The 72,089-nt window shown below is 39.2% G+C and overlaps 1 protein-coding gene across 1 annotated transcript; it reads left to right on the top strand.

Moving 5' to 3' along the window:
- The first annotated feature begins 13,196 nt into the window (after positions 1 to 13,196).
- Positions 13,197 to 58,968, top strand: LOC123465707 (sulfotransferase 6B1-like). Its single transcript, XM_045165513.1, has 8 exons — positions 13,197 to 13,290; positions 13,387 to 13,511; positions 31,960 to 32,104; positions 33,801 to 33,985; positions 39,742 to 39,868; positions 49,894 to 49,988; positions 50,141 to 50,327; positions 57,644 to 58,968. Exons 1-8 carry the CDS (start codon positions 13,197 to 13,199, stop codon positions 57,760 to 57,762), a joined length of 1,077 nt encoding a protein of 358 aa, XP_045021448.1. The 3' UTR covers positions 57,763 to 58,968.
- Positions 58,969 to 72,089: the final 13,121 nt, after the last annotated feature.

The following is a 72,089-nucleotide window of genomic DNA, read 5'->3' as shown; positions in this document are numbered from 1 at the left end:
CCCAGAGATAAATCCACACACATATGGACACCTTATCTTTGACAAAGGAAGCAAGAATATACAATGGATTAAAGACAATCTCTTTAACAAGTGGTGCTGGGAAATCTGGTCAACCACTTGTAAAAGAATGAAACTAGAAAACTTTCTAACACCATACACAAAAATAAACTCAAAATGGATTAAAGATATAAACGTAAGACCAGAAACTATAAAACTCCTAGAGGAGAACATAGGCAAAACACTCTCTGACATACATCACAGCAGGATCCTCTATGACCCACCTCCCAGAATATTGGAAATAAAAGCAAAAATAAACAAATGGGACCTAATTAAAATTAAAAGCTTATGCACATCAAAGGAAACTATTAGCAAGGTGAAAAGACAGCCTTCAGAATGGGAAAAGATAATAGCAAATGAAGCAACTGACAAACAACTAATCTCGAGAATATACAAGCAACTCCTACAGCTCAACTCCAGAAAAATAAATGACCCAATCAAAAAATGGGCCAAAGAACTAAATAGACATTTCTCCAAAGAAGACATACAGATGGCTAACAAACACATGAAAAGATGCTCAACATCACTCATTATCAGAGAAATGCAAATCAAAACCACTGTGAGGTACCATTTCACACCAGTCAGAATGGCTGTGATCCAAAAGTCTACAAGTAATAAATGCTGGAGAGGGTGTGGAGAAAAGGGAACCATCTTACACTGTTGGTGGGAATGCAAACTAGTACAGCCACTATGGAGAACAGTGTGGAGATTCCTTAAAAAACTGGAAATAGACCTGCCTTATGATCCAGCAATCCCACTGCTGGGCATACACACTGAGGAAACCAGAAGGGAAAGAGACACGTGTACCCCAATGTTCATCGCAGCACTGTTTATAATAGCCAGGACATGGAAGCAACCTAGATGTCCATCAGCAGATGAATGGATAAGAAAGCAGTGGTACATATACACAATGGAGTATTACTCAGCCATTAAAAAGAATACATTTGAATCAGTTCTAATGAGGTGGATGAAACTGGAGCCTATTCTACAGAGTGAAGTAAGCCAGAAAGAAAAACACCAATGCAGTATACTAATGCATATATATGGAATTTAGAAAGATGGTAACAATAACCCTGTGTATGAGACAGCAAAAGAGACACTGATGTATAGAACAGTCTTATGGACTCTGTGGGAGAGGGGGAGGGTGGGAAGATTTGGGAGAATGGCATTGAAACTTGTAAAATATCATGTATGAAACGAGTTGCCAGTCCAGGTTCGATGCACGATACTGGATGCTTGGGGCTAGTGCACTGGGACGACCCAGAGGGATGGTATGGGGAGGGAGGAAGGAGGAGGGTTCAGGATGGGGAACACATGTATACCTGTGGTGGATTCATTTTGATATTTGGCAAAACTAATACAATTATGTAAAGTTTAAAAATAAAATTAAATTTAAAAAAATCCTTTGCATTGTACATTTGGAGTGAGGAGTGTTTCCTCTTATTACTGAGTTCTTAGATTTAAAAAAATTATTTTTTATGCATATCCTTCTCAGATTTGCAAATATTTTTACTTGTCTGAATTTTTTTTCATTTTATTAATGATATCTATTGGAAATAAAAGAATTTTAACTTTTATAAAGTTCATTTTGTTTTTCCATAAAGATAACACTTTAGTGTCATCTGAAAATAAAGACACATGTATTTATTTTTTTCAATATGTTTTTAATTTTAAAGAATTAAATTAAAAGAATGCCTTTAATTTTATTCTTGCCTTACTGAGTTGGCTTCAACTACAAGAATAGTGTTGAATAGAAATCCCACTTCTGGGCATACACACCAAGGAAACCAGAATTGAAAGAAACACGTGTATCCCAATGTTCATCGCAGCACTGTTTATAATAGCCAGGACATGGAAGCAACCTAGATGTCCATCAGCAGACGAATGGATAAAAAAGCTGTGGTACATATACACAAGGGAGTATTACTCAGCATTAAAAAGAATACATTTGAATCAGTTCTAATGAGGTGGATGAAACTGGAGCCTATTATACAGAGTGAAGTAAGCCAGAAAGTAAAACACCAATACAGTATAATAATGCATATATATGGAATTTAGAAAGATTGTAACAATAACCCTGTATGCAAGACAGACAGCATAAGAGAGAGATGTATAGAACAGTCTTTTGGACTCTGTGGGAGAGGGCGAGGGTGGGATGATTTGGGAGAATGGCATTGAAACATGTATATTATCATATGTGAAATGAATCACCAGCCCAGGTTTGAAGCATGATACAGAATGCTTGGGGCTGGTGCACTGATATTACCCAGAGGGATGGTATGGGGAGGGAAGTGGGAGGGGGGTTCAGGATGGGGAACACATGTACACCTGTGGCAGATTCATGTCAATATATGGCAAAACCAATACAATATTGTAAAGTAATTAGCCTCCAGGTAAAATAAATAAATTTATATTTAAAAAAAAAAAAAGACTGAATGATCTCTGTTCATTTCCAAGGCAAACTATTCAATATCATGGTAATCCAAGTCTATGCCCTGACCAATAATGCTAAAGAAGCTGAAGTTGAATGGTTCTATGAAGACCTACAAGACCTTCTAGAACTAACATCCCCCAAAGATGTCCTTTTCATTATAAGGGACTGGAATGCAAAAGTAGGAAGTCAATAAACACTTGAAGTAACAGGCAAATTTGGCTTTGGAGTACAGAATGAAGTAGAGCAAAGGCTAATAGAGTTTTGCCAAGAGAATGCACTGATCATAGCAAACACCTTCTTCCAACAACACAAGAGAAGACTTTACACATAGACATAACCAGATGGTCAACACAGAAATCAGATTGATTATATTCTTTGCAGCCAAAGATGGAGAATGCTCTATACAGTCAGCAAAAACAAGACCGGGACCTGACTGTGGCTCAGATCATGAACTCCTTATTGCCAGATTCAGACTTAAATTGAAGAAAGTAGGGAAAACCACTAGGCTATTCAGCTATGACCTAAATCAAATCCCTTATTATTATACGATGGAAGTGAGAAATAGATTTAAGGGACTAGGTCTGATAGACAGAGTGCCTGATAAACCATGGACAGAGGTTCGTGACATTGTACAGGAGTCAGGAAACAAGACCATCTGCAAGAAAAAGAAATGCAAAAAAGCAAAATGGCTGCCTGAGGAGGCCTTACAAATAGCTGTGAAAAGAAGAGAAGCCAAAAGCAAAGGAGAAAAGGAAAGATATACCCATTTGAGTGCAGAGTTCCAAATAAGAGCAAGGAGAGATAAGAAAGCCTTCCTCAGTGATCAGTGCAAATAAATAGAGGAAAACAATAGAACGGAAAAGACTAGAGACCTCTTCAAGAAAATTAGAGATACCAAGGGAACATTTCATGCAAAGATGGGCTCAATAAAGGACAGAAATGGTATGGATGTAACAGAAGCAGACTATATTAAGAAGAGATGGTAAGAATACACAGAAGAACTGTACAAAAAAGATCTTCATGACTCAGATAATCATGATGCTGTGATCACCTAGAGCCAGACATCCTGGAATGTGAAGTCAAGTGGGCCTTAGGAAGCATCACTATGAACAAAGCTAGTGGAGTTGATGGAATTCCAGTTGAGCTATTTCAAATCCTGAAAGATGATGCTGTGCAAGTGCTGCACTCAATATGCCAGCAAATTTGGAAAACTCAGCAGTGGCCACAGGACTGGAAAAGGTCAGTTTTCATTCCAATCCCAAAGAAAGGCAATGCCAAAGAATGCTCAAACTACCTCACAATTGCACTCATCTCACACGCTAGTAAAGTAATGCTCAAAATTCTCCAAGCCAGGTTTCAACAATATGTGAGCCATGAACTTCCAGATGTTCAAGCTGGTTTTAGAAAAGGTAAAGGAACCAGAGATCAAATTGCCAACATCCGCTAGATATCGAGAAAGTAAGAGAGTTCCAAAAAACATCTGTTTCTGCTTATTGCCTATGCCAAAAAGAGATGGGAATACCAGACCACCTGACCTGCCTTTTGAGAAATCTTTGTGCAGGTCAGAAAGCAACAGTTAGAACTGGACATGGAACAACAGACTGGTTCCAAATATGAAAAGTAGTACCTCAAGGCTGTATAGGAGAAGGTGATGGCACCCCACTCCAGTACTCTTGCCTGGAAAATCCCATGGATGGAGGAGCTTTGTGGGCTGCAGTCCATGGGGTCAAAAAGAGACACGACTGAGTGACTTCACTTTCACTTTTCACTTTCATGCATTGGAGAAGGAAATGGCAACCCACTCCAGTGTTCTTGCCTGGAGAATCCCAGGGACGGGGGAGCCTGGTGGGCTGCCGTCTGTGGGGTCGCACAGAGTTGGACACGACTGAAGCGACTTAGCAGCAGCAGCAAGGCTGTATATTGTCACCCTGCTTATTTAACTTATATGCAGAGTATATCATGAGAAACACTGGGCTGAGTGAAGCACAAGCTGGAATCAAGATTGCCGGGAGAAATATGAATAACCTCAGATATGCAGATGACACCACCCTTATGGAAGAAAGCAAAGAAGAACTAAAGAGCCTCTTGATGAAAGTGAAAGAGGAGAGTGAAAAGTTGGCTTAAAGCTCAACATTCAGAAAACAAAGTTCATGGCATCCAGTCCTATCACTTCATGGCAAATAGATGTAGAAACAGTGGTTGACTTTTTTGGGGGGGCTCCAAAATCACTGCACATGGTGACTGCAGCCATGAACTTAAAAGACACTTACTCCTTAGAAGGAAAGTTATGACCAACCTAGACAGCATATTATAAAGCAGAGATAGTACTTTGCCAACAAAGGTCTGTTTAGTCAAGGATATGGTTTTTACAGTGGTCATGTATGGATGTGAGAGTTGGACTATGAAGAAGGCTGAGCACCGAAGAATTGATGCTTTTGAACTGTGGTATTGGAGAAGAATTCCCTTGGACTGTAAGGAGATCCAACCAGTGCATCCTAAAGGAGATCAGCCCTGGTGTTCACTGGAAGGACTGATGTTGAAACTGAAACTCCAATACTTTGGCCACCTGATGTGAAGAGCTGACTCATTCGAAAAGACACTGGTGCTGGGAAAGATTGAGGGCAAGAAGAGAAAGGGACAACAGAGGATGAGATGGTTGGATGGCATTACCGGACTCAATGGACATGAGTTTGGGTAATCTCTGGGAGTTGGTGATGTACAGGGAGGCCTGGTGTGCTGCGGTTCATGAGGTCACAAAGAGTTGGACACGACTGAGCAACTGAACTGAACTGAACCAGATATATCATCAACATATGAAAATCAATTTCATTTTTTATCACTAGTATTTTCTAACAGCTAGAAAATTCAATTTGAAAAAATAGTTGTTCTCTTTCATAGCAAGAAAGTAATAAAATGTAAGCCCATGACAAATACTACAAAAATTCACAGGTCTTTTACAAAGTAATTTGTAAAATACGTACATATATGGCACAACTTCTTTATCCGTTCATCCACTGATGGACACTAGGTTGTTTCTGTGTCTTGGCTATTGTAAATAAAGCTGCAATGAACATGGGAATACAGATGTCTTTTCAAGTTAGTGCTTTTTTTTTACCTCTGGATATATTCCCAGAAGCGTACTGGTTAGATAATATGGTAGTTCTAGTTTTAATTCTTCGAGGATCCTCCACACTGTTTTCTATAGTGGCTGCAGTTATGCTGATTTATTACTTGTGCTCATTATCTTGATCTTGTTAATGCTTTTATCATCATCATATGATTTTGAGAAATGTTTCTACCTTAGAGATTCATCAGGATGTTCAATGTACCATTATTACTGTTTCCATTTTTACTTCAAATGAATCATATATCTTTACAAGCAAACTCTTTCTGTTCCAAAAAATCAGGAATGTGATGACAAATTAACATCTTATTGATAGCCCTACACAAAGTACAAATAGATCACATCGTCACTTGTTACTCTGAAGTTTCTCTTATCTATTCAGAGGGAGAGTTGCCAAATTTCCTGCCTCCAGTTGCATTGCTCAGCACATACTAAGCAATCTTTTTGCATGTATCTCAGTAATAGAATGCAACACAGCTCCATTGATTCTGGTCTCTTCCCCCCTTAGGCCTTGTAGGAAACTTTGCTGTTGTTGTTGTGCAACACAATCATAATTCTTTAAAAAAAAAAAAATCAGCTTACACTAATTGATTTTAGCGTAATTTTCCTGTGGTTTTTGCATATGCACTAGCTTTATGTTTTAAAGACAAGTGTGGCTCTATCTCTCTATGTATATGTATATGTGTCTGTATAAATATGGATGTGCAATTGTTAAGTGTGTCTTAATATATATCTTTCAAAAGATATTCAAATGACAGATAAATTTAACAAACGATATAAACAGTGCTCATAACTCAACTGATGTGAGATGTGCCAAAACCAAGTGTGCCCACGTGTAGACAATGGCAACTATGTTAGGAATACTGCTCAGCAAAGAGTGATCGTGAAAGGCATATATTTTAAGATGCTGCTTGACTTCAGAAATGTGAAAAGGTGTATGTTAGAATCAATAACATGTTTTATTTTCCGTTAATGGGATGAATGAAAAGGCATTTGTGAAAGAGACTGAAGCAGTCAGTGCTGCTGTCAAGGAGAATTAATGAGTTCTAATATTCTAAAACCCATCTTTCTGTCTCAGAAGAATAAATCAGAGAGATAAGAGAAATTTTAAAAAGGATCTTGAATCAAAGGAGTGAGTCTGAGATGGTTCTCTTGAAAATGCACTCAAACTGCCATTGACCTGGGCTCCTTCACAAAGCTCTTTTTGCACACTAGGTGGCTCTCACACACAATGACATGTCAAATGAAAATATTGATAGCTTAGTCATTTAGTTTTTATGTCATGTTAACTCAAGAAATATTTATTGAGAATCAGTTATTAGCACTACACTGATCTTTTTGAGGAATATAAAAATTACTATGTTCTATACCCAGTCTGTAGGAAATTTACAATTTGGTAAGGGAGATAAAACAGAAATAGATGTTTTTCTGGAACTCTCTTGCTTTTTCCATGATCCAGCAGATGTTGGCAATTTGATCTCTGGTTCCTCTACCTTTTCTAAAATCAGCTTGAACATCTGGAAGTTTACAGTTCACTTATTGCTGAAACCTGGCTTGGAGAATTTTGAGCATTACTTTACTAGCATGTGAGATGAATGCAACTGTGCAGTACTTTGAGCTTTCTTTGGCATTGCCTTTCTTTGGGATTGGAATGAAAACTGATCTTTTCCAGTCCTGTGGCCACTGCTGAGTTTTCCAAATTTGCTGGCATATTGAGTGCAGCACTTGCACAGCATCATCTTTCAGGATTTGGAATAGCTCAACTGGAATTCCATCACCTCCACTAGCTTTGTTCGTAGTGATGCTTCCTAAGGCCCACTTGACTTCACATTCCAGGATGTCTGGCTCTAGGTCAGTGATCACACCATCGTGATTATCTGGGTCGTAAAGATCTTTTTTGTACAGTTCTTCTGTGTATTCTTACCACCTCTTCTTAATATCTTCTGCTTCCATTAGGTCCATACCATTTCTGTCCTTTATTGAGCCCATCTTTGCATGAAATGTTCCCTTGGTATCTCTAATTTTCTTGAAGAGATCTCTAGTCTTTCCCATTCTGTTGTTTTCCTCTATTTCTTTCATTGATCGCTGAAGAAGGCTTTCTTATCTCTCCTTGCTATTCTTTGGACCTCTGCATTCAGATGCTTATATCTTTCCTTTTCTCCTTTGCTTTTCACTTTTCTTCTTTTCCCAGCTGTTTGTAAGGCCTCCCCAGACAGCCATTTTGCTTTTTTGCATTTCTTTACCATGGGGATGGTCCTGATCCCTGTCTCCTGTACAATGTCACGAACCTCCGTCCATAGTTCATCAGGCACTCTATCTATCAGATCTAGTCCCTTAAATCTATTTCTCACTTCCACTGTATAATCATAAGGGATTTGATTTAGGTCATTCCTGAATGGTCTAGTGGTTTTCCTTACTTTCTTTAAGTCTGAATTTGGTAATAAGGAGTTCATGATCTGAGCCACAGTCAGCTCCTGGTCTTGTTTTTGTTGACTGTATAGAGCTTCTCCATCTTTGGCTGCAAAGAATATAATCAGTCTGATTTTGGTGTTGACCATCTGGTGATGTCCATGTGTAGAGTTTTCTCTTTATTCTCTTTATTAACTATGCCAAAGCCTTTGACTGTGTGGATCACAATAAACTGTGGAAAATTCTGAAAGAGGTGGGAATTCCAGACCACCTGACCTGTCTCTTGAGAAATTTGTATGCAGGCCAGGAAGCAACAGTTAGAACTGGACATGGAACAACAGACTGGTTCCAAATAGGAAAAGGGAGTATGTCAAGGCTGTATATTGTCACCCTGCTTATTTAACTTATATGCAGAGTACATCATGGGAAACACTGGGCTGGAAGAAGCACAAGCTGGAATCAAGATTGCCGGGAGAAATATCAGTCACCTCAGATATGCAGATAACACCACCCTTATGGCAGAAAGTGAAGAGGAACTAAAAAGCCTCTTGATGAAAGTGAAAGTGGAGAGTGAAAAATGTTGGCTTAAAACTCATCATTCAGAAAACGAAGATCATGGTATCCGGTCCCATCACTTCATGGGAAATAGACAGGGAAACAGTGGAAACAGTGTCCGACTTTATTGTTCTGGGCTCCAAAATCACTGCAGATGGTGACTGCAGTCATGAAATTAAAAGACGCTTACTCCTTGGAAGGAAAGTTATGACCAACCTAGATAGCATATTAAAAAGCAGAGACATTACTTTGCCAACAAAGGTCCATCTAGTCAAGGCTATGGTTTTTCCTGTGGTCATGTATGGATGTGAGAGTTGGACTGTGAAGAAAGCTGAGCGCCGAAGAATTGATGCTTTTGAACTGTGGTGTTGGAGAAGACTCTTGAGAGTCCCTTGGACTGCAAGGAGATCCAACCAGTCCATTCTGAAGGAGATCAGCCCTGGGATTTCTTTGGAAGGAATGATGCTAAAGCTGAAAGTCCAGTACTTTGGCCACCTTATGCGAAGAGTTGACTCATTGGAAAAGACTCTGATGCTGGGAGGGATTGGGGGCAGGAGGAGAAGGGGACGACAGAGTATGAGATGGCTGGATGGCATCACTGACTCGATGGACGTGAGTCTGGGTGAACTCCGGGAGTTGGTGATGGACAGGGAGGCCTGGCGTGCTGCGATTCATGGGGTCACAAAGATCGGACAGGACTGAGCAACTGTACTGAACTGAACTGAACTGAAAGGAGATAAAACATGTATAAAAATTAGAATAAATGAAGCCATGAGACAAATGTTGGCAAAGAATTCAAAAACAAAGAATTCTAAAAATTCAAAGAAGTAGTGAACGCTTGCCCAGTTTAAGTTTCACTGACTTGGGAAAAAAAAGAAGTGGTATTTCCATAGTGCAGTGGCCAGCCCCTGTATTTCAAATGATTCTTCTCACTGGGGTTTGAGCAAGAATCAGCCACTTCTTGCTAGTGCCTTCAAGGGACAGCTGAGGTAGTGGTGGCAACATGTGCTTCTTCTTGTCTTTCTCTCCCTTTTTCTCTTCCCTTCACAGACTTCCCTTCTATCTGTGTCTTCTTTCTTGGAGTATTTATTCCAAACCACAGTGGCCCAACAGTGACTGTAATATGCAGTCTTAATCTTAAGGGCCACATTGTGGACCTAAGAATTTGTCTACCCCAGTTCCAAGGTAATTTCTGGAGCATATTTTTTCCCCAGGAAGAGACTGTGGCCATCAACACCTCTGATTAATAATACTAAGTTGTCCACTCCAGTTCCAGGGTAAATTCTACAACATTTATCTCCCCAAGAAATTACGGCCATCAACACCTGTTATTAGTATTACTGTGTATGCATTTTCCAATCTTGCCAAAACTGCAATGAAATATTCAACTCTCTCTGAATTAAAGAAGCAAATTGTCAGAGCAGGAGCAGAAATAGAGCTGAAGAAATATTGACCTCTTTCCATTATCATCATGCATACACATTTTTGCCCACTTCCTACCCCATACTCTGGCCTTACTTTCTGAGCTCTTAGACCTCCCAAAGCTATAATCTTTGGGACATTTTGAAATCTTTCCTGAGAATTCAAGAGGTCTACTCAATTCTATGGGCCCAGGGCAAAAAAAAAATCTCTGTTTTCTTATTTTGGCTTTCCTTCTTCATTGAGAAACTAAAGATTCATTTAAATTATTTATTTAAAAACCCAAATTTAAAAAAACCATCAGATTTAAAATGTTCTGAAAATCCTGCTCTCTTATAACCTTTACTCAGAGGCAACAATCATTAATGTTTTGCCCATATTTATCTATCTCTCTAATCTTTGCTACTGTTATTATTGATGAAACATCTCAGAGTAAATTCTAGACACCATAATCTTTTAACCCTTTAATTTTTCAGCATATATCTCCTAACAACAAGGACATTTTCCTACATAACCACAGTATAAAGATAATTTCAGAAACTTAATATTGATGTAATAGTATCATATAAGTATTTTTATTCATATTTTATCAATTGTCCCGTTTACGGTCTTTAAAATTAGTTTTCTTTTTCCTGTTCCAAGATCCATTCTAGGATCACATATTGCATTTAGTTGTCATATCTTTTTAGTTTCCTTCAATTTGGAACTAGTTCTCTGTCTTTAACATTGAAAGATTTTAGGAGTTCAGAGTCATCAGAAAGTCTCTGAGTTTGGGCTTGTCTGATAGCCTCACCTGATTAGATTCTGTTAATGCATTTTTTGGCCGGAATGCTATACATTCTTAGAATATTATATAAAGAGGCATATGATTCCTCTCCTTAGGGCTTGAAAGATTTTTTCCTCCCTAAGCAATATGAGTATTCATTAAACCCAGCCTCATCAAAAAAGTGTGCTGTCTAGCTTTTGAAATTTTTGCTAATGTGATAGGTTAAAAAAAAATGGTATCTTAATATAGTTTTAAAAAATCTTTATTGAAGTAGAATTTAAAAGGAATAACATGAATACGTTTTAAGTGCACAGTGTGATGAGTTTTTGGAAATGATGTAAGGGATAGATATGTCCATAACTCTAAAAAGTTTCTTGTTCTCCTTTTCAGTAAATTGGCCCCAGAAAACCACTTTCTGACAGTATAGATTAGGTTTTTGTACTGTAGAATTTTACACAAATGGAATCATATGGACACATTTTTGTCTGTAAGGAAGAAAATACTGGTGGTATCTCTATGGTAGATTACACAAAGAAAATGAGATTTATTTTTAGTATGATTAAATTCAGGCCAGATGACCTGAAATATATAGATTATAAGTAAAACTGAATTCTTCTAATTTTAAATAAAATACACTTTCTATTCTAAATGTTTTAGTTGGTCTTCCTACTATACCAATATAATAAGCTACAAAGGATGGCAGAATTTTACTATCTGTAGGAATGTTAAGACATCATTTTCATAAGTTCTACCCTTACTCTGGAGTAACTTTTTGTAAACCTTCTGTGACAAGGATTCTGTATCTTCCAAAGAAATTGATCTCCATTTAAATAACCTTCTTTCTCCCTTGGGATGCTATATTAAGATCAGTGGTTATTTCTGGAAAAAGGAAAAAAAAGACTGAGTTTAATTCTACCTTTCCAAATAAATGCATTCTGAACAAGTGTTGCAAGGGTTATATGAGGGGGGATGGGGGATATAAGTGCTCTCATTTGTAAAATTGTCTTTTCTCTAAAGGTCCTCAGTTTGTCAAGGGGCACTAATGATTTTATTGAAATGTTGATTCCATATCATCTTAACTTTTCATTGTGTCATAGGTGTCTCTTCTGGGGTTTAGGAGAAAAAAAAGAACATTGCATCTTTGATACTTCATTTAGCACTGACTTCACTGGGTGTTAGTGCTGCTTTTAGCAATCTTTGAAAGTACGTGGGTGAGCATGGTGAACAAACCGAGCTGATGCAATAAAGGAAGATCCACTTGATTGAAACATTTAATAACCCCTCACAAATCAATCCCCACCATACTTGTATTCACAACTAAGCTTCTTGGTAGCTATGAATCAATATCTGTGTGAGATTCAAAAGAAGAAAAGCAATTAATCTTCAATACTAGTGAGAAATATGCCCTGTTCTGGTGTAAAATACTTCCCTAAACTGAATCTCGTCTGCATAAAGTATATTTCTGATTCAACAGCTAAATGAGGAAATAAAGCCCTGATATTTAAAGTCAGTGATGCTTTGGTTCACTTTGCTTTTCAGATGGTACTTCTGGGGGGCCAGGAGGGAAGTTGACAGAAAATGACACACTAGGAGGAGGGGAGAGTGGCAGGCTGGGAGGGCAGAGAAAATAAGGGCATGTAAAAAGCCTCTTGATGAAAGTGAAAGTAGAGAGTGAAAAAGTTGGCTTAAAGCTCATCATTCAGAAAATGAAGATCATGGTAACCGGTCCCATCACTTCATGGGAAATAGATGGGGAAACAGTGAAAATAGTGTCAGACTTTATTATTTTGGGCTCCAAAATCACTGCAGATGGTGATTGCAGCCATGAAATTAAAAGACGCTTATTCCTTGAAAGGAAAGTTATGACCAATCTAGATAGCATATTGAAAAGCAGAGACATTACTTTGCCAACAAAGGTCCATCTAGTCAAGGCTATGGTTTTTCCAGTGGTCATGTATGGATGTGAGAGTTGGACTGTGAAGAAAGCTGAGCACCAAAGAGTTGATGCTTTTGAACTGTGGTGTTGGAGAAGACTCTTGAGAGTGTCTTGGACTGCAAGGAGATCCAACCAGTCCATCCTAAAGGAGATCAGTCCTGGGTGTTCATTGGAAGGACTGATGCTAAAGCTGAAACTCCAAAACTTTGGCCATCTCATGTGAAGAGTTGACTCATTTGAAAAGACCCTGATGCTGGGAGGGATTGGAGGCAGGAGGAGAATGGGGATGACAGAGGATGAGATGGCTGGATGGCATCACCGACTCGATGGACATGAGTTTGAGTGAACTCCGGGAGTTGGTGATGGACAGGGAGGCCTGGCGTACTGTGATTCATGGGGTTGAAAAGAGTCAGACACAACTGAGCAACTGAACTGAACTGAACTGAAACCAATGAAAATACAAATGTAAATAAAATCAGTAACTTTAAGGACCAAGATGGCAGTGCCCATGTGTGTCCCGGAAGTGGAACCTGTGGTGTCTCTGGCCTGCCCTGCACACCTGCATGGCCGGCGCCAAGAACCGCGAGATGGTGAGTTCTAGCAGGTGAGAAGGACAAGCCAGTGACCTGCAAGGCACGCACCTCGCTACATCACCCACCCCAAAAACTGGCCATGCCTGCACATAGGTAACTTGGATGGGGAGGACCATACTGCAGAGCGAACGGTGGAAGATGTTTTCCTTTGCCAATTTCTGATGGACATCCCAGCCTGCCTGGCCAATCATCTTATTCTGAAGCTCAGGGCTAATCAGGTTTGCTCAACTCTGGGAGATAGTGGACGACAGAGGAACCTGGCTGTGCTGCAGTCCACGGGGTGGCAAAGAGTCAAACAACGACCTAGCCACTGAACAGCAACAACAAAATCAGGTGGAGATCTGTGCCCTGGTCCCTGCCACACAACTTCTACTTCCTTGTGGGCTATGGTGAGACACTGTCCCACTTTTACAAATGTCCTGTGCCTCTCCAAATTGTGCCCTCAAAGGTTGTGTATATCTATGACAACCACCTTTTGGAGGGTTGGGGGAGGACAAGCGATAGCTTACAAAGGACAGAAATTTGTGGAAAGATGCAGAGTACATCATGAGAAACACTGGGCTGGAAGAAGCACAAGCTGGAATCAAGATTGCTGGGAGAAATATCAATCACCTCAGATATGCAGATGACACCAACCTTATGGCAGAAAGTGAAGAAGAACTAAAAAGCCTCTTGATGAAAGTGAAAGAGAAGAGTGAAAAAGTTGGCTTAAAGCTCAACATTCAGAAAACTAAGATCATGGGATCTAGTCCCATCACTTCATGGGAAATAGATGGGGAAACAGTGGAAACAGTGTCAGACTTTATTTTTTTGGGCTCCAAAATCACTGCAGATGGTGATTGCAGCCGTGAAATTAAAAGATGCTTACTCCTTGGAAGGAAAGTTATGACCAACCTGGATAGCATGTTCAAAAGCAGAGATATTACTTTGCCAACAAAGGTCCATCTAGTTAAGGCCATGGTTTTTCCAGTGGTCATGTATGGATGTGAGAGTTGGCCTGTGAAGAAAGCTGAGCACCGAAGAATTGATACTTTTGAACTGTAGTCTTGGAGAAGACTCTTGAGAGTCCTTGGACTGCAAGGAGATCCAACCAGTCCATCCTAAAGGAGATCAGTCCGGGGTGTTCATTCGAAGGACTGATGCTAAAGCTGAAACTCCAATACTTTGGCCACCTCATGTGAAGAGTTGACTCATTGGAAAAGACCCTGATGCTGGGAGGGATTGGGGGCAGGAGGAGGAGGGGACGACAGAGGATGAGATGGCTGGATGGCATCACTGACTCAGTGGACATGAGTTTGGGTAAACTCCAGGAGTTGATGATGGACAGGGAGGCCTGGCGTTCCGTGATTCATGGGGTCGCAAAGAGTCGGACACGACTGAGCAACTCAACTGAACTGAACTGAGAAATAGGAGAAAGACATCCACTCAGAGTATGAAGGCTGTGTCTTCAAGATGGCTGTTGAAGAAATGGCTCTTCATCTTGTCTTGTCTCTGGGTCCTTCTAAAGAACTAGACTGGGGTTTCTTTGAGGATGCTCCAGGGTTCTCAGGTAGGATGCCAGTTACCTGAGGTATGTTATAGCTACAGTTCAGTAGTATCTTGTGCCAAACACTGTGTCAGGAACTTTACGTGAAGATTTTTGCCTTCTCTTAAAATGGAAAGATCCATTTTTAGGCGATTATAAAGCAATGTTAATTTAAAAAAAAATCAAAACAATAGGGATATGTGATAAATCAACCATGTCATTTACTCGTAATTCTGCCCCAGAGAGAACCGCTGTGAACAATTTGTTGTGTTTTATTATCAGATATACTTTCATCCCCCAGAAATACTGTAGTGCATACTCATCATTTGTTAAATAAGTTTTTAGCTGTGCAAAACTAGTAACTCTAATAAGAAAGACACCAACACAATTACATGATATTTCTAATCGTGTGGCATTGTTAACTTTAAAACTACTAATCAAATTTCTAAATAAAAAACTTCTAAACAATTTGTAAAGATAAACGATTTATCAAATAATTTCAGTAGCACTGGTAAAGACCAACCTCACATTGACTACACACACACACATTAAATAGGAAAGAGTCTGCAGTAACCTTTGATTGTCAGGTTCTACATATTGAAATATTTTCCTTGATAATTTTAACAGCTTCATTGAGGTACAATTGGTATACAATAAATTGCACATATTTAAAGTATACAGTTGGCATATGTACACACCTATGAAAAACATCACCACAATCAAAATAATGAGTATATTCTGCTGCTGCTAAGTCGCTTCAGTCGTGTCCGACTCTGTGCGACCCCACAGATGGCAGCCCACCAAGCTCCCCTGTCCCTGGGATTCTCCAGGCAAGAACACTGGAGTGGGTTGCCATTTCCTTCTCCAATGCATGAAAGTGAAAAGTGAAAGTGAAGTTGCTCAGTCGTGTCTGACTCTTTGCGACCACATGGACTGCAGCTGACCAGGCTCCTCTGCCCATGGGATTTTCCAGGCAAGAGTACTGGAGTGAGGTGCCATTGCCTTCTCCAAATGAGTATATTAATCACACCCAAAAGATTCCTTGCACACCTTTGTACTTCTGCTTCCTGCCTATCCCCACCTCCTTCCAATCCCTGGCAAACACTGATCTATATTCTGTTATTATAGAAGAATTTACTTTTTTTTTTTAGGATTTTCTATATATAAGATCAGAGAAGGCAATGGCACCCCACTCCAGTACTCTTGCCTGGAAAATCCCATGGACAGAGGAGCCTGGTAGGCTGCAGTCCATGGGGTTGCTAAGAGTCGGAAACGACTGAGCGACTTCACTTTCACTTTTCACTTTCATGCATTGGAGAAGGAAATGGCAACCCATTCCAGTATTCTTGCCTGGGGAATCCCAGGGATGGGGGAGCCTGGTGGGCTGCCATCTATGGGGTCGCACAGAGTCGGACACGACTGAAGCGACTTAGCAGCAGTAGCAGCAGCATATATAAGATCACACAGTGTATACTCTGTGTTTTCTGGCTTTTTATCTAGCAAAACTTCTTTGAGATGTATCCATGTAGTTGCACGTATGTGTGCATGCTCAGTTGCTCAGTTGTATTCGATTCTTAGTAGCCCACCAGACTTCTCTGTCCATGGAATTTTGGCAGGCAAGAATACTGGAGCAGATTACCATTTCCTACTTCAGGATATCTTCCCAACCCATGTTTTCTGCATTAGCAGGCAGATTCCTTACCACTGAGCCACATGGGAAGCCCCATGTATCAGTTGTTTATTCCTTCATATGGCTCTACCATGATTTGTTTTTCCATTTACTTCCTGATGGACATGTTTTTTGTTTGTTTGTTTGTTTGTTTTGCCTTGTTTCTCAGTTTTTGGCTATCAGAGACCAAACTGCTATGAGCTATATGTACACATCTTTGTGTGGATGTTTGTTTTCAATTCTTATACCTACGTGTGAAATATCTGGGCTACATTGATAGCCCAGATATGTTTAACTTTCTAAGAAACTACTAAACTGTTTACAACATGGTAATAACAAAATTTTACATTCTCACTAGAGACCTAGACCAGTCAATTAAATTTAGTAATTTAATAAGAAATATGCAGTAATATGGGCAGGATAAACTACTAATCCCCTGTTTCCAATGTCTTAAAAATCTATTGCTTCTTGATGTCCAACTCTTGTGACCCCATAGACTATAGCCTGCCAGGCTCCTTTGTCCATGGGACTTTCCATGCAAGAATACTGGATTGGGTTGCCATTTCCCTCTCCAGGGGATCTTCCTGACCCAGGGATCAAACCCTGGTCTCCTTCTTTGCAGGCAGATTCTTTACCAACTGAGCCACCAGGGAAGCCCTATTGCTTCTTAGATCTTCTATTTTGTTCTTTTGTGTCTGTTTTATTTCAAGTTGGAAAGTAAGCCAACTCCCAGTTACTCCATCTTTGCCAGAAACCTCTCTCAATTTATATTAAAGGCAAGAAAACACTCCGTGAGAGAAAAATAAAACACTGAAGTAAACAAATAAATTAAAAACCAATTTTCACTTGCCAATACTGCATTGGAATAATGGCTGTATCTGTGTTCAGCTGAGAATTTTCCCTACCAGTGAGCGCAATTTAACAGTGTCAGGACTCTCTTAGCAAATTCCTCAGGTTCTGTCCTCCTTGGCTCAGGGTGATTTTCTTTTCACTTACTCATATAACAGTACACGTTTAGATTCTAGATGAGGACCTCCTCTTGAATGTAGAAAATGGAAACTGGCCCCTCATAGAGAAACCTCTCCTGACCACCCAAATCAAAGTACCCCTAGTTATTCTGTACTGCATCACTGTGGTTTTTCTTTGTATCTTACTTATCATAACTTAATATTTTCTATTTAAAAAAAATTATCTGACTCCTGAACTAGAATTCTTTTCACGAAAGTACAGACTTTACAATCATATTCAGATTCTATTTCCTGTAGTCAGAATAATGTCTAGTGCATTAGAAGTGCTTGATAAAATATGTCAGAAGAGTATTTTCTGCCTCTGGCCTTGGAGCAACTGTTGCTTTATTAATTAAAAAAAAGTGTCCTTAAAGAAAAGGAAACATTAAAAAAAAGTTGGTATCACAAGGCAGCTCCGTATTCACTGACATCCAAACTCCTTTTTACTTCATTTCTTGTATTACCTCTGAACCTTTCCTGACATCTTCTTGTCTGACTTCTTTCTGCCTGTTACTGTTCCTGTTGCTTCACATCTCCTGTTCAGAAGCACTTGAGGTCTTGAGGTCACTGTCATACCCTCCCTTGGTGTCAACATCCTGCTACCAAATCGTAACTCTCTTTCACAGTCCTACACCTGGAAACACCTTTCCATTTCCTTAGCATCCTACTCATTTCAAGCCAAGCTTTTTGAAAGATGCCTTAACTGGTTATCTGCTGTGAGTTCTCCTTTTGCTTTAGTTCATTTCATATGTGACCAGCAGATATGTTCCTAAAGTAAATTCTAAATGTGTTATCCTTCTATTCAAAAAGCATTATTTCCTAAACAAAGGTGCAAATTAGGAGCCTATAGTTCTAATGTAGATGGAATATATATTTTGTTTATTTGGCTTACTCAGTTTTTTAATTTTTTAGCCTTTGTTAAGCAATCAAATGACTTTACATCAAAACCAGAACTTCTGATTTTTCATGAAAACCTAAAAGATCTGCAAGTCCTGGGCCCAGGCTGTCATGAGGCAATAAAGAGCTGAGTATTGAGTACCTCCTAAAGACAAAAGTCCACGCCAGTTTGTCCAAGTCCTCAACTGTGCCTTTTGATTCCTGATGCTGGGACTGATTTGTTACTTACATGTGTGCTTGTGCTGTTCTTCTTAGAGTGGAGAACTATTCTCTTTCCTCCTATCACTTTCAAAGATAAGACGATGAAAGATAACCTGAGAAGCTATATATTTAAGTTATAATTGAAAAGTAACATATTTGCTTAGGAAAGTAAAGATAATTTCTAAATGTTTAATATAAATTCAGTGTATGCCTGTGTCTTATACTTGGCTCTCTTCACCCACTTATGTTACCTACCTGGCCTATGTTGCGGTGAGAATTTGTGACCCTGTCCTATTTCAGATTGAGAACAGACTCCTCACTTGGGAGTCCAGTACTGTCAGGGCAGAGACTTAGTCTGACTTTTTAACCTCATCTTCTGCTGCTCCTATTCTATCTCCAACCCAAGTTGTTGTACTTGCACTTCTCAGCTACTGTCCTCTAGGCCTAAATCTCCCTCCTTCAGCGCCCCTACAACTTCTATCTAAATAAAATCCTTACCCACTTCAGTTCAGTTCAGTTCAGCTCATTCGCTCAGTCATGTCCAATCTTTGCAACCCCATGGACTGCAGCACACCAGGACTCCCTGTCCATCACCAACTCCCAGAGCTTGCTCAAGCTCATGTCCATCGAGTCAGTGATGCCATCCAACCATCTCATCCTCTGTCGTCCCCTTCTCCTCCTGCCTTCAATCTTTCCCAGCATCAGGGTCTTTTCCAATGAATCAGTCCTTCACATCAGGTGGCCAAAGTATTGGAGTTTCAGCTTCAGCATCTGTCCTTCCAATGAATATTCAGGACTGATTTCCTTTAGGATGGACTGGTTCGATCTCCTTGAAGTCCAAGGGACTCTCAAGAATCTTCTCCAACACCACAGTTCAAAAACATCAGTTCATCGGTGCACAGGTTTCTTTATAGTCCAACTCTCACATCCATACATGACTACTGGAAAAACAATAGCTTTGACTAGATGGACCTTTGGTGGCAAAGTAATGTCGCTGCTTTTTTTACCCACCTACACTTTGTGAAAACCTTCCCATCTTTGAGGCCCTGGTCAAAGTCCACCCTCTCCAGCACCCATTATTGACTGTTTATTAGATGCTCTCTCCCTTCACTCAGCTGCCAGAGCACCATGTTTCAACTTCACAGAGCCTGGATCTTCTCTTGGGTTTAGTTCCCTACTGAGGATTATACCTAGGCTTCTGGAAGGCCCCAGATATGCAAATCTTGCTTTTAGAAATGGAGGGAATGAACAGAGTTTATTTGCAATAAGTCCCCTACATTAAAATGAGTTCTGAGAGCACATTCTTAGGTCCAATTTTTTTGTAAGTCCAACAAGCTTAGCCTAGGTACCCAACTAATACTAATTAGCTATATAGTACTATACTGTAATAGGTTTATAGTACTTTTCATACAAATAATACATAAAAGCAAACAAACACAAATAAAGCATTTTTAATCTTATAATACAGTAGCTGGAAAAGTATAGTAGTCCAGTACAACAGCTAACATACAGGGGCCAGCATCCAGTGAACAGGCAAGAAGAGTTACTGACTAGAGAAGGGAGAGGAGGTGGGAGATGGTAGAGCTGAAGGATCATCAGCAATAGGAGATGAAGGGCAAACTTTGATTTCATTCATGCCTAATGTTGATGGCACAGGTTCTGGTTCCTTGCTAAATTTAATTCTGTCTACCCTTTTGAAAAAATGATCCAGTGAAACCTGGGTGGTAGCTCTTTTTTTCTCACCATAGATATCATGGTAGCACTGGATTGCATTCTGAACAGCTGATGCAACCTTCAGGTACCATTCTTTGTTCTGGTCCTGTGATTCAAAAACTAACGGTGGAGGTTTAGTTGCTAAGTCGTGTCCGACTTGTTGCAACCTCATGGACTGTAGCCCGCCAGGATTTACTAGGATGTTAAATATCAGATAAAAACTTCTAATATTTACAGACAAAGGAAGACATTTTACTCATACATTAGTGCACATACACAGAGGCACACGCTCTCACGCAAGTGAGACCAGAAGGACTGTTTCACATGGGCAAACACACACAGACATGTTCTGTGTGGTTAAGAGCAGATGTTTTCAAGCTAATAGTATTTACCACTGACGGTGATATTCTAAGTGTATTCTTAAGTAAATTACTTAATCCCTTGAGTCTGTTTCTTTTCACTAAAATACTTGAGTTTAACAATATTTCTTGTATAATGTTGTTGTAAGGATGTGCATATAGAACACTGCAGTGTCTGACACGTAATAAGTTCACTGTAAATGGAACTTGTTGTGATGGGGGTAACATTTTGGTAATATTACCAAAACATTTGAAATATTTGGTAATTTTTAAAAATAATTACTATAATTTCCTCTTTTGAATTTCCAAGCACATGAACTTTACCGCAGTACTTTAGAGGTAGGAAAAGGGAATTATGCAATGTTACAAAAGAAAGCAAATAAAAGATCATTTTCCACATTCGACATTGAAAACAGAATTATGCATTAAGATGTATTCTAGTGAACAGTTTATCATTTTGAAAGAAGACTTAAATTTTTCCTTAATATTCTCCTCCCACCTTTTTTCTAAAGCCTATAAAGGCTAGCTTCTTTACTTTCCCAACCAGTCCTTCCAGGTGAGGGTCTTCCTTCAGGAGGTTCAGACAAGATGACTACGGAAGCGAGTCTGCCCCTTTCTGGCCCCAGGTGATTATGGGAGGAAGGAGAGGGAATGAGGGCGGAGTTAAGGGCTTACACATGTGTTGCTATTGGCGGTTGTCATTTCTTGGTCATCACTGCCACACACACTGATACCCAGTCGTCACACCCACAAGGGCCCTGACCCTCTCTCAGGCAAGAGGAGAGCACTCCTATCTGTATGATGGGTTTTCCTTCCCATACTATTAGATCTCTTTTGGTCAACTTTCAATTCTTGAGCTATCAAGGCTCTCTTGCAGGACCATCCAGTGCTACATCAAAGCATATTTCTGGCTGATGGTCAACTAGGCATCCTTTCAGCTTTCAGCCCTTTTCTAATGTGTTCATTAAAGTTTTATCTAGTCTTCCTCTCCACATTTTTGAGGATGTGAGGATATTGTCTGTAAAAATAAAATTCAAATGATTATTAACATGTATGTAAGAAAATTATATATATAATATATATTATATATATATAAACTCCTTTCTGCAAATAGATACACATTTATTGTTGCTGTTCAGTCACTAAGTCATGTCCGACTCTGCTACCTCATGGACTATCGCACACTAGGCGTCCCTGTCTTCCACCATCTCCCAGAGTTTGCTCATATTCAGGTCCACTGAGTCGGTGATGCTGTCTAACCATCTCATCCTCTGCTGCCCATGTCTCTTTTTGCCTTCAGTATTTCCCAGCATCAGGCTCTTAACATCATGTGGCCAAAGTGTATGTCTATGTAATTACATAATTTGTGCCATATCATGTTTGCTGTTTTTCTCAGAAACAATCTTCTTGATCTTTTTTATTACCTCTTTCTTCTTATGCAGTCATAACATCCATGTGTTGTAAATTTTTGTGTCTTTCTCTGACTCATATTATCATATACAGACAAATACATATGTTGTAAGGTTTTGGGGGAACTGCTTGCTTTATAAAAATGGGATCATATTATGATATTTCTTTTTATGCTTATACCTTTGATGTATCTTTTTAATGGTACCATAATATTTTTACTGTATGACTATATCCAAATTAATATAGCCATTTCCTTATTGATGAAAGTAAGGCTCCTATTATATATTTACTTTGATTTGGATCTGTAGTTTGTCTCATGTTTTTACCAAGTTTTCTTTTTCAAAATCAATTTTAAGTCTTTTTATTATAGATAAAAACACTATCTGCCATAGTGTTTGGAAATAGTTTGCATGCATGCATGCTGAGTCACTTCAGTCACATCCGACTCATTGTGACCCTATGGACTGTAACCCACCAGTCTCCTTTGTCCATAGGATTCTCCAGGCAAGAACACTGGAATGGGTTGTTGTGTCATCCTCCAGTTGGAAATAGTTTATATTATCTTAATTTAGTTCATAATTTATGACCTTTTCCCATTGTCATTGTTCATTTGCTAAGTTGTGTCCTACTCTGTGACCCTACTGACTGCAGCATGCCAGGCTTCCCTGTTCTTCACTATCTCCTGGAGTTTTCTAAAACTCATGTCCATTGAGGTAGTGATGCCATCCAACCATATCATCCTCTGTCACCACCTTCTTCTCCTGCCCTCAATCTTTCCCAGCATCAATGTCTTTTCCAATGAATTGGTTCTTTGCATCAGGTGGCCAAAGTATTGGATTTTCAGCTTCAGCATCTGTCCTTCCAATGAATATTCAGGATTGATTTCCTATACAATTGATTTTTATGATATCTTTTCTCATTAAACATTTATTTTCTACCTAGGCAAATATGTCTATTTTTTCTCTTATGTCTTGTAATAAAATATTATGCCTCCTGGATCTGTCTTCCATTTATATTATTTTTGCTTTATTTCTTTTACATTTTGCTCTGTGTTTTGTGATTTTCCTTTGAGTGGCTCTTATAGGTTACCTGTTGGGTATTCATCAAGAAACAATCTCTCCTTTGAATCACTTGCTAACATTTGTGATTGTGAATCATTTCTAAAGGTCTTTAAAAAGGGTTTTAATAGAATCTCCTTAAATGCTCTGATTATTTATTTTCTAAATTTGTCACTTATCTCTTCCAGCAATTCTAATCCACAAAGTTCTTTCAAGTCTGGGTATTCCATTTGTTTTTCTTCTTTCTGGCTATTTGCTGATGGATTATAATTACCCATCACTTATTTGTGGTTTTACAGCCTTAGGTTTCAAACCAAGCTTTAGGGACCCCATGTGGCACAAACCTACTAGTGATGGGAGATGTACCATGCTCTGCACCTGTGGGCCAGAAATACATTTACTGACAAATTGTTGACATCTAGCCAAGACACGAAGATGAGGTCTCTCTCGTCTCAGGTTTCCTCACTGCAAAGACTGAAGTCTCAAAGTATCAAATAGAAAGAAAGGAAGGAAAGAAGAAGGAAGGGAGAAAGAATGAAAGGAAGAAAGAAATAAAGAAAAGGCAGGAGAGAGAGAAAGAAAAGCAGAAAAAGGAAGGAAAGAGAGAAGAAAATAAAGAGAAGCAAGAGTAGGAAGGCAAGGGGGAAGGAGGTAAGTTTATCTGGTAGGCAGTCTAAGATGAGCTCCCAGCCAACAGACAGCATTAATTCTTACCCATGTAGAGGAGCCATCTTGGATGATCAACTCAGTCTTCCTGTGACTCTAGTCCCAGCTTCCATGAAAGACTCCAAATCAGAATTGCCCAGCTAAGCCCATAACATCATAAAACCCTGAGAGATTACACTGTTACTTTAAAATGCTGCATTTTGGTAGTTGTTTGTTAGTCAGCAAATATATAATGAAATAGAAATTGATACCTGTATGTGAGGTGTTTTTGTACCAAAAACCTAAAACATGTAACATTGATTTGGGGACTGGACAGTGAGAAGAAGCTTGACAGAGCATAAGGAAACTGTTATCAAACTTTGTGAGGGACTGTGAGGAAGTTATTATTGGAGTCCAGATGAGAGAGGATATATGGCAGAAAAATTAGGAACACCATCCACTGAATACATTTGGAAAATAGGAGTTCTTAACATGTAATTTTTCTAAGGAGAATTTCAGGCAAAATTTGAAAGTGATAAGTGGCTTCTTCTAGTGTCTACAATAAAAAGAGGAGAGAGTTGAATTAAGGAAGGAACTGTCCAGTTTTGTTTTTTCTAATCAGAATTTATGAAATAAGACCCATGACAGTGTTTCTAGCTAGCAAAATGTTCTCAGCGTAAGAAATGACCTCAGAACAAGATTTGGCGCTATCAGCAAAAGATGGTCTCAGGGTAAAGATGAAGTCTAGGATGTGACTGTAAGATCTTTTGCTGATAACTCAGAAAGACAGAATGTTTCCCATAGACCTCATAAACAATAGACTTTTAAGAATCTTAAAAGCGTGACTCTCAGGCCCTATCTGCTAGACATTTAAAAGGCTTCTAAGAATCTCAAAGACATCATCTCAAAGCATTCTGTTCCTCATTCCAAAGAAGAATGTGACCTATCTGGGAGATATTTTGGGGTGTGCCTTTTTGTCTCACAAGCAGAGCAACAATAATAATCACAGAAAGCTTACACCATTTTCCAAGAGCATTGCATTGGAAAAATAAAATAACAAAGAGGCAAAAAAAAACCACCTACTAGGACTTCAGGGACAGAGACAGTTCAAAAGAAAAAGAGCCCTTATAACCCCCAGCTTCCTACAAGAATGAGTCATTCTGAGAAATGTGCTCAGCTCTTAGAGCTCAGAGTGTAAAACCAAGAGCCCAGAACAACACAAGACTCTACACATGGATATCACCAGATGGTCAACACCAAAATCAGATTGATTATATTCTTTGCAGCCAAAGATGGAGAAGCTAAAAACAGTCAGCAAAAACAAGACAAGGAGCTGACTGTAACTAAGACCATGAACTCCTTATTGCCAAATTCAGACTTAAATTGAAAAAAGTAGGGAAAACCACTGGACCATTCAGGTATGACCTAAATCAAATCCCTTATGACTATACAGTGGAAGTGAGAAATAGATTTAGGGGACTAGATCTGATAGATAGAGTGCCTGATGAAATATGGATGGATGTTCACATTGTACAGGAGACAGGGAACAAGACCATCCCCAAGAAAAACAAATGCAAAAAAGCAAAATGGCTGTCTGAGGAGGCCTTACAAATAGCTGTGAAAAGAAGAGAAACAAAAAGCAAAGGAGAAAAGGAAAGATATACCCATTTGAATGCAGAGTTCCAAAGAATAGCAAGGAGAGATAAGAAAGTCTTCCTCCGTGATCAGTGCAAAGAAATAGAGGAAAACAATAGAATGGGAAAGACTAGAGATCTCTTCAAGAAAATTAGAGATACCAAGGGAACATTTCATGCAAAGATGGGCTCGATAAAGGACAGAAATGGTATGGACCTAACAGAAGCAGAAGATATTAAGAAGAGATGGCAAGCATACACAGAAGAACTGTACAAAAAAGATCTTCATAACCCAGATAATCATGATGGTGTGATCACTGACCTAGAGCCAGACATCCTGGAATGTGAAGTCAAGTGGGCCTTAGGAAGCATCACTATGAACAAAGCTAGTGGAGGTGATGGAATTCCAGTTGAGCTATTCCAAATCCTGAAAGATAATGCTGTGAAAGTGCTGCACTCTATATGCCAGCAAATTTGGAAAACTCAGCAGTGGCCACAGGACTGGAAAAGGTCAGTTTTCATTCCAATCCCAAAAAAAGGCAATGCCAAAGAATGCTCAAACTACCTCACAATTGCACTCATATCACACACTAGTAAAGTAATGCTCAAAATTCTCCAAGCCAGACTTCAGCAATATGTGAACTGTGAACTTCCAGATGTTCAAGCTGGTTTTAGAAAAGGCAGAAGAACCAGAGATCGAATTGCCAACATCCGCTGGATCATGGAAAAAGCAAGAGAGTTCCAGAAGAACATCTATTTCTGCTTTATGGACTATGCCAAAGCCTTTGACTGTGTGGATCATAATAAACTGTGGAAAATTCTGAAAGAGATGGGAGTACCAGACCACCTGACCTGCCTCTTGAGAAACCTGGATGCAGGTCAGGAAGCAACAGTTAGAATTGGACATGGAACAACAGACTGGTTCCAAATAGGAAAAGGATCAAGGCTATATATTGTCACCCTGCTTATTTAACTTATATGCAGAGTACATCATGAGAAACTCTGGGCTGAAAGAGGCACAAGCTGAAATCAAGAGTGCCCGGAGATATATCAATAACCTTAGATATGCAGATGACACCACCCTATGGCAGAAAGTGAAGAGGAACTCAAAAGCCTCTTGATGAAAGTGAAAGAGGAGAGTGAAAAAGTTGGCTTAAAGCTCAACATTCAGAAAACCAAGATCATGGCATCCGGTCCCATCACTTCATGGGAAATAGATGGGGAAACAATGGAAACAGTGTCAGACTTTATTTTTTAGGGCTCCAAAATCACTGCAGATGGTGACTGCAGCCATGAAATTAAAAGACGCTTATTCCTTGGAAAGAAAGTTATGACCAACCTAGATAGCATATGAAAAAGCCGAGACATTACTTTGCCAACAAAGGTCCATCTAGTCAAGGCTATGGTTTTTCCAGTGATCATGTATGGACGTGAGAATTGGACTATAAAGAAACCTATGCACTGAAGAATTGATGCTTTTGAACTGTGGTGTTGGAGAAGACTCTTGAGAGTCCCTTGGACTGCAAGGAGATCCAATCAGTCCATCCTAAAGGTAATCAGTCCTGGGTGTTCATTGGAAGGACTGATGCTGAAGCTGAAACTCCAGTACTTTGGCCACCTGATGCAAAAAGCTGACTCATTTGAAAAGACCCTGATGCTGGCAAAGATTGAGGGTAGGAGGAGAAGGGGATGACAGAGGATGAGATGGTTGGATGACATCACTGACTCAATGGACATGGGTTTGGGTGGACTCTGGGAGTTTGTGATGGACAGGGAGAGGTGGCGTGCTGTGGTTCGTGAGGTAGCAAAGAGTCGGACACGACTGAGCGACTAAACTGAACTGAAGAAGGCAGAGCCTAGACCCTCAAAGAATCACTTGTAGAGAGGAGTACCAAACCCAACAGAATTTCTCTAACTCACTGACAGTTACGTGCTTTTAAAGTAGAAATGTCTCCACTGTATGTTGAGTGTGTATGAGGAGATAACCTGTCTCTTTAATTCACAAGTCTTCAGAATTGAGAAAATTGTGTTCTAGGTGCTATACTCAAGAACCTTCAGGAGAGGGACTGGCTCCAAGGAGCTCCAGTCATGTCTATACCTGATTTAGGTAATGAGATCACAGACTTCAAGCTTGACCCTGATGACTTAATACAATGAGGATTTGGAGATCTTGAGAAGGTTTTGAGAGCATTTTGCTGCTTTCAAATGGACACGGAGGTCAGAGGAGTATGGTAAGAGCTCGTCTTCCAGTGTTCATGTGCCCTGTGGTCCTCTTCTCACTGAGTCTGGGCTGACCCTGTGTAGCTTATGGAATGTAGCTGAAGTGCTTCCACATGACTTCCGAGAGTCCATCATAAGAAGCCTTGTAGTTAGTGCTTTGGTATCTTGGAGGGCTCACTCTTGGAATGCTCTGTCTTCAAATCCAGCTGCCATGCTGTAAAAAGCCCAAAGCATATGGAAAAGCCCCATACAAGTACTCTGATAGAGAGCCCCTGCTAAACTCCCAGCTGACAGCCAGAATCACCTGCCAGCCATGTGAACAAACTGTTTTCTACGTCAAGCTCAGTCAGGTCTTCAGAAAAATCCAGTTCTTAACCACCATCTGAGAGTGACTGCACCAAAGACCTGAAGCAAGAACCACCTAGCTGAACATGGTCAACCAATAGACCTGGGAAAGAACAGACTTTTGCTTTTAAGTCACTGCAATTCATGGTGGTTTGTTACCAGCAATAGACAAATGGAATACTACCAAACACTTTGCCAATGTATTTGTAGGTGATTTATATACTCTTGCCAGTGAAGTATGACAATATCACATTCTGGCAAGGATTTGAATCAACTAGGATTCTTATATTTTGCTGACAAGAGATTCTGGAGGATTGTACAATACTAGTTGTTTTTCTTAATATGACAGATTTATTTATATATACTCACATATCCTGGAATCCACCCATTGAAGTGCACAGTTCAATCGTTTATATTAATAGTATATTCACAAAGTTGTGCAAGCATGTCACAATCACTTTCGAAGCATTTTATCATCTCAAAAAAAGAAAGCCCATACATATTAGTAGTCATTCCCCATTTCCCTTCAACTTCTCCTGTTGAAGGCAACCACTAACCTACTTTTGTTTCTATAGATTTGAATATTCTTGGCATTTTATATAAACGGAATCATAAGATTTGTAGTCTTTTGCAAATGGTTTCTTTCACTTAATGTAACATTTCAATGTTTACTCACAGTGAAGCCTGTATCAGTATTTAATTTCTTTTCATTGCTGAATAATATTCCACTTTATAGTGTAATAGATGGAATAATAGCCCCACAAAGATGTCCATATCCTAATCCCCAGAACCTATGCATATGTTACCTTATGTAGCACAAGAGACTGAAGAGATAATTAAGTTATGGATCTTGAAATGAGGAAATTATTCTGAAGTATCTGAGTACACCTGTAGAATCACAGGAACTTTATAAGAGGGAGGCTATGGGGTCAAAGTTAAAGAGAAAATGGTGTGACAATAGAAGCAGAGGGGAAAAATGTTTCAGATGCAGGGCCATGAGCTAAGTCTAGAGAAACTGAAATGGCAAGGAAATGGAATTTCTCCCCACAACCCTCAAAAGAAGCACAACTCTGCATTTGAGTGGTTTTCACTTTTGGCTATTGTGAATAATGCTGCTGTGAACATTTGTTTACAAATTTGCGTTTGGACACATGTTTTCATTTTGGGGTATATAGTTGGGAGTGGGATTATTATATAATAACTGCATGTTTACCATTTTAAGAAACTGCCAAACTATTTTCCAAAGCAGTTTACCATTTTATATTCCCACCAGCAGTGTCTGAGGGTTCCATGCTCTCCAGAAGTTGTCATGAGTTATTAGTGATTTATTTATTATAACCATCCTGGTGGTGTGGAATCATCCTTCACTGTGCTTTTGATTTGTAGTTCACTGATGGTTAATGATGTTGAGCAACCTTTCATGTGGTTATCACTCATTTGTATACCTTTGGTGAAATGCCTATTCAGATTTTTTCATTTGTTATGACAAAAAGGCACACGGACCTTTTCTCTACTTGTGGCTTGTGAGCTTATTGCCCCATGGCATGTAGGGTCTTAGTTCCCTGACCAGGAATCTAACCTGTGCCCCTTGCATCAGAAGATGGATTCTTAACCACTGGACTACCAGGGAAGTCCCCTACATGTTCATTTTAATTATTTATAGGTTTTTTTTTTTTGAGGAATTTTTAGGTGTATAATCATTTAAAATTTTGTTTCTGCTACTTTTATATCTTTCTTCTTCAATTAGTTCTTCAACAATTGACCTCTACTTTTTTGGTGCTCAATTAAAATGCTGATTATTTCCTTGTTGTGTACATTTCTTTTTAAAGGTTAGACAAGCAAAGAGATTGAACTATGGTTCAATGAAGTAACTGGGCATTTCATTGCCATATGTAACTGAATCCAGAATATAACAATATTGGTGACAAAAGCTAAGAATGACTCAGACAAGAGTTTATTTAGTTTAACCAAAACGTCCTGTGTACATCAAAACTCAAGATACCTTTTTACTTGGGTTTCCTTATTCCCACGGTAGCTTTAGTACTTTTTATGTAAAGTATTTCTTGTAAGGTTTCTCTTTCGTCAAAGATTTACCTGCCAGTTCCTCGAAAAAATTGTATTTTCTTACTCTATTCCTCTTTTCTTCCTGAAATGCAATACCAGCTGCTTCCTCTCAGATCAAATCAGATCAGATCAGTAGCTCAGTCGTGTCTGACTCTGCGACCCCATGAATCGCAGCACGCCAGGCCTCCCTGTCCATCACCAACTCCCAGAGTTCACTGAGACTCACATCCATCAAGTCAGTGATGCCATCCAGCCATCTCATCCTCTGTCGTCCCCTTCTCCTCCTGCCCCCAATCCCTCCTACCATCAGAGTCTTTTCCAATGAGTCAACTCTTCGCATCAGGTGGCCAAAGTACTGGAGTTTCAGCTTTAGCATCACTCCCTCCAAAGAACACCCAGGGCTGATCTCCTTCAGAATGGACTGGTTGGATCTCCTTGCAGCCCAAGGGACTCTCAAGAGTCTTCTCCAACACCACAGTTCAAAAGCATCACTTCTTCGGCGCTCAGCCTTCTTCACAGTCCAACTCTCACATCTATACATGACCACAGGAAAAACCATAGCCTTGACTAGACGAACCTTTGTTGGCAAAGTAATGTCTCTGCTTTTGAACGTGCTATCTAGGTTGGTCATAACTTTCCTTCCAAGGAGTAAGCGTCTTTTAATTTCATGGCTGCAGTCACCATCTGCAGTGATTTTGGAGCCCAGAAAAATAAAGTCTGACACTGTTTCCACTGTTTCCCCATCTATTTCCTATGAAGTGGTGGGACCGGATGCCATGATCTTCGTTTTCTGAATGTTGAGCTTTAAGCCAACTTTTTCACTCTCCACTTTCACTTTCATCAAGAGGCTTTTGAGTTGCTGCTGCTACTGCTGCTGCTAAGTCGCTTCAGTTGTGTCCAACTCTGTGCGACCCCAAAGACGACAGCCCATCAGGCTCCACCTTCCCTGGGATTCTCCAGGCAAGAACACTGGAGTGGGTTGCCATTTCCTTCTCCAATGTATAAAAGTGAAAAGTGAAAGTGAAGTCACTCAGTCTTTGACTTAGCAACCCCATGGACTGCAGCCTACCAGGCTCCACTGTCCATGGGATTTTCCAGGCAAGAGTACTGGAGTGGGGTGCCATTGCCTTCTCCGTTTGAGTTCCTCTTCACTTTTCTGCTATAAGGGTGGTGTCATCTGCATATCTGAGGTTATTGATATTTCTCCCAGCAATCTTGATTCCAGCTTGTGTTTCTTCCAGCCCAGCATTTCTCATTATGTACTCTGCATAAAAGTTAAATAAACAGGGTGACAATATACAGCCTTGACGAACTCCTTTTCCTTTTTGGAACCAGCCTGTTGTTCCATGTCCAGTTCTAACTGTTGTTTCCTGACCTGCATACAAATTTCTCAAGAGGCAGGTCAGGTGGTCTGGTATTCCCATCTCTTTCAGAATTTTCCACAGTTTATTGTGATCCACACAGTCAAAGGCTCTACTGTGTGCTAATATTAACCAGAAGAAGTTCAATTTTTCCAGACATTACCACAATGATATAATCCATTATAGCCACTAAAAGTCTCTCCTTACTTAGGCCCAAGGATTTGATGAACCTTAGTCCCTTAATGTAATGATTACACTCTGGTGGCTTGGTAGCTGTGTATGTAAACTGTCTGAGTCAAGTTGGAGGGAATATTTTGTAACACGTGTTATCAGTAACATTCAGATAATAGCGTTTTCACAGTAGACTTTGGCTCAGTTATCATTTAAAAATTACTGTTGTCAAGAATTGCAAAAGGTATGTATATGATCCTCTCATTAGGATGCCAGCTCAGTGATTACACTGCCAGCGAGCTGGGATTAAAATCAAGGACCACACTTGCTCCGTGCCTTGTGTAAAGCTAGTGTTTAGTAAATACTTTTCAATTGATTTGACAAAAGATGTCATCCAAGAGCCAGTCAAGTGTTCTTCATAAGTTCAAGGGAGTCATCTTTTCTACCATGTCTTCAGAAGAACTTCTAAATTCCCTGGATTCTTTTGAGGCAAGAGAGGATGATGTGTTCCTGGTTTCCTATCCAAAATCTGGTAAAGTTTATTTCAATGTATCTTTAAAATGTAGATATACAGAATGATAATGTGTGTAATAAGTTCTTTTAAACATTTACTTTTCAGAATTTTTCCACTGGAAATTAAAGTATCTTAAATGCTTATTTTCATGAAAAAATTTGATATTAGAAAGTCAAAAAAATGTGCTTTGAGAAAATTCGACTGGAGAAATTACAGCTTTAGTACACTTTTGTTTTGACTTTATTCACAAAGACATACAGATATTAATATATAATAAGCATAATATCTGTAACATTATAAAGTTCTCTTCATACTTTAAGCCAGGCATAGTGATAAATAAATAGTTTTTGTTCAGTTTGTACTTAATGATTGATCTGTAAATAAATAATTGTTTTCTTATGGGCTGATAAGAACAAGTGGCTAATTTATACCATATACAAACAACTATATATAAGGCTTCCACTAGACATATTTTTTAAATATGTATTTGGCTGCACTGGATCTTAGTTGCTGCATGGGGGATATTTTTAGTTGCAGCATGAGGGATCTAGTTCCCAGATGCTAGATCTAGTTGTAGCATGAGGGAACTAGATCTCCGGATGGAATTTGGGCCCCTTACATTGTGGGCCTGGAGTCTTAACCACTGGACCACAAGGGAAGTCCCTGGACTTATTGTTGCCTATAAATTTTCCATTAGCTGCCAGGAGGTCCCCTTCAGCAGCACAAACTGTGTATTCTCTCTTCTTATCAGAATAAATCAGTATATTTAATTAAAATAATGCAAATATCATTACTATACAGTTACATTTATATGACGGTTATACATATTTAAGACTATTAACATCATAATCTAAAGTAGTCTTAAATTTAAAACATAATGTTAGAGCACTGTTTAAATATTTATTCAACTATAAGTTTGTTCATCTTATATCTAACTGGAATTATGAGATAAATGGAAACTAAGCCTCATTTAAACCAATTTGGAACATTGCTTTCAAATTAGCAAAACATCCTCCCCACCCAAACTTTTACTTCTCTGCTCCATTTCTCTATAGTCTACACCACTGGAGCATATCCTCATGTGCTTTCAGTAAGATAAAGTGGTATCTCTTCCAGACTTCATGGTAGTAAATTTGCATCTCCTTGATGTTTGGATATAGCATTCATTCATTGTTCAAATGCTTTGTTTGCACAACTGCTCTGTACTTGCATGCAGACAAAAACAAGATTCCGTGTCTGTATTCAGCAGGGAGCTGGGGAGATAGACATGAATACAACTTTATTTTGATGTGTGCTGCTTCCGAGAGACAGAGAGGGTGGGCAATTAGAAGAGGGAACTGGGGACTCAGAAGGCAGTTTTTAGAACAGCAAGACGCATGAACTTGCAGCACCAGCAGGAATCATGAATGAAAAGATCTGTGTGTTTGTGAACTGGAGAAGATGCTAGAAGTGAGTGGTAACGTGGAAGAGTATTTCAGGCCGAGGAAACAGCATATACAGTTTTCATCACTCTTCATGATCTTTAAAATGTGATTCTTCTTGTAAAGGGAACTAACATCTCAAATGCTCCAACAGGTTTATCTGTGTGTCAAGGTGAGAACTATTTATAATAAAACTAATGTAGTCATTGCTTTTAAAACCTCATGTTCATTTTCTGTATTCATTTTGAGTATCATTTGATTAAAAATGCATTTCATTTTATTTTCTTATGAAGGCACTCACTGGATTGCAAAAGTCATTGAGAACATTCCCAATGCTAGAATTACCCTAACACCTCCTATTGAATTGGGAGACATTTCTAAATTCGAAGAACTAAAAACGTACTGTGAGAGGAGAGTTATTCCAACACATTTGAGCTACAGCATGCTACCAATGAATGTTAAACAGAAACAATGCAAGGTAAGTTCAATGGTTAAGGACAGAGGTTCAGGGATACACAAAACTGAACTTGGATTCTTGCTGTGTTACTTTCAAGCTGTGTGACCTTTGAAAACTGATGATGTTCTCTGAGTTTTGGTGTCCTCATGTAACACAAGGATAATAGTATGCATCTCACATAGTGTGATGAACATTAAACAAGAGAATGAGTATATAAGTATTACCACAGTATCTGGCTCATAAAAATCTCAGTATGACATTAGTATGTCAACTGTAATTATGCTAGATGATGTCTTATTCTATTCTGAATCTAGTTTGAGTCATTTTCTTTAAATATTGATGTCCAGAGAGAGAAAAACTGCCTTAATAATATTATTTTAATTATTTTATCTCTCATTTTTGCAAAAGATTATATGGGAAAGAATAAAAAGTAAAATTTAATGTAAAACACTGAAGAATAGTTATTTCAAGCCATTTTTAAAGCCCTCACATTATTATTTTAAAAGTTACTTCTAATTTTAAAAGTTTACTTTCTATTTTTATGTATTTCTTATTAAAATTTGTTTTCATGGAGAATGCACGATAAGGAAAAAAGAGGATAAAATTTGTAAAGCAAAGGCAAGACACATGTGTCCAATGTAAACAATATCCCAGTAATGAAGCCTTTTAAACAATGTCAGTCATGTTCTTAAAAATAAATAAACCTGCCAAATGTGTATACATCAAAGCAGATCTTCCAAAGATTATAACTCTATGACTACAATGTCTCCATGTATACCATCTACTCTTCAGTTCAAGTAAAAGTAACACAAGGAGAGGTAAATGCCATGGAGTTTGTGCTTATCCCAAGCAAATCTATCAGAAAATGTGAAAGTATACTAAGCTGATTACAGTTTGACTCAGTTGAACATTTTCATTTCAAATAGACTACCTAAGAGAGAGAGATTTGGATAGAAAAAGAGTATGGTACACTTAACAACCCTTCAGTTCAGTTCAGTTCAATCACTCAGTCGTGTTGGACTCTTTGCGACCCCATGAATCACAGCACGCCAGGCCTCCTGTCCATCATCAACTCCTGGAGTTCACTCAAACTCATGTCCATCGAGTCGGTGATGCCATCCAGCCATCTCATCCTCTGTCGTCCCCTTCTCCTCCTGCCCCCAATCCCTCCCAGCATCAGGGTCTTTTCCAATGAGTCAACTCTTCACATGAAGTGGCCAAAGTATTGGAGTTTCAGCTTCAGCATCAGTCCTTCCAATGAACACCCAGGACTGATCTCCTTTAGGATGGACTGGTTGGATCTCCTTGCAGTCCAAGGAACACTCAAGAGTCTTCTCCAACATCACAGTTCAAAAGCATCAATTCTTTGGTGCTCACCTTTCTTCACAGTCCAACTCTCACATCCATACATGACCACTGGAAAAACCTTAGCCTTGACTAGACAGACCTTTGTTGGCAAAGTAATATCTCTGCTTTTCAATATGCTATCTAGGTTGATCATAACTTTCCTTCCAAGAAATAAGAGCTTTTAATTTCATGGCTGCAGTCACCATCTGCAGTGATTTTAGAGCCCCAAAAAATAAAGTCTGACACTGTTTCCCCATCTATTTCCCATGAAGTGATGGGACCACATGCCATGATCTTCGTTTTCTGAATGTTGAGCTTTAACCCAACTTTTTCACTCTCCTCTTTCAATTTCATCAAGAGGCTTTTTAGTTCCTCTTCACTTTCTGCCATAAGGGTGGTGTTATCTGCATTTCTGAGGTGATTGATATTTCTCCCTGCAATCTTGATTCCAGCTTGTACTTCTTTCAGCCCAGCGTTTCTCATGATATACTCTGCATATAAGTTAAATAAGCAGGGTGACAATATACAGCCTTGACGTACTCCTTTTCCTATTTGGAACCAGTCTGTTCTTCCATGTCAAGTTCTAACTGTTGCTTCCTGACCTGAGTATAGATTTTTTAAGAGGCAGGTCAAGTGGTCTGGTATTCCCATCTCTTGAATAATTTGCCACAGTTTATTATGATCCACACAGTCAAAGGCTTTGGCATAGTCCATAAAACAGAAATAAATGTTTTTCTGGAACTCTCTTGCTTTTTCCATGATCCAGTGGATGTTGGCAATTTGATCTCTGGTTCCTCTGCCTTTTCTAAAACCAGTTTGAACATCTGGAAGTTCACGGTTCACATACTGCTGAAGCCTGGCTTGGAGAATTTTGAGCATTACTCTATTAGTGTGTGAGATGAGTGCAATTGTGTGGTACTTTGAGCATTCTTTGGCATTGCCTTTCTTTGGGATTGGAATGAAAGCTGGCCTTTGCCAGTCCTGTGGCCACTGCTGAATTTTCCAAATTTGCTGGTATATTGAGTGCAGCACTTTCACAGCATCATCTTTCAGGATTTGAAATAGCTCAACTGGAATTCCATCACCTCCACTAGCTTTGTTTGTAGTGATGCTTCCTAAGGCCCATTTGACTTCACATTCCAGGATGTCTGGCTCTAGGTGAGTGATCACACTATTGTGATTATCTGAGTCATGAAGATCTTTTTTTTGTGCAGTTCTTCTCTGTATTCTTGCCACCTTTTCTTAATATCTTATGCTTCTGTTAAGTCCATACCATTTCTGTCCTTTATCGAGCCCATTTTTGCATGAAATGTTCCCTTGGTATCTCTAATTTTCTTGAAGAGATCGCTAGTCTTTCTCATTCTGTTGTTTTCCTCTATTTCTTTGCATTGGTCTCTGAGGAAGGGTTTCTTATCTCTCCTTGCTATTCTTTGGAACTCTGCATTCAAATGGGTATATCTTTCCTTTTCTCCTTTGCTTTTTGCTTCTCTTCTTTTCTCAGCTATTTGTAAGGCCTCCTCAGACAGCCATTTTGCTTTTTTGCATTTCTTTTCCATGCAATAGCACTGATAACAAATGTCACCAGAGATTAAGTTATGCTTTATAAACGTTACAACAGTGACAAGAGTAGCTATTTTTCCTTTGTAAGCAAAGAAGCCAAAACTCAGAAAAGGGGTGTGTGTGTGTGTGTGTGTGTGCATGCTCAGTCGCTTAAGACATGTCTGACTGTTTGCACCCCATGGACAGTGGCCTGCCAAGCTCCTTTATCCATGGGATTCTCCAGGCAAGAATATTGGAGTGGGGTGCCATGCTCTTCTCCAGGATTATAGCTGGGTGTATTTAAAACCACCACAGTAACACTACAGCCTGAAGGTATGATCCTGTCTTTGCTACCCTTTAATGGGGACTGAGACTGTCTGGTTGTCCCTGGAATGCCAAGCAATGACCTGTCTTCTGTTGCTGATGACTGAGCCCCAAGAGCTTGGAGGATGGGCAAGCCTTAACTACCCTTGTAGTGCTGGACAGATAGTAAGTTCCTCCTCCCATTGTTCTCTATCAGCTCTCAACCCTACTTGGCTTCCTATATTTTCTTCCTAACATTTGACTCTCCTTTTGAATGTTTCCAAACTTTCTTACATGAAATTTATATTTTCAGCCCATTTCACGCTGTGTATGTGCTCAGTTGTATCTCACTCTTTGTGACCCCGTGGATTGTAGCCCACCAGGGCTCATCTGTCCATGGAATTCTCCAGGCAAGAATACTGGAGTGGGTTGCCATTTCCTTCTCCACAGATCTTGTCGGACCAGAGATTGAACCTGCATCTCTTGTGTCTCCTGCATTGGCAGACAAGTTTTTTACCACTGTGTCACATGATATTTAGTTAATATTTAATTTTTAAATAAATTTTTAATTTTTAAGGAAATTTAATTTTAAAAATATTCAGTTAATATTTAATTTTTTCTCCAGAGTACTATTCTACCTTCAGTCCATATTTCTTAACCTCTCCCTAATAATTTTTATAATTTCTTAGGAGACATTCATAATGTGTGTGTGTGTTTATTGAATGTAATTGACATATAACAGTATGTTAGTTTCAGATGTATGACATAGTGATTTCGTATTTGTATATGCACCGCACCATCTATTTAACATTCTTCATTGTACATGAACACCTTCTTTTAACCTTTTTTGGTAAAATATGTGTTAATGGGTTGCACTGTCCCTCCCACTAGATCATCCTGACATGTAACTTTAAGGAAGAGTTCTTCAAAGTCCCTAAAAAATTATTCTCTTTATCAAAAAATAAAGTCTCCAACTGGATGTCTAAGGCTTAAAATTCTACCATTTATTCCTTCTTGCTAAAGTGGTGGACTTTTAAACTGTGGTGTCTGGGCCTTGAGGTTGTGTAAATCTGCCCAGGAAGCCTATGCAGTTAGAGGAAGCCTGAGTTGTTGTGTTCTTCCATGATTATCTCTTGGGACAAAGAGAAGATAACTGTGGGGGTAAAGGTGGCTCTTCATTCTTGCGTGTCGTGGTCTTTGTGTATCTTTCAAGTAAAGAGGAGCAGGTGCTGTTAATAAGGGTCACAATACCTGGACTATGAACACAGTAGGGAAAGATAGTTATGTATAAAAAATGACTCAGTAAACACTTCCTTATCTAAGTCAAATATGTCCTCCCTGATATTCAATTAAAAAGCAAGTTAGAATATCTGGTACTCATGCAATGGTGACCTTGACTGGGACAGCCCTATTACCACCAGGCTTCTCACATTGGCTTCCAGAGGTTTTTATATGCTCCTATCGTTCTCTGTATTTCACTATTGTAACCCTCATAACACTGCACTGGCAAAAGTGGATTTAATTATCTATTTCCCTCACTTGACTGGGTCAGGAAGATCCCCTAGAGGAGGAAATGGCAACCCACTCCCAGTATTCTTGTTTGGAAAATTCTGTGGACAGAAGAGCATGGCGGGCTACAGTCCATGGGGTCACAAAGAGTCAGACATGACCGAGTGTGTGCACCACACACACATACACACACACACATCACTTGACTGCAAGTTTTGAGAGGGCGGGAATCATTTCTGTCTTGCTCATTATTCTATTCCTTGGCTCTGGAACGTTTTTGCACGCTAGTTGACATATAATAGTGAAAGTTGCTCAGTCGTGTTCAACTCTTTGTGACCCTATGGACTATACAGTCTATGGAATTCTCCAGGCCAGAATACTGGAGTGGGTAGCCGTTCCCTTCTCAAGGGAATCTTCCCAACCCAGGAATCAAACCCAAGTCTCCCGCATTGTAGGCGGATCCTTCACCAGCTGAGCCCAGACATACAATAGGTATTAAATAAATATTTATTGAATCAAATTAAATTGCAGTTGCAGTATTTGTATAAATTGGCAAGGTATCTCAGACCCCTTACTCTTTAGCTGATTAAATTGTAGAAAAAGAAATTCCAGAACATTATTCTTTCTATAAATATGGATAATTTGCAAGAAATCTTCTTGTACATAAATCATATTTTGTCATACATCAACATTAAAATATTAATCTTGTCCTTCACCTGAGGAGGACTTTCTCAAGTCTACCCCTGAAAAGACAGGACCAAATTTTAGCACATAAATTCAAAACGTCTGCTCAGTGGGCCAGCAGCGTCAACATCTCCTGGGAGCTTGCTACAAATGCACAATGCAGGCCTCATCCTGGAACCTCTGAGTGAGAATCTGCATTTTAACAAGATCCCCTGATGATTTTTTATGCACCTTCAGTTTTGAGACACTCTGGTATCTAAGTCTGTATTTAATAATCAGCTGAAGCTACCAAAAAGGTGTGACTTGCACAGGTAAGTGTGGCTGCTACTTTCTCTTAGGAAATGTTTTGTCTTGGGGCTACTTCCATACAAAAATAAATTGATTTTTTTTAACAGATTATCTACATCATTAGGAATCCAAAAGATATAGCTGTTTCATTCTTCCACTACTACAGGGATAACCCTAATCTCCCTAGCATTGAGACCTGGCATGAATTTTTTGAGCTGTTCCTAAAAGGAGATGGTAAGTATAACAGTGATTTTTATTCATAATACACAGGGAATATCTTCACTCAAGATGAAAACATTTTCCAAAAGTTCAAGTGAACCCTAACAGCCTACTTTCAGAAATATTTTTTAATAGATTATTCTTTTGCTTCTTCTATGCAAATTCTTTCTCACTTTGTTTCTTCATGGTTTTTCTTATCACCAAGGGGTGGAACCTATTAGCAATAACTTATTAGCTGGTTTTCATGTCTTCAGAAACAGAAATTAATTCTGATCAAGCATTATTTTCACATACCCTCAGTCTGTTCCCTGAAGTAATTATTCACTGATTGAAGTACAGTGATTTACAGCTGAAACCTAGACAGGTAGCTTGAAACATGCCTTATATATACCTGCATGGAAAATAAACCATGTCAAACAGTACACACACACACTCCCAACCCCCCAGATATAACACATGTGAAAGAATTTGCCATCTTGACACTTGGAAGAAAGTAATTTATTCTGAAAACACCTCAGTGATACATCACTTGTTGAGCTGCATAGCACATGTTGGGCCTGCCACCATGCCTGACCCTTGGATTTATTCTTTTTTCCCTGACTCAGTGGTGCCTGGAGTACTTAAAAAAAACTCTTTTAAATCCCCAGGGCTTTGATTAAACAAAAATAATATAGTAAGAAGATGAAGAATCCAGAAGAGACACAATTTAGAAATGATATATTCCCTGAGGATCTTATCTCTCACTTGGCTTAATTACTAATTTCACTATTTTACTTGCGGATTGTCAAGCTTTTGCTTGTTAATTTAAGAGAGGCCACAGCAAGAGTAACCTTAACATGAGGACATAGAAAACTCACCAGCAACAAGGTTTAATATTTTGTTTTGTGATAATTGCTATGGAAGAACATGCTATGCTCACACTATTTCAACTCCTCTTTCTATTTTGTTCCCTATATGTTGGCACAAATTTCAGAAATGACAGGTATAGTAAAGGTCACCTGGTTTAAACACCCACCTGATGTTTGAAGCACCTTTACAACACCCCCATTTACAACACCCCCCGAAACTGTAGAGGCTGTTTGAACTTCTTAACCTTGACAAGTTCATACCCCTTACTAGTACCCCAAAGCAACACCTTCAATATTGGTATTGCTAAGATGTTTTAAAAAATCTTCCCATGTGATATAGATTGTGCACATACCGTGTGATACAGACACTTGGTTAGGTACTCTGCAAACACAATCTCATTTCATCCTCACTAGAAAACATGTAAAGTGAGTGTTACCCTCACTTTACAGGTAAGGAGAATGAAGACTTTGGTAGGCCAAATACCTTTCCCACAGATCCATAAATAATACGGAGGAGAGCTGATACTTAAGTCAAGTGTCAAATCCAAAACCCTTTGCTCTGACCACTGTGTCGTAACTCATCTGGAAAGAAGAAACAAAAAAACAAAAACTATCCCTCTGATCATTAATTCATCTTCCACCTGAGAGCCCTCTAAATATTTGAAGATTGTTAGCATGCCTCATTCTGCCTCAATTCCATTTTTGGAATAAGCAGAGTTCAAATACGCAAATTATTTTTGAAAAACAGATCTTGAGTCCGCATTTCTTTAAGAAAAGAAAAGCTATGTTCATCTCCAACTTTATAGACTGTGGTCCACCACCTCTGTCACCACTACATGAGTGCTCATTTGGCGACATCTCTATCATTTTGCAGTGGTTATATGCATGTGACTGTGTTTCAAGGATGTTCTTCAGTCACTTTTTGAGGAGGGGGTTATTTCTCTTGCAAATGACATGATGTAGTAGAAAAAACAAGCTATGGAGATAGTAGAACTGGGATCAATCCTGACTTTATTTTATTCCATATGTAAGTTTGTACAACTAGCTTAGCTGTTCTGAGGTTCAGACTCCTAACATAGAATAGGATTTTTTAAATTATCTATTTTGTAGAATTATTTAGAAGCTAAAGTTTGTTGTAGAAATCTATTCACTTATTCTATTAGACATAGACATTTAAACACACAAACACTCACATAGTTTCACATTAGGGTGGAAATGTTACAAGTAGATATTTACCTAGAAAGATTAATTTATAGCTGAGGCATCAAAATACCCTGGACCCAACTCCAAACCATAAATACAAATACACATGATATGAGCAGATAGGATAGTGGAGATATACATAACTACACATTTGTCTAATCATTAAATTTTCTCTTTCAGTTTATAAATACACTTTAGGTTTTCAAATTACATAATAACTATACATTGTGTTCTGGCAATATCCCAACAGATTAATATCTCAATGCAATATTAGTATTTTATTTTTTCCCCTACAGTCCCTTCTCCAGTTTTATATTAGAACTTTATATTTCCTATGCTACTTCATCTAGGCAAGTTTCATTTTCCACAGTTATCTGTCATCAGAGTGCTTTCTAGAAACTAGTAACCAAGAGCCTCATTATAACAGGATATAAGAGTGGGGTACAAGGTTTGCAGGAAATGTGGGAGGTTTGAAATAGCTGAGGTGAAGAATAAGAGAATGTGTTAATGCAGAACAAATAGTTTTGCTGGGCAAACTTGGGGCCTTTAAGGCTGGAAAAATGAATTTGCAGTGCTATAAACAGAGTTGTGTAAATTTTCCAGCAGAACTCAGCAGCAAAGAGAGAAGAAAAGAAGAGGAATTGCTTCATTTAAACACTGGGTGTTTTTTGATGATTGAAATAAACAGTAAGGGGGCAAAAAAGTTGGAGGTATTGGCAAATCAATTGCTGAGGGGATAAATAAAAGCAAGAAAATGAAGGGGGAAAAAAAAAAGGTCAGAATATGGGACTGTAAAAGCTACCCATTAAGGTTTTGCTCTAAAATCAGAATCTTCAGTAACTGTAGAAGAGAGACTGGAAGGTTGATTTCTGACTGAGACAAGGATGGAAAGAGCAGTATATTAAAAACCATGAGTTCCAAAGGAGCTTGGATTCTTTAGGAGAGAGAAGTTCTAGAAGTTGGTAGGAAACAGTGAGGTTTATGACTCACTCTCCAGACCCGAAGACACTTGGATTGGTTGAGAAAGAGCAACTTCTATTCGGGAGCATTTTAGAAGAGTAATTTTGGATAGCAGAAGGGCCATCCTGGCATATGTTAAGGCCAGGAAAAGGTAGAATAATTCTATATTACTTGAAGAATGTGCAGAAAAACATTTCCCATTAAGGAAGATTTCAAATGTGTTTTGGAAACTGGTATTTTCTTTAAAGCCAGAGGTCTACTAATGACCTAGACAATGAGGATTCTGATTAAAATATAAACTAAAACTGTAATTTCCTATACTAGTAACAATGCCACAGGCAGCCAGTTTCTTTAGATTCTTTTGGCTGGCTTACATCCTTTTGGAACAAGGTAGAGAATGAATTAATTAGTCAATAGTAGAATAGCTGGCTCTCAAATTATGATCAGGCCATTATGCAAAGTTGATTCTTAAATCTATTTGGGGCATGTTGGAATACGCTTCCTACAGAAAAACCATAATGGACAAGGTCAATTACACCTAATCACTGGGTATGATGCTGGGTCTGTGTCCCTTCTCAGCTTCTTGGTAATGGAAGTATAGGCTCTCCTGACGGTATTGGGAGCTTTCATAGCCTCAACAACTCTGTTGTTGTTTAGTCACTAAGTTGTGTCTGACTCTTTGTGACCTCCTGGACTGAAGCCTGCCAGGCTCCTCTGTCCATGGCATTCCCCAGGCAAGAATACTGGAGTGGGTTGCCATTTCCTTCTCCCATGGGATCTTACTGACCCAGGGATTGAATCCATGTCTCCTGTATTGGCAGGCAGATTGTTTACCTCTGAACCACCTGGGAAGCCCTAGCAACTCTAGGAGGTGACATTAATAACCAGGGCTGGGCTGTAGCTGCTGGGGAGAGGGGGTGAGGCAGATTGAATCTGTAAGCATAGTTTAAGATTCCAGGGACTTCCTAAGTTTGAGAGAAAAATCAGTCTTCCTCCTACATTGTTTTGTGCCTAGGAAAAGGTTGGCCATTCTTAGAAGATAAACTATTATCACTGATATGGTAATTTGGGTAATTCTAAGATAAAGTATTATGTAAGATAAAGTATTATGTAAGTCACTGAAATAGCAATGAAATTGCTAATAACTGAAGATTTTATCAGGGAAGCTCTTCTTAGCACCATTATTATTACACAGTCTTCAGGGTCCATGGAGTAGAAAATTGGGCTGATACTCTAATGATACCACTGTAGTCTTGGAAATTCTTGTTTTAAAAATAGATTATAGTGTATTTTTTTTTCCCTTTGCTTCCTCATGAGCTGAAGCTATGAAAAATTGCAGTTAGCTTAGAGTTTGTTGTACTTCAATTTAATCAAAGATTTAATGTTCTAAATGTATATCACAATGTCTGGCAGACACTAGTAGCTTAATAAATGTTGATTAAATGAATTGCTGCTAAGTCACTTCAGTCGTGTCTGACTCTGTGTGACCCCATAGACGGCAGCCACCAGGCTCCCCCATCCCTGGGATTCTCCAGGCAAGAACACTGAAGTGGGTTGCCATTTCCTTCTCCAATGCATGAAAGTGAAAAGTGAAAGTGAAGTCGCTCAGTCGTGTCTGACTCTTCGCGATCCCATGGACTGCAGCCTACCAGGCTCCTCCATCCACGGGATTTTCCAGGCAAGAGTACTGGAGTGGGGTGCCATTGCCTTCTCCGATTAAATGAATTAGCAGTCAGCAAATCTTCAGGAAATTGTTAGTAATATAACTCTTTTAGGATTGAGGCATTGTGTGTGCTTAGTCATTCAGTCATGTCTGACTCTCTGTGACCCCATGGACTATATAGCCCACTAGGATCTTCTGTCCATGGGATTTTTCAGGGACGAATACTGGAACGGATTGCCATTTCCTCCTCCAGGGAATCTTCCCAACCCAGGGATCAACCCGCATCTCCTGTGTATCCTGCATTGCAGGTAGATTCTTTACCTACTGAGCCATTGGGGAAGCCAAGACTGAGCTAGTTTTAAATCTTTGGATGATAAGGAGATGTTGACAAAAATTAATCAATACTCTACCTATGAAAAAATGGAAAATTTTACTTAAGTCAACCCGAGGATTAAAACCGAGGAGACAGATTTTCAGAAAGCTGTGAGGACTGTTCCACCTGCTCGAGGTCAAAGCACAGTTATATAAGTTCTGAGACAAGGGATCATATGTCAAATGATGTGTAATAGAAAGTTTACATGGTCCAGATCTACATGTACAAAGTGAGTCTTGAATCATCATGATTTCATACAAGATTAAGAAGGAACATTGTCTCCTAAGGATATCTGGTTAATACAGAGGCACAATATCCTCTAAATGGGAGCGAGAAAGCCCAAATAGGCAAACTTTGATGTTTAAAGTTTTCTTTTCTTACCATAAAATATGAGCTTTATTTCACCAATGTCCTGCTTTTGATCATTATTTCTTTATGGCTATTCTCTGAACATGTATCTTTTTCTTTTCTTTGAACTTTTAAACTTTGTATTGCTAAATTTTGTAATATAGCCAATCAATGTTGTGATAGTTTGAAGTGAACCGTGAGAGGATTCAGCCATACATATACATGTATCCATTCTCCCCCAAACCCCCTCCTGTCCAGGCTGCCACATAACATAGACCAGAGTTCCATGTATTATACGGTAGGTCCTTGCTGGTTATCCATTTTAAACATAGCAGTGTATACATGGCCATCTCAAGTTCCCTAACTATCCCTTCCCCTTGACAACCATAAGTTCATTCTCTAAGTCTGTGAGTCTTGACCATTAATTTTTTGATAGAAAGCATTAGGTGATCAGATATTTGGTCCCTTGATGCCAGGGTAGTTGCTTACCTAGCCTGAGTCCACTGCGTCCCTTGATATCAAATCTTAATAGCCTGATTCTGTTTTTCCTTTTAGGAGGTTGTACTTGTAAGATAAATGGCAAAGGGTAATAGTCAATTCCCAGTACTTAATGCCGATTTTTGCCTTGCATGTGCATCCATGTGTATGTTCATTACTTTTTAAAGAGCTGTAGATATGAAAAACAGTTACAAGTTGTTTAGATATTATTAACTTCATAGGAGTTCATGATAACTTTATAAGTTACACAAAAAGTAGTCAAAATTGCCAATAGGAGTAACAATGTCATTAGTAAAGACTGAAGCCAAAACCCTCCTAGACCATACCATTTTCCTGGTATTTTCCTTAGATCAGGAAAGGAATCTTTTATATGGGAAAATTGATTCTTCAGGTGTCATAAGACAAGTTACACTAGAAGACTCATCAGGTATAAAAACCCAATATTCGGTACTATAGCACATTTCTCTCTGAGAAGGAGTTAGAATATCCAGGACCATTCAATCCTGTAGGGCCACTTTTCTCATCGTGGAAACTTCCAAACTGAGCAAGCTAATGGCTTCATTACTATCATTCAGAGCTTGCTGAGTAAATTTCATTAAAGCCTCTATGTGATTAATGATATCTTCTCTTCCAAGTGAAAGAAAGAGTATCACAGCCAAATGGTCATACCATTGGAAAGCTGATCAATGTTTTAATGCCAGCATGCTTGCAGGTGTCAGAAATAGGATCTGCAGTTCTTTCAGGAGAGGAGGGCTGATTGGGTCCCTTCCATCATGACTATCGATGTTCCTTTACCTGACTTTTCCAGTATGCATAATGTCCCAGTTACAGGTCATGGGGCATCTGTTCTTCATCCTAAAATGGATTACTGTGATAGTAAGTTTCAGAAACAATGTTTATGGTAATATAGCAAGAAGGAGCCATCTGAGAAGTAAATCTTAGGTAGTAAATACAAAAAACCTAATGACAACAGCAGTAGAAATTAATGGCCCATTAAACATGATATTTTTTCTCTCTACTAAAGTAATTACCCTCATTTCTGCCAAACATAGCCAAATTAAGACTTAATTATTTGGAAAATAAGTCTATTTTAATAAACTTGGCCTGATTATTTACATAAGTGTAATTGATCATACAAGTCCTTTTAAGGTGACTCTGCTAGAACTCTTTATAAAGAACCTCAATTGAAGCTATTTTGGAATTGTGAATCCTTTGGGGACTTCTGCATACCAATTAAAATAGGTGCGATATTTTAGGATGGGAGCTCTCTGTGCTAAGCTGCTTCAGTCATGTCTGACTTTTTACAAACCCATGTACTGCCAGGCTCCTCTGTCCAGGGGATTATCCTAGACTATGGGATTATCCAAGCAAGAATACAGGAGTGGATTGTCATGCTGTCCTCCAGGGGATCTTCCAAACTTAAAGTAAGTCTTTACAATTCAAAGGACAGGATAGGAGCTCTCTAAGTCTTTACAATTCAGAGGATCCTAGAAATTAGCCCTAACTCTACATTTATCCCTGCTAACTTAATTTTTAGAAAAGAGAAAGTAAACCTGGCAGGCAGGGATCCAGAAGACTGATTGACATGGTAAAAACTGATGTTCTACAGGCTTTTCCTAGTCGTGCCCACAAAACTCAGTTTTGGAATGACAAAAAGAGCCCCCTCTTGATCATTTCAGGGCAGGTTTTCTTTTAATTCACAATTAAATAAACACTTGCAAGCATACATATATTCAGTTGGTATCCCCGCAGGTGGGTGTCCATTTGGGAGCTATTTGGCCTTTGAGGCACAATTTCCTGCTATCAGCTTGACACCCTAATTTATTTATGATATAAGATCTGATCAGTTTTCTGAGGACAGTGTGATGGATTGGATTCATGCTGCTTCTGAGTCCAGCTCTCCAAAGTAGGTCAGTTCAACTTTTATTTGTGTCTCAGTTTTCTCCTCAATAGTCTAAAATCACCATCTACAAGATGACCCATCTTTTTGTCATGTGTCCCTGGAAGAGTAATATTTACTTAATGGTTGTAGGGAGAATGGTTGTAGTGGGGTTCCCTTGCTCTTTGGAGCTGAATAATTCTGTCTCTTATTTTACTAGCAAATGGTTTGTTTAAAACATACATCACCACCTTGTTTGTTTTTATTTTTTTCAATTTAAGTCAAATATAACAAAAACCCAGCCACCTACATTTTCCTTTGAGCTCCCTGCTCAAAGCCCTCTGTGGTCCCTTCCCACAAAATGCACTGGTATGCCTTAAGATTCCAAGTCTCAGTGAAGTAAAAAACAACTCCAATAACATTTTTAGGATTATCACTTAAGAGCAATGAGATCTGGATAGCAGGAGAATGCACCAGAACATCTGAGCTGTACCAAGAAGCCAGAGGGGCTCAATGTGTCCACACTGATACCAAGTACGGGTTCAGGTAGATTCCAGGTACTTTCTGGTGTCCTGCCAGCTACACCATGCATATTGATGAAATGTTGATTAACAGTCAATCTAAGAAGTGGAAATTTTCATTCAAGCCAGCCTGAAGATTATCACTCATGAGACAGTTATTTCAGAAAGCTCTGATGACTATTTTGCCCCTTAGAGGTCAAAGCACAGTTTTGAAACCAAGGATTATATGTCAAATTAGGTATTATTGACAGTTGACACGATCCAGATCTACAGGTACAAAGTGAGTGGTGGGTTATGAGCCATCATAACCCCTTACAAGATTAAGGGGGAAAATTATTTCCTAAGGATTTGTGACCCTTTATATGTTTAAGAAGGAATGCTACCACCTAAGGAGGCCAGCTGAATGGAGATGCACAATATATTCTAAAGGGAAGGGAGGAGAGCCGAATGGACAGAGAAAGCAGTGTATGTTAAAATTTTTGTCTTGTCATAAAAACTGAATTTTATCTCATCAGAGGCATGGAAATATGTATATGTAGTATTTTATCTATTTATTTATTTTAAAATATTCATTTGGTGGCACTAGTAGTAAAGAATCTTCTTGCCAATGCAGGAGACACAAGAGATGTGGGTTCTATCCCTGGGTCAGGAAGATCCCCTAGAGTAAGAAATGGCAATCCACTCCAGTATTCTTGCCTGAAATAGTCCATGGACAGGAGGAGCCTGGCGGGCTACAGTCCATGGGGTTACAAAGATTCGAACATGACTGAGCACATAGTCACTTATTTTTAATATTTATTAATTTATTTGGCTGCATCAGCTTTAGCTGAGGCACATGGAATCTTTGTTGTGTCATCGTGCAGGATCTTACATTGCCCCACCCAAACTCTCTACTTGTGGAGTGTGGGTTCAGTAGGAGTGGTGTGCAGGCTTCATTGCTCCGAGGCATGTGGAATCTTCGTTCCCCAACCAGTGATCAAACCCCTGCCCCCTGCGTTGTAAGGCATATTCCTAACTACTGAACCACCAGGGAAGTCCCATATGTAGTATTTTAAATGACTATATTTTATGCTTTAGATTGTCAAGCTAGTCAACTTTTCTGTGGTGAGAAGTTGCTCACTGTTTGTTTTCAATCATCATCACTTAGAGGTTATTTTGTGTGATAATATTTTACTTTCAAGCCTTAGAGATTTTTAAGGCTGTCAATTTAACAAAACAATAAAGAGAGCATATCAACTACAGAGAAATCCCTAAGACGGTATTTTTCAGCCTTGAACTGTGAATAGAATTTTCAGAGGAAGTTTGTAAAGTTTTTGCATTAAGAATTTATCGTTATGAAACACATGTCACTTTACAGGAAGAAAATGATAAATTCTCATTTTTCCCCGTATTTCTCCCAAGATCCAAAGTATCAGAACACAATTCTTGGGAAAAAATGTATCTTTCTAGTTCTGCTGTCACTTCTGATGATAAAAGAATATTTATTAGAAATAAGAAAAAAAACCACAGCCCAATTAAGAGGTGACCACCCAGCTTCATTTCACAATAGTGTATTTATTAATAGTTAAAATGGTGAAACTGAGCTCTCTGAAGGAAACTCTTTCACTCTAGAGTCTAGTATGTGTGTACCTTACATTGACTACTTCACCGAGGTGGGAAGAACCCAGGGATGCAAAGCTATAATGTGTAATGAAAGCTTTTTATTAAATGTGTTATTTAATATTAACACAACTCACTTTTCTTCTAGTTGTATATGGATCCTGGTTTGATCATGTTTTAAGCTGGGAAGAACACAAAAATGCTAAGAACATTTTAATTATATCCTATGAAGAGATGAAGAAAGTAAGCCTTTTCTGCCATTTCAACAATGAAAATTTAAGTAAAATTAAAACAGGAAATCAATCAATGAACCCCATTTTCAGATTTCAGAGAATGAATTTTATATTTTGATGAGTTACACTTTGTGTATATTTATTTATTTGCTGTTTGCTCAGGATCCTTCTAAAAACATAAAGAAAATAGCTACTTTCCTCAGTTTAAACATGACTGACAGTGAGATTAATCAGATTGTTTGGAAAACATCATTCACTGAAATGAAAAATAACACAGCCAAAGAAAACTGTGATCCAAATCACACCATCTGCGCCCTCACTTCTAACAGGAACCTGGTATTTAGGAAAGGTAAGTCAGAGATGAGATGCTTTGCCTGGATTTATATTTGGAAGTAGTTACATTTTGCCATTTTTAATGTCTCGTTTCACCTTTGTTCACCCCATACCTTGCACAGCAGATTGTGCATTGTTATCCCTCAGTAAAGGTTTATTAAGTAAAATTCTTGAGTTACATTCTTTCCAGATGTTGAGATTCCCAGGCCCAGTTAGGAACCAACCGAGAGATAGACACAGGTGTCAAACAGATGGAAGTGATAGAGTAACTTGAAGAACGTGCTTCAGGTCTGCAGCCTAGTGTGACTGCTCATAATGGATCCTGAATTTTACAAACATGCGCCCTTAGTCATAGCCACTCCAGTGTAGTCCTGACCCCTGCTGGCACAGAACACTCAGAGTGTGGTACAGAGCAGTACCTGACACATGTTTTCTCTAGGAGAGAAAAAAGAGCTGATGGATGTGACCAGGGCATTTTTCCAACCTCACCAATCAATCAACTTGCCCTGCAGAAGTAAGGAAGAGGTGGAGAGAAAAGCTGGGATCGTTATCTGGGGATATTCCTCTGCCTGGAAGCACAGAGGGCACATGTGCTCAGTCGTGTCTGATTCTTGTTGACCCCATGGACTGGAGCCCACTAGGCTCCTTTGTCCATGGAATTTTGCATCAAGAATACTGGAGTGGGTTGCCATTTTCTGCTCCAGGGGATCTTCTTGACCCAGGAGTCAAACCCTCATCTCTTATGTATCCTGCATTGGTAGGTAGATTCTTTACCACTGAGCCACCTGGGAAGCCAGAAACACAGAGAGAAGGAAATAAACCTCCACGAATTCCTAACATTTTACTTAGAAACAGTTTGGGTACACCTGGATATAGAATTATTTTGAAATCCTTGTGTATTTTAATCCACATCTGGGAGGAAAATGTTTTAACATTTTTCATATTTTTCATAACTTACAAAAACAAAATTCTTTGCATCTATATACTCAGATTTCTTACTAAAACACACACATTTATTTGTTCTTTGCCTCAGCTGAGTATGTTGCTTAGTCACTAAAGTCATATCTGACTCTTTGCAACCCCATGAACTGTAGCCCACCAGGCTCCTCTGTCCATGGGATTTCCCTGGCAAGACTACTGAGTGGGTTGCCATTTCCTTCTCCGGGGGATTATCCTGACCCAGAGATTGAAACCGGGTCTCCTGAACTGCAGGCAAATTCTTTTACCACCAAGCCTATCAGTTCAGTTCAGTTCAATCGCTCAGCCGTGTCCAACTCTTTGCGACCCCATGAACTGAAGCATGCCAGGGCTCCCTGTCCATCACCAACTCCTGGAGTTCACTCTAACTCTTGTCCATCGAGTCAGTGATGCCATCCAGCCATCTCATCCTCTGTCGTCCCCTTCTCCTCCTACCCTCAATCCCTCGACCATCAGAGTCTTTCCAGTGAGTCAACTCTTCGCATGAGGTGGCCAAAGTATTGGTGTTTCACCTTTAGCATCAGTCCTTCTAAAGAGCACCGAGGACTGATCTCCTTTAGGATGGACTGGTTGGCTCTCCATGCAGTCCAAGGGACTCTCAAGAGTCTTCTCCAACACCACATTTCAAAAGCATCCATTCTTCATTGCTCAGGCTTCTTTATAGTCCAACTCTCACATCCATACATGACCACTGGAAAAACCATAGCCTTGACTAGATGGACCTTTGTTGGCAAAGTAATGTCTCTGCTTTTTAATACGCTGTCTAGGTTGGTCATAACTTTCTTTCCAAGGAGTAAGCGTCTTTTAATTTCATGGTTGCAGTCACCATCTGGAGTGATTTTGGAGCCAAAAAAATAAAGTCTGACGCTGTTTCCACTGTTTCCCCATCCATTTCCCATGAAGTGATGGGACCAGATGCCATGATCTTCGTTTTCTGAATATTGAGCTTTAAGCCAACTTTCTCACTCTCCACTTTCACTTTCATCAAGAGGCTTTTGAGTTCCTCTTCACTTTCTGCCATAAGGGTGGTGTCATCTGCATATCTGAGGTTATTGAGATTTCTCCCGGCAATCTTGATTCCAGCTTGTGCTTCTTCCAGCCCAGCATTTTTCATGATGTACTCTGCATATAAGTTAAATAAGCAGGGTGACAATATACAGCCTTGATGTATGTACTCCTTTTCCTATTTGGAACCAGTCTGTTGTTCCATGTCCAGTTCTAACTGTTGCTTCCTGACCTGCATACAGGTTTCTTAAGAGGCAGGTCAGGTGGTCTGGTATTCCCATCTCTTTCAGAATTTTCCACAGTTTATTGCGATCCACACAGTCAAAGGCTTTGGCATAGTCATTAAAACAGAAATAGGTGTTTTTCTGGAACTCTCTTGCTTTTTCCATGATCCAGTGGATGTTGGATTTGATCTCTGGCTCCTCTGCCTTTTCTAAAACCAGCTTGAACATCTGGAAGTTCACAGTTCACATATTACTGAAGCCTGGCTTGGAGAATTTTGAGCATCACTTTACTAGTGTGTGAGATGAGTGCAATTGTGTGGTACTTTGAGCATTCTTTGGCATTGCCTTTCTTTGGGATTGGAATGAAAACTGACCTTTTCCAGTCCTGTGGCCACTGCTGAGTTTTCCAAATTTGCTGGCATATTGAGTGCAGCACTTTCACAGCATCATCTTTCAGGATTTGAAATAGCTCAACTGGAATTCCATCACCTCCACTAGCTTTGTTCGTAGTGATGCTTTCTAAGGCCCCCTTGACTTCACATTCCAGGATGTTGGCCAACTCATGTGTTGACAGACCAGATATTGTTTTAACTTTACAGATTACTTTTGTCCTCTTGGGTCATTCATTTAAAAATTTCCTTAGAGTTGCAAGAATGAGGGCTAGGAGAAAGGAATATTTATTTACCAATATTTACTAATAAACTATTTTTGAATGTTTACCAAATGTTTATTAATAAACTATTTTCTAAAAATGTTACCTAATATTTATTAATAAACTATCAGGTTTATTAATTGAATAGGTTTCAAACATTGAATAAAATACAGACCTGTCATTCAGTAGATCATAATCTAGATAGTAATATAAGGTAATGACAAGTATACTAGTAAAATATGAGCAAAAGTGAATCTACATGGATAAAGGAGAACATGTTTGCCTAGCAAAATAGGTGAAGAGATCAGATCTGAAACTGAGAGCATATGCAAAATTTTACTAGGAAAATGCCAGGAGGAAATACATTCCATCAAGAGCCAACAGCAAGAAGAAAACCTCAGAACCACCATGGAATTGGATGGTATCTCCTAGAAGGAGCAGGTAGTGCCATGTGCTAAAGTGGTGGTGGTGGTTCAATTGCTCGGTGGTGTCCCACTCTTTGCGATCCCGTGTACCCAGACTCCCCTGTCCTTCATCCGCTCCCAGAGTTTGCTCAACTTATGTCCATTGAGTCAGTGATGCCATCCAACCATCTCTTCCTCTGTCATCCCCTCTCCTCCTGCCTCAATCTTTCCCAGTAACAGGGTCCTTTCCAATGAGTTGGCTCTTTGCATCAGGTGGCAAAAGTATTGGAGCTTCAGCTTCAGCATCAGTCCTTCCAATGAAAGTTCAGGGTAGATTTCCTTTAAGATTGACTGGTTTGATCTCCTTGCTGTCCAAAGGACTCTAAAGTGATAGATGATACATAAAGCAGAATGAGAGAGAGAAATATTATGGCCAGAGAGTAAAAATCTCTGATGGACGCCATGAGGTCTGTTTGCTGTTTTAAGAATGGACCTGACATAGTCAGACCTGTTTGCTAGAAAATTAATAGAACCAGAGTTGAAATTGATTAGAATAGAGTGAAAGCAGAAGCAGAAAGTGCAGTTAAAAGGTTGTTGTAATGGTGCAGGTAAGAAACATCGAGGGTCACAATTTGGATAGTGGCATTGAGACACTGATGGGTGCTGCTCAGCTGAGAAGTCAGTTTAGGAGCCATCACCAGACTGTGGAATTAGGTAAAATTGTTCAGGGTGAGTGGGAGGAACTAGTGAAGAAAGGATAGACATGGGAAATCCCAAGAACCCTGACATTAACAGCCCAAGACAAGCCAAGAAAAGAGATCTGCCAGAATTAGTAGAAAGAAAAACCAGGGTTAAACATGACCATTTGTTTAGCATTTGTGAATTCTGAGAATGCAGTTTCTATAGCAGTGGAGATGAAAACCACATTGAGGTGGAGGTTAAAGAGATAAGAGATTAAACAAGAGGAGCAGAAGCGAAAGACCACTCTTAAGAAGCAGAAGAATGGAGGACAGTATTGGAAAGATATCAAAGCAGGGTGGGGAGAAGGGTTAGAAGAAGAGGAAGAGATGATAAAGGGAAGACAGAACATAGAAAGGGATGCACGAAGAAAAGAGTAGAGAGAAACAGGAAGGCACTCGGAGGGTCAATGGTAAAGAGAATGCTGAAAAATAAGGAAGTTCTGATCCTTAGTCCAGTACTTCTGTTGACGTCTTTTATCTTTGCCCTTTGAAATCTGATTAGCAATACTCAGTATTCACATGGCTTATCCTGCAACCTTGAGAAATTTTACTCCAATGAGTTAATCTCTGACTTGCCAACTAGTGACCCTAGCAAATATCACCAGGTGAAACCATATCAACATAACTGTAACTAGCAACAGTAATTCTAACACGTTTAAATTCTCCCTAAAAGTAGTTTCCTTATTTTATATATATATATATATATATTAAAAAAAAAATAAGTAACAGTGGAAACAGCCTCTCTGAGACTAGTCCCCCTCAGGGCCAATTAGTAAATTAGGATTATATGAGGAATTATACACAAGGATGGGTCAATAGAGACCATTCACTTCATTTCTTGAATGGCTGGATGGAGAGTGAGTGAGTGGGGAATCCATCCTTTAAAAATAATCATTTCAACCAAATGACTAAAGTTATTGATTCAGACTCTGTGATGAACAGAGCCATTCCTTACTTTTCAGAGGGGAATTTGTGTCTGCAGTTGTCTTTGAAGTCGGAAATGGAACTGATATTCTAGAAAATTACTATGGTGGCCACAGTGATAAGGTGATAAGGAAGGGTACAGCATAGTTCACAGAAGTGTCAGAAGTCCAAAGGCTCATACACACTAAAACTTAGGGGGAATATCACAGGAGGATAGAAATATATATGGACAGGATGCATGTTGCAATATTGCTTATAACAATGAAAACCTTGGATGCACTTACATGGCACTTAATATATTTAGTCAGAAATTTAAATCTATTAAGTTACATTCATGTTTATGATGGAGTCACCAAAACTAGAAATGCTAGATGAAGAATAGCCACTGTTTATTGAGCACTTATTCTATGCCAGGAACATTATTTGATTTATCTAAAACTTGGAAACAGACTTTTAGGATGCTGTTCATGTGATTTTATTGAGACACCAGGCATCTGAATAACTTATCCAATATCACACCACTAGTAGTTGGCAGAGTCAAGATTAGAACCCAGATGGTATTATTCTATTCAGGATAACTTTCATTGTAGGTGTACAAATAGTAATATTGGAAGATGGCCAAAGTAGAATGAGAAAAGTAGGTTATAATTGTATGATTTTAAATGCAGTTTATATGCTTATATATGTTTGCAAAGAAAAGCATCTAGAAGAATGCATGCTAACCAATTTATCAGCCATGTGAGTTGGGTGTATTTTCTTGATTTTTATCTTCTTTTGCTTATAGGTATGTATTTTCTGAAACATATATATTATTCTTTAAATTTTTTTTATTTAAAAAAGTAGAAGAAAGAGTAAAAGAATAAATCAGAAACCAAGCACACAGAAGTCAGGTCAAATGTAAAAAGAAAGACAATAATGGTTCAGGTGAATTAATATAAGAAGCCAGAAAGGAGAGCCAAGAAGGATGAAAGAATATTAGTAAATTGATAGCATTAACACTGCTCTCCTAAGGGCCAGGCACCTTGATCTCATGAAGTTGACTTTGTGCCCCAACTGATGATGTATTTCAGAAGCAATACCATTTCCTGACTCTGGGATCTTCTATCTCTGATATGACTCTCTTTCCTTTTTCTTCTCCCTCAAACAGAAGAGTTCCACTTTACTTCTTAAACTCAATCTTCTGAACCAGGAATCAACAACACCCAAAATTTCTTAGGTTGTTACCTGTTTCTTTGCTGTAGGTGACATTGTCTGACATTCAGTCAAGCCATGGGTTTTGAACACCCACCATGTGGTCAGCACCTGACTCAGTACTACATTACTGTAGTAATGCATTACTGTCCCTAACTTGACAGAGTGTATAAACTAGTTGGAGAGAAAAGATTATAGAGAATAATATAAGACAGTCTATGTACATGCATGCTAAGTCACTTCAGTTGTGTTTGACTCTGTGTGGCCTTATGGACTGTAGCCTGCCAGGCTCCTCCATGCATGGGATTCTCCAGGCAAGAATATTGGAGTAGGTTGCCATGCCCTCCTCCAGGGGATCTTCCCAACCCAGGGATCAAACCCATGTCTCTTATCTCACCTGCATTGGCAGGCAGGTTCTTTACCAATAGCACCACCTGGGAAGCCCAAGACAGTCTGTAATGAAGGGATACAATGATGTATTTTGAGCTCCAGTGCACCTAGACTAGACCCCAGGGATGAAGCCTGGGGCCAAAGTGGCAAAGGACCGTGATCCACCAGGTCAAGGATTGAGGTTTGGTGTAGTGTGTGTGATGGAGGTGAGAAGGGCAGTCTTATGGGGTTGATGCAGTGGCCAAGGCTTTAAGGGTGACTCCAACAATCAGGAGAGGCCGAAAGACCATGTGATGTGTATGTCTTATTTCGATTTCAGGACACCTTATATTGAAAGTAAGGGTGTCTTACAAGTAACTTGGTATTGTAGCCTTTTTTTTTTTTAACTTTCTGTAACCAATTTTGTGAAGGAAAATTTCCTAAAATGAGACCAGTGAACCACCCCTATAGTATGTTATCAGCCCTGTTACGACTGCAGAGGTGAAGAGGTAGAAAAATAAATGAAGCAACATTGTGTCCACTTTGCTTTCTGTTTGTATTAAATGTAGGTGAGATCCTTCTTTGCCTGCTATAGTAAAACCTAGGGTATTTATATATTTTTATTTCCTTTCCAAGAAATAACTTTTCAAGCTATACAAATTAATATGCAATTACTGAAGAAATTAGAAATGACAGATAAGCAAGTGAAGAAAAGAATAGTTCCCCACCATCTTAGCAGCAAGAGATAAAATTATTCACATTTTCTTATAAATCTTACAGTTTCCTTTTGTACATACTATACATTTAAATTGGTTCTTGTCTGATTTCTTTCTAATTTTTTTCAGGGGCAGTGGGTGATTGGATAAACTACTTCACTTCAAAGCAGAAGCAAGTATTTGATGAACTATTCACAGAGAAAATGAAGCATAGTGAACTAGCAAAACACTTTGGAGATTACTCTTAATATAAATGGGAAATGAAACCAATTTCCATTTTATGCAAGGCAGTGCTTGGGGAATACATAAATATTTTTCACCAGTGTGGAAAGCAGATATTTCTTGCAGTGAGAAACAGACACCTTATGAAAAAGTGTCATGTGTGAGAGACAATTATTAGCCTATTTGGGGATAGATAATTACTAATAAAAGGAAGTATACAATTTTTGCATGGCTGAATTATATGTCTGCTTTCAGGATGTTCATAAGACAAGGAGATTACTTTTATTTAGAGATAGAATATTACTGTGGGTGTTCTAGAAGCTGCATTAATGTATAGCAAAAGAGGTGTGGGGTTAACCAAAATAACAAATGTCTGAGAAGAAATTATTTTCTGCCTATTTAGACCATCATGACCTCTAGATAAACATTTTTTATTTCAACATTCCCCAGTGTCTATGTAAAAATATTCTCCAGTGTCATACAATGACAGACATCATTTTATTAAGGAGAGAACTCTTAATAGATTATATTAAATGATAGTCTGGTATATTAGTGAGGATGAAGAATGAAAAAATATTCTTTAGCTTTAAATTCACACTGGCTTGACATTCCAGTATTTTATCTTTAATAAAGTCAAATTACAAAATGTCTTACTTTTCATTTTGAATAGTATGTTTCCTTGAATTATTTATGATTTTTTACAGTATTTTGAATATGTAGGCTTTCTCCCAGAAGCATTTCTAGCATTAGCACAATCTCCATAATTTTCTTCTGTAATGAATATTATTCTGTAGCTTTAGCCTAGAGGACATTGTAATGAAATTTCAGTGAACTTATTTTAGGATTATCACCTAAATGACAAAAGACAAGTTTTGAATATCTATGATACATTGTTTACACCTTGGCCGTATTATCTAATTCAAGGCTAAATGGAAAATCAAAACTGTGTACTGTATATGACTCTGAGCTATAAATGCAAAGCCATGGATTGAGTTAGTTAATTCAGCCAAACACTTTGATTCTGTATCTCAATGTATTGTTAATCATTTTTAGTAATTTTGGAGTCTTTGTGGCAAGTTTATCACAATTCAATAACCATTAGCTTTTGATCAGTCTTCTCTATAGACATACTTGTTATGAATAAAATGTTTTCTTTTGGACTTTATGCAAAAAGCATTTTTGCATAATTTTTTTTTTCAAAATTAAACACTTACAGAAATCTACTTCAACACCTCCCTTTCCTAAATAAATAAGGTTAGTGAATGAGAAAGGCAATCAGGTATGATTTTGGTCAAGTCCTTATCTTCATGTTGGAACTAAATTCATACTTAACTTTCCCTGATGTTAATGTACAGAGAATGACTAAGTCATCGGAGTAATGCAAAGGATTAGAGACTGGCAAGAGGAGAAGGCAATGACTGTGGTCTTCAAGGCACCAAATTCCATGAGGCTGTATCATCTTCTCATGTTGAGATGATCACTGAGGGACTTCCCTGGCGGTTCTTCAAGGCACCAAATTCCATGAGGCTGTATCATCTTCTCATGGTGAGATGATCACTGAGTGGCTTCCCTGGCGGTCCAAAGAGTACGACTTCTCCTTCCAGTGCAGAAGGTGCAGGGTCGATCCCTAGTCAGGAAGCTAAGATCCCATATGCCTTGTAACCAAAAAAACAAAAACGTAAAACAGAAGCAGTATTGCAACAAATTCAAGAAAGACTTTAAAAAATGGTCCATGTCAAAAAAAAAAAAAACCATCACTGAGATGGAGAGAATGGAAATAGGACTTTATTTGATATGTTTGGGATCATTGTAATCCAGTTTTGTCAGGAAATTGTTTAAGATCAATTAGTTAAAGTTATAACTAAGAGCCTTGATTCATTCATCACCATCAGTCAGGTAAGAAAAGTTTTTGGAGCATATTCTATGTTCCAGGCCTTATTGTAGACTCTAGGGACACATGGTGAACTTGAAAACGCTCTCAAGATGCCTACATTCTAAATATATAATTTTAAAAAAAAAATTTTGAGATATGCCATGTACCAAAATGTTCTCTAAAGGAGATAAAATAAGGCAATGTAGCAAACAGTGACTGCAGAGAGGCCTTAGCTGCATGTTGGGTTGAGGACCCTGAGGAGGCAATGTAGGAGATTCAATATGAGTGATGAGTGGGGCTCCCTGGGCTTGGAGGCATGGCAAGGAATTTGTATTTTGTGCTAGATGGGGGATTTCCCATAGAGGAGTGAAACATCCTGATGGATCCTTTCACAAGATCAATCTGATGACTAGATGGAGGATGGACCTTGGGTCAAGGTAAGAGGCAGGTACAAATGCCTGGTACAGGAGTGTAGGTCAGGGAAGAGGGACTCATGGATAATGTAGCAGTGGGAATGGTGAAAAATGGTCAATTTTAGGATATAACATGGATATTGAAATAGCTTACCTGTTATAGAAATGAAAGACAGAAAGGAATAGAAGATGAAGCCTAGATTTTTAGCTAACCAGCTGAGTATCTGAGAAACTTTTTATTTAGATGAAGATTTGATAGCTGCATGATTTTGGTGGTGGCAATTGGGGGAGCTAAGGATCAAGACCTCTGCTTGGACCATGCTATTGGAAATGTCTATTAGATACCAGGTAACAGGTAGGATAAGGTATGAAATTAAAAGATGCTTGCTCCTTGGAAGAAAAGCTATGACAAACCTAGACAGCTTATTAAAAAGCAGAGACATTACTTTGCTGACAAAGGTCTGTCTAGTCAAAGCAATGGTCTTTCCAGTAGTTATGTATGGACGTGAGTGTTGGACCATAAAGAAGGCTGAACACCAAAGAATTGATGCTTTTGAACTGTGGTGTTGGAGAAGACTCTTGAGAGTCCCTTGGACTGCAAGGAGATCAAACCAGTCCATCCTAAAGGAAATTAGTTCTGAATATTCATTGGAGAGACTGATGCTGAAGCTGAAATTCCAGTACTTTGGACACCTGATGTGAAGAACTGACTCATTAGAAAAGACCCTGATACTGGGAAAGATTGAAGGCAGGAGGAGAAGGGGACAGCGGAAGATGAGATGGTTGGATGGCATCACCGACTTGATGGACATGAGTTTGAGCAAGCTCCGGGAGATGGTGAAGTACAGGGAAACCTGGCATGTTGCAATCCATGGGGTCTCAATGAGTTGGACATGATTGAGCAGCAAAAATAAAGAAAATCTCTCTGATGATTGTGGTGCTGTTCCCAGGATCCAATAGGGTGATTTAAGAAGGTGGGGAAAAATCCCACAGTCTAGATTTGTGTGGGAGATACAAAGGCAAACGCCTATCCTATGACCGCACTTTCTGTTTCAAATATATCATTTAAGTGAATGTGAAAAAAAAAAAAAAACCCAAACCCTGGTCCTGCTGAACGTGTGCTAGTGGAGCAGACAAGTGAGCTGAGCTTTTATCCCCCCATGTCCCTCCTCCTTTTCTGCCGCTCCCTCAAAATACTTTGTGAAAGGCAGTATTTGACAAAACTGTAAAATAAAAGCATTGCCAAAAAAAAGAAGGTGGAGACATGGAAGGCTGGGCCCACTTAGAAGATTTACCGAGCCTCTCGTAAAAGAGCGTCTGCGTGGTGATGGCTATTGCTGGAGATGGACTGTAGGCTAATGGCCACTGGTGGTTTCACCATTTCAGAGATAAGTTCTGGATCTCTCCCCCTGAACTCTGACCCACACCACATTGCTCCTTCACTTCCTTGAACCTGACAAAACAACTTCTATCCATTTCCTCATCCAAATTGCTCCCCACTACTCCCTTATGGATTCCCTTGTCTTTTTTTTTTTTTTTTTTTGCTCTTTTTCCTCCATTTCTCTGCTCTACCCTTTCCTCTCTGTAGTTAATACATCGCTGCCGGATCCTAATGATCTTTCTCAGGTTTCATTGGAAAAGACCCTGGGAAAGATGCTGGGAAAGACTGAGAGGGCAGGAGGAGAAGGGGGAGACAGAGGATAAGATGGTTGGATGTCATCACCGACTCAATGGACATGAGTTTGAACAAGCTCCAGGAGATGGTGAAGGACAGGGAGGCCTGGCCTGCTGCAGTCCATGGGGTCGCAAAGGGTCGGACACGACTTAGCGACTGAACAACAACAGGTTCATTAGGAGGCACTGTCTCATTTCCATGTATTTGTTTGTGCCTTAGAGGCCTTTCACCCCATTATTGGTTTAACACCAGCTCTGAGAAACTCTTCTCTGAAACTCCCCTTTCTCTGCCCCATTGTTTTTCCTTTCTTCCTCATTGGCTCTTCAGTGACCCTTTACTTATATAGTACTTCCCACACTTAATAATTCAGGCTTTGTATTACTAGGTAAATTATATTATAGTTTATAAGTTCCCTGCCAGTTAGAGTCCATGGCCTGTCCATTTTTGTATCCCCTACAACACCTAGCCCTTGACATCACTCATCATGAAGGTGTAACTAACGTTGGTTGTCAATTGGATTTATGGACCAGTTTAATTTTACATCTTCCGGGAAATTCAGTTACAGTATCGTTATCCACTTTGGTCCTATTTTTGTATTCTCCTGTTACTCCATGCTTGCATTAGTCAATTTTGTTTATACTTATTTCCTTCAATTATTACTTAAGTATTTCACATTAGGCAAGTCTTTCCTTCTCAATTTTATAGTAGACTTACAAAGAGCTTGTCAAAAGCTTCTTCAGTAACCGATGCAGTGTTGATCTCAGAAATTACTCAGTAAGGGTGGTTTGAATGAATTAATGAATGAATGATTTAAGGAATGAAAACACATTCCTGTCTATCTACCTGCTCAGCAGTAGGCGTGAATGCCTAAAGTCATATTTAATTCTTTGCTTTTCCACCACCTTCCACCTCAAACCAGTCAAAAAATACTATTGATTCTTGCTTTTCAGTCTCTCTTAATCTATTCTGCATGCAATGAAAGACTTTGTCAATCTTCCCTCAAACATTAAATAAGTAAAGATAAGTTATAAATGGTAAGAACAGCTTACCACCTATAGGGTAACTAAATCTCCTGGAGAGGTCTGGGGATCCACACAATGTGTGTGTGCTTTTAGCCTTTCCTTGTTTTTGTTTTTGTTTGCAATTTTTCCTTGTCATATGTAAGACTATAAAACAGAAATATTTTTGTCTTTAGCAGCTCTTTCACACACTAATAAAATATCAATTGAAAATCAATGTCAAAGAGGAATCCTGTAACCTTTAACTATAATATTCACATTGGTTTATTAAAAGAATTCTTGATCCTTTATCTAAATGCACAAATACAGATCTCGATGGAATTTTCTAAGGAGTTAGCAGAGGAAGAAGTAGGAAATGGCTCAATGGTTACTTTGGATGAAAACCTATGTAAAACATCAATAGCTAAGGAGTCTTCAGTCCACCTAATCATCCCTCCCTACCACCAGCAGCCAATCTGGAAACTAATTAGAGCCTGCAGGGTTACTTGGCGGCTGTGTTCCACTTGGATAAGGACAGTTCTCTTTATTACCCATCTGAAGTGTGAAGTAATCTCACACTATAACCACTATAGCAGGGTTGGGTAAATAAACTTGGGCATTTTTTTTTCCAGTTTATTTACAATACAATCATTTAGTAGTTTAAAATCTTCATGACTATTGGTATATAACTGTGAGGGTTTATTAATCTTTAACTGTTGACTGGCTGTATGATCATTATCCCTAGGAAGAAAAGGAGGATCTCAAACTAATTAATAACAGGAGTAGAAATATGAGCCAGTTTATGTCTACAGTATATTAATATGATATTGATGATGATATTTCATCATCAGTATCATATATCATAGTGGGGTTTCCCAGGTGGCACAGAGGTAAAGAATCCACCTGCCAAAGGAGGAGATGCAGGAGACGTGGGTTTGATTCCTGGGTTGGGAAGATCCCCTAGAGAAGGAAATGGCAACTCACTCCAGTATTCTTGTCTGAGAAATTCCACAGACAGAGTAGCCTGGTGGGCTACAGTCCATGGGGTCACAAAGAGTTGGACATGACTGAGCAACTGAGCACATACATCATGCTATGCTATGCTAAGTCTCTTCAGTCATGTCCGACTCTGTGTGACCCCAGAGATGGCAGCACACCAGGCTCCCCCATCCCTAGGATTCTCCAGGCAAGAACACTGGAGTGGGTTGCCATTTCCTTCTCTAATGCATGAAAGTGAAAAGAGAAAGTGAAGTCGTTCAGTCGTGTCTGACTCCTAGCGATCCCATGGACTGCAGCCCACCAGGCTCCTCCATCCATGGGATTTTCCAGGCAAGTGTACTGGAGTGGGGTGCCATTGCCTTCTCCGACATACATCATAGACTTGGATATATATGTTTCTAAAAGTACAATTCTGCTCAGTTCAAATTTTCTATTTATTTCAATGGCTTATATTAATTTACATTATCAAATTTAATAGAAATGAGAAAATATAGATCTTTGAATGTTCTCAGTTATTTAGACTGCACCTTCATTTTGTGGAAGTTTCATAGTCCACCAGGATCTCTGCTAAGGACCCTGATGAGAGGTTCAGGCAGGCACGGAGGGAGAAATCAGAGTGGTGATAACCAGCCTGGTTAGGAAAAGAGGGCATAATTCTAAGTAATTGGCTCAAAGGAAATTTCAATTAAAAGAAATGTGAACAACTAAATCTAGCCAGGTAGTAGACAGCTGAGTTAAAAAAATGGCACAGAGAAGTTTATTCACTCCTGACAAATATTTTAAAGCCATCTGGTAAACACACAAATTAATACTGTTGATGTTACATTTGATCCAAAAGTCAGTTCAAGCCAGTCTGATCAATGTCTTATTTCATTCTTCTTTTTCTCAAATGGTAAAGGTCAACTGTATCCTGTTTTGTGAGATTTCAGCTTCTGTTTCATAACTAAGGTTATAAGGCTTCTGCAGGCAATAATAGGTAAAGTACCATTTCCGCCCTGATGATCACAAAGCTGATGTAGGAATTCCCTGAGCCTTCTATAGAGGGCAAATAAAATCAAGGACCAAGGGGGATGAGCTGCAGTGACAGGACTTGTCACAGTGCTCTTTCTATGATGCCAATCAAACCAAAGGGCCCAGGGTCACAGGAAGGACAGCTGACAAGCTCACTGGCCAGGCCTTGTTTGATACCTAGACTGTTAAGCTCCTGGCTTCAGTCAGAAGTGCTGGCTCTCTGTCTCTTTTAAATTCCAGAATAATTGCTTTACAATGTTGTGTTGATTTCTGCTGTGCGCGTTTAGTTGCTCAGTCTTGTCTGACTCTTTGTGACCTCACAGACTGTAGCTTGTCTGGCTCCTCTCTCCAAGGGATTCTCCAGGCAAGAATACTTGAGTGGATTGCCAGGACCTCCTCTAGGGGATTTTCCTGATACAGGGATCAAACCCACATCTCCTGCGTCTCCTGCATTGCAGGTGAATTCTTTACCCGCTGAGCCACCTGGGAAGCCCACCTGGGAAGTTGGTGAGAGAGTCAGTTCCTAGGCAGGTTGATAGGGAGTCTAGGGGTCCCCAAGGAGAGAGGGGTCTGGAATTCTCAAGGAGGAAGAAAGGACAAACTTTTTTTTCTTTCTCCACATTCCTTAGGATTATATAACAATAATGTATCCTGCCTAAGGACAGTCTTTGGATTAAACCTTCTGTTATCTTACAATGTAAATTACGGGAGTAGACCTGGTCTTTACAAGGATGTATCCTGCCTGAGGACAGTGTTATCTTAAAATGTAAATTATGGGAGTAGGTCTGATGAGGTCTTTACAACCTCCAGACATTCTTTGGATTATATAACCTCATTGTTAACACTAGCAAGCGGGTACTCTTTCTGCCCCCTTCTGATGCCTATGTCAGAAGCTTTCTCTATCTCCTTTATACTTTAATAAAACTTTATTACACAAAAGCTCTGAGCGATCAAGCCTCGTCTCTGGCCCCGGATTGAATTCTTCTTCTCTGGGGGCCAAGAATCCCCGTGTCTTCGCATGATTCAACAACAACCTTTCATTAGTTTCTGCTGTACAAAAACACAAATCAGCCATAAGAATATATATATATATATATATATATATATATCTCCCTTCCCTGTTGAGCCTCCCTCCCACCCCTCTAGGTTGTCGCAGAGAGCTGGGTGGGGCTCCCTGTGTTATACAGCAGCTTCCCACTAGTTATCTGTTTTACAGATAATAGTGTATATATGTCAGTGCTACTCTCTCAATTCATCCCACCCTCTCCTTCCCACATTGTGTCCACCAGTCCGTTGGGTAGGAATAGAGATGCAGATGTAGAGGTGTTGGCTCTTAAAGTTTGGCCCAGGCCTGGGTCCCTGCTATGAAATGAGAAATCTGAAATTCAAAGAAAGACAACTTCGGCAATGGTATTTACTTCTATAAAATGAGGAGACAAAAAGACCCCTCAGGGCCCATGTAAGTCAGCATCTTTCTCACGCCCTAAACCATCCTCCTTAGGGTCTCTCTCTTCCCACCTTCTCCCCTAAGGAGTGGCAAGGATGAGGCATGTGGGTGCCAGGTGTGGATAGAGGATGGAAAAAGCAGGACAGAAATGTGTTGTCATTTCCCCAGCCACATCCGGTCGTGTCTTTACTCCTACTGCAGTCTGTGTTGCTTTCTTCCTGCCACTACTTCCGGCTCTCTTATTTTTACAGGTGATGGAAGAAGGATCGAGAATCCCTTAGAATGGATTCCAGGTGGTGTTCTAGAAAGTACTGGTGAATAAGCCAGAAGATATTGCTTCTTCAGTGCTTATGGCCAGAAATGGAGGGTGGTGATTAAAAAGCCCAGTGGCAGAGCTCTGCAGGCCTGAATCTCTGTGTGTGAGCTCAGGAATGGGGTCCTTAAAGGGGCCCGGTAGACTGTCTGGGCTTCCTAGGTGGTGCAGTGGTAAAGAACATGCCTGCCAATGTGGGAGACACAAGAGACACAGGTTCTATCCCTGGGTTCGGAAGATCCCGTGGAGAAGGGAACAGCTACCCACTCCAGTATTCTTGCCTGGAGAATTCCATGGATAGAGGAACCTGGCAGGCTACAGTCCATGCCACAGTCCATATGGTTGCAAAGAGTCGGACATGACTGAGCGATTTTCACTAAAAAAAAAAAAAAAATGGTTATAAACAACTTTGATGAAGGTGTTAAGGTACCATTACATTTTGAAAACACTGTCTAGGCCTTCATCAAAGATATAATATGCTGCCCTCGGGGATGCTCTCTGTCTTGAATTCTGGTTCTTCCAGCTCCTGTAGGATCTTGGGTACTTTAACTTCTCAGTGTCTCAGCTTCTCCATCTGTAAAATGAAGGAAATAAAAGTACTTACTTTATAGAAGTTGTGAGAATTAGACAGAGAGAGGTCATTTTTATCTTGGGAATCTCTATAGTTGGTTCTAGGCCTTTAAAAAGGCAATGATTCAACTGTTTTTGTGTTCTCTTTCAGCTTTAGCCTTCCCATTCCATTTGCCAAGGCTTCCCAGGTGGCACTAGTGATAAAGAACCCACCTGCTAATGTAGGAGACATAAGATATGTGGGTTCAATCCCTAAGTTAGGAAGATCCCCTGGTGAAGGAAATGGCAACCCCCTCCAGTATTTCTTGCCTGGAGAATCCCATGAACAGCAGAACCTGGTGGCTTATGGTCCATAGGGTCACAAAGAGTCAGACACGACTGAAGTGACTTAGCACAAGATTTTCCAGTCATGATTAGAAGAAACTTCCTCTCCATGTGATCTGCTGTGAAGAAAAACTAAATGTCCTAAAATTGTATTTTACAAAGAATTTCCTCTAGTGGATATTAATGCTCAACATATGACGTTTGAACAATGAAAATACATGATTAAATCTCTAATAAAATTAATAATCATGAGATTTAATAATCTCATTAGATTTAACATTAATTAATTTCTTATTAATTAAGAAAGTCCCAGAAAAACATATACTTCTGCTTTATTGACTATGCCAAAGCCTTTGACCGTGTGGGCCACAACAAACTCTGGAAAATTCTGAACAATTCTGAAAGAGATGGGAATATCAGACCACCTGACCTGCCTCTTGAGAAATCTGTTTGCAGGTCAGGAAGCAACAGTTAGAACTGGACATGGAACAACAGACTGCTTCCAAATTGGGAAAGGAGTACATCAAGGCTGTATATTGTCACCCTGCTTATTTAACTTATATGCAGAGTACATCATGAGAAACGCTGGGCTGGATGAACCACAAGCTAGAATCAAGATTGCCAGGAGAAATATCAATAACCTCAGATACACAGATGACATCATCCTTATGGCAGAAAGTGAAGGAGAACTAAAGAGCTCTTGATGAAAGTGAAAGAGGAGAGTGAAAAAGTTGGCTTAAAGTTCAACATTCAGAAAACTAAGATCATGGTATCTGGTCCCACCACTTTATGGCAAATAGATGGGGAACAAGTGGAAATAGTGAGAGACTTTATTTCAGGGGGCTCCAAAGTCACTGCAGCTGGTGACTGCAGCCATGAAATTAAAAGACATTTGCTCCTTAGAAGAAAAGTTATGACCAACCTAGACAGCATATTAAAAATCAGAGACATTACTTTGCCAACAAAGGTCTGTCTAGTCAAGGCTATGGTTTTTCCAGTAGTCATGTATGGATGTGAGAGTTGAACTATGAAGAAAGCTGAGCACCTAAGAATTGATGCTTTTGAACTGTGGTGTTGGAGAAGACTCTTGAGAGTCCCTTGAACTGCAAGGAGATCTAAGCAGTCCATTGTAAAGGAAATCAGTCCTGAATATTCATTAGAAGGACTGATGCTGAAGCTGAAACTCCAATACTTTGGCCACTTGATGTGAAGAACTGACTCATTGGAAAAGACCCTGATGCTGGGAAAGATTGAAGGCAAGAGGAGAAGGGGACAACAGAGGATGAGATGGTTGGTTGGTATCACTGACTCAATGGACATGAGTTTGAGCAGGCTCTGGGAGTTGGTGATGGACCAGAGAAGCCTGGTGTGCTGCAGTCCATGGGGTCTCAAAGAGTCAGACACAACTGAGCGACTGAACTGAACTGAACAAATTATTTATTAGTTACTTCCAGCCAGTTGGTTAATTCTGTCTTTTTAAAATGTAAAACTGTAATGACACCGACTTTATCTTTGAAAAGATATACAAAATTGATAACCTTTAGCCAGACTGATCAAGAAAAAAGGAGAGTGCTCAAGTCAAAAAAATTAGAAATGAAAAAGGAGAAGTTACCATGGACACTACAGAAATTAAAAGGATCATAAGAGACAATGAGTGCATGCTCAGTTGCTAAGTTATGTCTGACTCTTTGCAACCCCATGGACTGTAGTCTGCCAAGCTCCTCTGTTCATGGGATTCTCCAGGCAAGAATACTGGAGTGTGTTGCCATTTCCTCCTCCAGGAGATCTTCCTGACCCAGGATTGAGCCCACATCCCCTGCATTGGCAGGCAGATTATCACTGAGGCCCCTGGGAAGCTCTCATAAGAGAATTACTACAAGCAAATATATACCAATAAAATGGACAACCTGGAAGAAATGGACAAATTCCTAGAAAAGTAAAAGCCTGAACCAGGAAAAAATAGAAAATATGAACAGATGAAATTGAAACTTTGATTTAAAAATCCCATGCAACAAAAGTCCAGAAAGAGTTGGTTTCACAGGTGAATTCTATCAAACATTTAGAGACGAGTTAATACCTATTCTTCTGAACCTATTCCAAAAAGTTTCAGAGGAAGGAATACTCATTCTATGAAGCAACCATCACCCTGATACAAAAACCAGTCAAAGATACCACAAAAAGAAGACAATTACAGTCCAGTATAAGTGATGAACATTAGCACCCTGAATCCCAAAATACATTAAAAAGATCATACACAATGATCAAGTAGGATTTATCCCAAGGATGCAAGGATTTTTTAATATCCACAAATCAATCAGTATGATAACCACATCAACAAACTGAAGGATTAAAAACCATATGATCGTTTCAATAAAGCAGAAGAAAGCTTTAACAAAATTCAACATTCATTTAGTATTAAAAAATAAACTCTCCAGAAAGTGAACATAAAATAAAACTACCTTAATCTTAATAAAGGCCATATATGACAAACCTAGAGCTAACATGACACTCAACAGTGAAAAGCTGAAAGCATCTCCTTTAAGATCAGGAACAAGGCAAAGATGTCACTCTCATGATTTTTATTCAACATAGTTTTGGAAGTCCTAGCCACAACAATCAGAGAATAAAAAGAAATAAAAGGAATCCAAGTTGGAAAAGAAAAAAAAACTATCACTGTTTGCAGATGACATGATACCATACATAGAAAATGGTAAAGATGTTACCAGAAACCTACTAGAGCTCATTAATGAATCTGATAAAGTTGCAGAATATGAAATTAACACATAGAAATTTCTTGCATTTCTATACACTAAAAATTAACCATCATAAAGAGAAATTAAGGAGATAATAATTTATATATGATATATATATATATTTTTAAAGCTAGAACTGTGATGACACCTAGTGGCCAAATGTTGACTAGTGCGTGAAAGTCGCTCGGTCGTGTCCAACTCTGTGACTCCGTGGACTATACAGTCCATGGAATTCTCCAGGCCAGCATACTGGAGTAGGCAGCTTTTCCCTTCTTCAGGGGATCCTCCCAACCCAGGAAGTGAACTGAGGTCTCCTGCATAACAGGCAGATTCTTTTTTTTTAACATAAATTTATTTATTTTAATTGGAGGCTAATTACAATATTGTCTTGGTTTTGCCATACATCGCCGCGAATCTGCCACAGGTGTACACATGTTCCGCATCCTGAACCCCCCCTCCCACCTCCCTCCCCATACAGTCCCTCTGGGTCATCCCAGTGCACCAGCCCCGAGCATCCTGGATCATGCATCGAACCTGGACTGGTGATTCATTTCACATATTATAATATAAATGTTTCAATGCCATTCTCCCAAATCATCCCACCCTAGCCCTCTCCCACAGAGTCCAAAAGACTGTTCTATACATCTGTGTCTCTTTTGCTGTCTTGCATATAGAGTTATCATTACCATCTTTCTAAATTCCATAAATATGCATTAGTATACTGTGTTGGTGTTTTTCCTTCTGGCTTACTTCACTCTGTATAATAGGCTCCAGTTTCATCCATCTCATTAGAACTGATTCAAATGTATTTCTTTTTAATGGCTGCATAATACTCCATTGTGTATATGTACCACAGCTTTCTTATCCATTTGTCTGCTGATGGACATCTAGGTTGCTTCTTTGTCCTGGCTATTATAAACAGTGCTGCGATGAAGATTGGAGTACACGTGTTTCTTTCAATTCTGATTTCCTTGGTGTGTATGCCCAGCAGTGAGATTGCTGGGTTGTATGGCAGTTCTATTTCTAGTTTTTTAAGGACTCTCCACACTGTTCTCCATAGTGGCTGAACTAGTTTGCATTCCCTCCAACAGTGTAAGAGGGTTCCCGTTTCTCCACACCCTCTCCAGCATTTATTGCTTGTAGACTTTTGGATAGCAGCCATTCTGACTGGCGTGAAATGGTACCTCATTGTGGTTTTGATTTGCATTTCTCTGATAATGAGTGATGTTGAGCATATTTTCATGTGTTTGTTAGCCATCTGTATGTCTTCTTTGGAGAAATGTCTGTTTAGTTCTTTGGCCCATTTTTTGATTGGGATGTTTATTTTTCTGGAATTGAGCTGCAGGAGTTGCTTGTATATTTTTGAGATTAGTTGTTTGTCTGTTGCTTCATTTGCTATTATTTCCTCCCATTCTGAAGGCTGTTTTTTCACCTTGCTTATAGTTTCCTTTGTTGTGCAGAAGCTTTTAATTTTAATTAGGTCCCATTTGTTTCTTTTTGCTTTTATTTCCAATATTCTGGGAGGTGGGTCATAGAGGATCCTGCTGTGATGTATGTCAGAGAGTGTTTTGCCTATGTTCTCCTCTAGGAGTTTTACAGTTTCTGGTCTTACATTTAGATCTTTAATCCATTTTGAGTTTATTTTTGTGTATGGTGTTAGAAAGTGTTATAGTTTCATTCGTTTACAACTGGTTGACCGGTTTTCCCAGCACCACTTGTTAAAGAGATTGTCTTTTCTCCATTGTATATTCTTGCCTCCTTTGTCAAGATCAGGTGTTCATAGGTGCGTGGATTTATCTCTGGGCTTTCTATTTTGTTCCATTGATCTATATTTCTGTCTTTGTGCCAGTACCATACTGTCTTGGTGACTGGCTTTGTAGTAGAGCCTGAAATCAGGCAGGTTGATTCCTCCAGTTCCATTCTTCTTTCTCAAGATTGCTTTGGCTTTTCGAGGTTTTTTGTATTTCCATACAAATT

Source organism: Bubalus bubalis, chromosome 4 (assembly GCF_019923935.1).
Source record: "Bubalus bubalis isolate 160015118507 breed Murrah chromosome 4, NDDB_SH_1, whole genome shotgun sequence".
Taxonomy (NCBI): Eukaryota; Metazoa; Chordata; class Mammalia; order Artiodactyla; family Bovidae; genus Bubalus; species Bubalus bubalis.
Note: the sequence above shows the minus strand (reverse complement) of the source record. Positions and strands in the feature narration are given on the sequence as shown.

Coding starts and splice junctions, on each gene's coding strand:
- LOC123465707 (XM_045165513.1), top strand. CDS start 13,197: ATGGCAGTGCCCATGTGTGTCCCGGAAGTGGAACCTGTGGTGTCTCTG. Junction 39,869..49,893: donor GCTGTTCCTAAAAGGAGATG/GTAAGTATAACA, acceptor CTTTTCTTCTAG/TTGTATATGGATCCTGGTTT. Junction 49,989..50,140: donor CCTATGAAGAGATGAAGAAA/GTAAGCCTTTTC, acceptor CTGTTTGCTCAG/GATCCTTCTAAAAACATAAA.